The following is a 70,789-nucleotide window of genomic DNA, read 5'->3' on the forward strand; positions in this document are numbered from 1 at the left end:
ATAACCCTCGACCACCAAAGGTAAAAGGCGATGTCTACTGAGTAGTTTAATCATCAACCAATGAACAATGGTTTGAGGAGGATAGAGTGGGAAGGGCATACTACTTACTATTTAATGGGTTGGTGTTTATGCTTAACAGTGCCAGCAATCTCCAAAGGGGTATGTCAGAAAGAACGATTAATGTGATTCTATTCGTATATTTATAGCGACTTCTTTCATATGCTTCATTAAGCAATTATTGAAAGGAAGTCTTGAATACTGAATGTGATCTCCATTTCTTTTCTTATCTTATGTTAGAAAGAACAATTAATGTGATTCTATTCGTATCTTTATAGCGACCTCTTTCATATGCTTCATTAAGCAGTCGTGGAAAGGAAGTCTAAAATATCGAATGTGATCCCCATTACTTTCTTCTCTCAGCATATGTAAGAATGACTAAATGTGATTCTATTCGTATCTTTATAACGACCTCTTTTATATGCTTCATTAAGCAGTCGTGGAAAGGAAGTCTTGAATACGAAATGTGATCTCCATTAGTTTATGTTCTTCTCAGTACCTCTTTGATACGCTTAGCTTTGTTAAGCAGTCAGTTCTTGTAACTGACTTTAGCTACCGTCTATCTTGTAGAGGTAGTTTATATGGTTTCTTATAAAAACGGTAAATCTAATCTATACGTTTTTATATGATAGCAGTAAATCTGATTTACCTATATATGTGACCGAGTCACGTATATTTCTTTCGGTTTGTAATGTTGACCTTGGTTAGCATTACGGACACGTGAAAGTTGCTTGTCAGAAAAATACCGATTGTGATCCACTTCCTATCTTCCTCAAAGACCTCTTTCATATGCTTCAGTAAGCAGTCGTGGAAAGGAAGTCAGACAGAAAGAATAGTGAATATGATCTCATTTACATTTTCCTAAAAGACCTCTTTCATATGCTTCAGCAAGCAGTCGTGGAAAGGAAGTCAGAAAGAAACAATGTCAAATGTGATCCAACATTCATATTTTTCTTCAAAGAAAGTTTTCTTTCACGGTTCCTTAGAAAGACAGTAAATCTAATTTTACCCATTTTTCATTTTAAAGCAGTAAATCTAATTTACTATAAGCTGTAAATCTAATTTACTTATATACAGGACCAAGTCGGGTATATAATCTATCAGTTACCAATTCTTTATTTTGCAGCTATGCTCAGTTCTTATTTATACCATTTAAAGCACATAAACAATTTATATGTTTTAAAATCAGATATTCTTTTCGGTCCATAAAGCAATTTAGTAACGTGACAAAGTTCCTTTTGGGCCAGTCATTAGGACACGTGAAAGGGGCTCCCAGGAAAGATTGGGGTCACGAGGACCGCTTAGACTCAATCTTTCCTAGACAGAACCATCTCTTTCTTGTGTGGAAATGACAGCTCTTACTCAGGTACTTTATTGCTTCATCACATTTTTCGATGAACTTTACTTATTCGAAGGTTTTCGAAAAGGCAAAAACTTACACTAAATTTTGCCATTTCAAAAGCGTTAAAGCAATTTGGTAACGTGACAAAGTCCCCTTTGGGCCAGCTATCAGGACACGTAAAAGAGGGTTAAACGAAAAGCCGAGACTTTTCTTGTCATTAACCTTGTCTTCTACGGGTGGAGATTAACAGCTCTTACTCAGGTACTTTATTGCTTCATCACATTCTTAGATGAACTTTATGTTAGTTTGTAATAATCTAGAAGTCAATAATACGATAAATTATCATAAAGCTTTGTTCATGAATTGAATTTTATTTATATATCATTTTGTTGTCTTGAGTATTATTGAATTTATGGATCATTTCGAGTTCATGACTGAAATTGTGAAACTCCATAATATAGATGATATATACTCTTAAAAGGTCACTGACCAAGGTAATTAGCAGGAACACTAATTACCGCGATAAGGTTAGTATATGGATTAAAAGATGGTTAAGTTTTACAAACCACCTGACACGAGATGTCATTTTAATCACATAGATACATGTTTTAGAAACATGGTATTTGACAGACCCCGAATGAAACATTAAATAGAATTGTGTTCGTGTCATTTATGTTTTCATTCAGTGTCACGTTCTACAGTATGAGGTATTTATCGTTCCCACTAAGAAATATGTATGTGTGATTCTTATCCACCGCTGTCCGTAAAAAGCAGTCATAACGGTAGCTTTTCCATATGTATAGCTTAGCTGAGGAAGTGATAGTTTACCAAGAATACTATTTGTCCCTCGTATCTCTATACGAGCTATAGCATCACTCGGCCCCTTGATAGAGTAAGATTATCTGCTAGCGGTATAATTACAAGAGTAATTATATTTGATAATCTGCTCAAGATCAAGAAAAGATTAAGTTAGCAAGGATGACACACATCTACCTTGAAACTAATCTGATAGCTATGAGACAGAAGAACAGACACAAGTAAATTGTTTACTGGATCGTGATATTGTACAGTACAGCATCATCTGTGTAATTGGATGGTCATGATGTGTTGCTAGATGCCACCCATGACTAACAGAAGTTAAAACAGTTTTAACTCTGTTTACCAACATAACACAGATCCTATTGGGTCACACCATATAGGAGCTACTCGGAGAATCTTACTGATTAATTATAAATTGATTATAATTAATATTAAGATGGTTATAATTAATTATACGTGTTATAATTAAATTATAAATGTTATGTAAAAATAACAAGCAAAAACATTGGTTAATTTATAAACGTGTATGACACGTTGTATAAAAGTTAACCGGTTAATTTATAAATGTGCACGACACATTGTATAAATTATCGAAACAACAAATAACCGCAAAAAAAAAATATATAATTATTCAGAATAATTATACGAATATTATTTGTGTTCGGGCCGAGGGCATTCGAGTTTTTTCAGATTCGTCCTTATCCGCATGACACGTCATCGATCCTATCCAGATGACACGTCATCGATACCGAAACAAATAACCGAAAGAAAAATATATATATAATTGTTCATAATAATTATACGAATATTATTTGTGTTCGGGCCGAGGGCATTCGGGTCTTTTCAGATTCGTGCTTATCCGCATGACACGTCATTGATCCTATCCAGATGACATGTCATCAATCCTATCCACAAGGGCAAAATGGTCATTTCACACCTATGCCACCTTGCATGTGTAGAAGCATGGAGAAGAATGTGGAAGGGTGTGGAAGGGGTATTTTGGTCATTTCACATATAAAAGGATGAGGTGTCAATGGCATATCTTGTAAATAGGCCGAACTTGGAGGGCATTTTGGTCTTTTGCAACCGAATCTAAACACTATAAATAGGGGTGGAGGGGTAGAGAGAGAAAGATATATTCACATATATACATATGCACATTCACATGTATCTTTTCGTGCAGAAATGAATCGGTATTTTCTCTCTTTCTCGGTTTCTCTCCCAAATAGTGTTTCGGTTGAGAAAAGAAAGTTATACGTAGTTGACGTATAATCTTGCGGGTTGTTGTGGAGAATATTTACGGGATTGATGAATAGTGTTTTACCAAATTTAGCGGTATGTCAGTTTTGCATATTGATGAAACTGAGCAACCGAAAATTCGTGTTTACGGGTTTTCATCTTTTCCCCGTGAATAGTGTTTTTGCATAATTCCGCGGTTTACGGTATTTCTGGCAGAAGAAATAAACCGCTCTCCGGTTAGTCCTGGTGGATAACCGATAGAGGTATCACACGTGTGATACTCCGAGTCGATTCCTTCCCTGGTGAGGCTCTACTCGCTCGGTCTGCATTCCAACTGTGATTTGGAAACAAGGTATAAATATGCTATATTAATCTATTTAATTGGTAACTAGATTAAAGTTTTAGAAATCAATCATGGAGTAGATCTGTAAAAGGATTAAATTGGGTTTTGATGCCGAAGGAATACTGAAGGTGGACCGCCTTGGAAAGTTTCCTGACATACCCCGTTTAATCCTGAGCTTAAGTTGGCTGTAGAAATTTTTGTTCTACGGTCATTCCGCACCTTAAGCCTAAACGGGTTTTGGTTACCGCGAAATCCCAAAAGTGGTATCTAGAAAACCCAACAGTGGTATCAGAGCACAAGGCTCTCCCGCTGATTGATTTTCTAAAAGTTATAACTTATGCAAATTAGGTGCATATACCGTATATCAGTTTAATTCTTACATTTGCAGCTTAAGTCCAAAACCGATTAGAAATGAGATTTTCTTGGATCGGTTCTACCGACTAAGAAAGTTAAAATTAGATTTAAGCTTTCTTTTTGCTTTCTTATGAAATGTAAATTTTTACATTTCTTGGATCGGTTTTCCGACCGAGAAAGATAAAATAGGATTTTATGCTTTCTTTATGTTTTCGTTTTCAAAACTTTCAACTGCGTTTGAGTATATCTAAGAATGTGATGAAGCAATAAAGTACCCAAGTAAGAACTGCTAATCTCCACCCGTAAACGACAAGGTTAATGACAAGAAAAGTCTCGGCTTTTCGTCTAACCCTCATTTACGTGTCCTGATAGCTGGCCCAAAGGGGACTTTGTCACGTTACCAAATTACTCTATGCTTTTGAAATGGCAAAATTTAGTGTAAGTTTTTGCCTTTTCGAAAACCTTCGGATAAGTAAAGTTCATCGAAGAATGTGATGAAGCAATAAAGTACCTGAGTAAGAGCTGTCATTTCCACACAAGAAAGAGATGGTTCTGTCTAGGAAAGATTGAGTCTAAGCGGTCCTCGTGACCCCGATCTTTCCTGGGAGACCCTTTCACGTGTCCTAATGGCTGGCCCAAAAGGAACTTTGTCACATTACCAAATTGCTTTATGGACCGAAAAGAATATATGATTTTAAAACATATAAATTGTTTATGTGCTTTAAATGGTATAAATAAGAACTGAGCATAGCTGCAAAATAAAGAATTAGGAACTGATAAATAATATACCTGACTTGCTCCCGTATATAAGTAAATTAGATTTACTGCTTTGATATGAATTGAATAAATTAGATTTATTGCTTTCAAAGGAACCGTGAAAGAACGTGATGTCAAAGCAAGATTTGTGAAGGAACTCACCGTTGTCTTTCTGGCAGACGACTTTCACGTGTCCAAAGTCAGTTACAAGAACTGACTGCTTAACAAAGCTAAGCGTATCAAAGAGGTACTGATGAGAACATAAACTAATGGAGATCACATTTCATATTCAAGACTTCCTTTCCACGACTGCTTAATGAAGCATATGAAAGAGGTCGTTATAAAGATACGAATAGAATCACATTTAGTCATTCTTACATATGTTGAGAAAAGAAAGTAATGGGGATCACATTCGATATTTTAGACTTCCTTTCCATGACTGCTTAATGAAGCATATGAAAGAGGTCGCTATAAAGATACGAATAGAATCACATTAATCGTTCTTTCTAACATACGATAAGAAAAGAAATGGAGATCACATTCAGTATTCAAGACTTTCTTTCCATAATTGCTTAATGAAGCATATGAAAGAAGTCGCTATAAAGATACGAATAGAATCACATTAGTCGTTCTTTCTGACATACTCCTTTGGATATTGCTATCACTGTTAAGCATAAACACCAACCCATTAAATATTAAGTAGTATGCCCTTCCCACTCTATCCTCCTCAAACCATTGTTCATTGGTTGATGATTAAACTACTCAGTAGACATCGCCTTTTACCTTTGGTGGTCGAGGGTTATGTCCGACATATCAAACCAAATAGAGTGAGGTTACTTACCGATGATTTTCAAAACAGTTTTGGGCTGGGGGCAAAGTCTTCGTTAAATACACGTGATGTTTTAACGAAACCAAGAATCGCAAAGAGATGTGATTAGCATGTTTGCTTACCTAAGATAACTGATAACCATGATATGCATACACTGCCTTGGTTATTGGTGAAAATATGGATCTTGGTCCTACTGCAAACGGGAATATAACAAATTTGCAGTGGGAGTTTTATTATTGAATAAAACATTACATGAACAAAGCTAAAATCTTTACTTTAAACGTTGTAGAAATATGGCTAAATAAACGTCTTTCTCTTTATGCTCCCTACTTGAAAAGGTAGACATACGTGAGAAAAAAGAATATATCCTAAATACACCGGTCCCTACTGAAATAGTAGAGAGCAGCTCTGTCAGTACTCACCCGCTTCGTATGACAAGCGATGATGAGAAACTGAAGAAGCTTAACTGTCCGTGGAGCCACGAGTTGGCCACGGAAGTTATCCTGAACTCATTTCCTCTCAGCTATTCGGAGTTCATTGTGAACTCCCATAAGCAAGAGTTGGATAAGAGCTTGCAGGAGCTCCAAGGGATGCTGAGGATCACTGATAAAGACATTGAGAATAGCTCTCATGTCCTCATGATCCAAGAAGGTGGGAGGAAGATCAAGAAAGCAAAAGGGAAAAATGGTCATTAAGTACAAAGGCAAAGGGAAGTTGGTTCCGGGAACGAACTCTCCCAAGATAAAGGTTTCTGCTAACTCTGACTGCTATTTTAGCAATAGCAAAGGTCACTGGAAGAGAAACTGCCCGGAGTATCTTGGAGATATGAAGTTTGAGAATGTCTCAAAAGTCTCAGTCTCAAGTATTTATGTTATTGAAATTAATGTTGCGACCTCTCTTAATGATTGGGTACTGGATACCGGATCATGTGCTCATATTTGCACGAATATGCACGCACTAAGAGGTAGTTACGCAATAAGGAAGTACAACTCCGAGTTGGAAACGGAGCACAAGTTGCAGCCGTTACAGTCGGTAGGATAAAATTGTACTTGCCTAGCGGGTTTATTCTGGAACTAGAAAATGTTTATTTTGTTCCTACCATTTCTAGAAATATCATATCAATCTCGTGTTTAGAGATGAATGGTTTCTCGTTTGTTATAAAGGACAATATATGTTCTATTTATAAAAATGAGACATATTATGGATCATCTTACTTGTTAAATGATCTTTATATGCTAGAAATGGAAAACCACGTGTTTAACATCAATAACAACAGACTCAAAACGTTTCATGAAAGTATTGACTTACATGAGACATAAGTCTAAATCCTTTGACAAGTTCAAGGAATTTAAGACTAAAGTAGAAAATCAACTGAACAAAAGTATTAAGGCATTACGGTAGGACCGTGGAGGCAAATACTTGAGTTATGGTTTTCAAAACGTACTTAAAGGAATGTGAGATAGTCTCACAACTCACACCTCTAGGAACACCGCAATGTTACAGTGTTGCCAAGAAAATGAAACAAACCATGCTGGACATGATTCGTTCCATGATGAGTAACGCCACCCTTCCCAAAATCATTTTGGGGACACGCACTAGATACTGCCGCACTAACGATAAATATGGTTCCATCCAAGTCAGTTGAAAAGACTCCATACGAGTTATGGTTTGGGAAATCTCAAATATGTCTTATCTTAAAAATGGGGTTGCGAAGTATTTGTCAAACGTCTGACGTCTGACAAACTTGGTCCCAAATCTGACAAGTGCTTTTTCGTAGAGTATCCTAAGGAAACGAAAGGATATTACTTCTATTACCAGTCCGAGAACAAATTAGTTGTTGCTCGTCATGGTATACTTTTGGAGAACGAGTTTCTTGCAAAAGGAAGTAGTGGGAGTAATGTAATACTTGAAGAAATTCAAGATACATCACACAATACAATATCTGAACTAGATCAGATTAACCCACCTCTTGATTTTTTGGCTGATGATCTTCTGGAAGTACCAAGTCCACAAATAGTTGTGGATGAGGTTCTAGTCTCGAGCTCAAGTGCTTCAACGCAAGTTGAAGTAGAACTGGATCCGCAGACAGTTGTGGATCAAGTTCGACAGCCTGAAGAACAAGTGCTACGTAGGTCAATGAGAACAGTCCATGCACCCGAGAGGTACTTGGGACTGCACGAGGTCTCAGTTTTGACACTGAAGATCCTCTGACCTATGCGGAAGCAATGGATAGGCCTAACTCTGATAAATGGCTGGAGGCCATAAGATCCGAAATACAGTCCATGTATGACAACACGGTTTGGAACCTAGTTGTACCACTTGATGGGGTGAAGCCCATAGCTAACAAGTGGGTTTTCAAAGAAAAACAGACATGGATGACAATATGACTATTTACAAAGCACGGCTAGTAGCGAAAAGGTTTCAAACAAATTCTGGGAATTGATGAAACTTTTTCACCCGTGGCTATGTTTAAGTCAATTCGGATACTCCTAGCAATTGCCGCATTTCATTATGATGAAATATGGCAAATGGATGTCAAAACCGCATTCTTAAATGAAAATTTAAGAAGAGGATGTGTACATGACACAACCTACGGGTTTTGAAGATCCAGAGAAAGCTGGGAAGGTATGCAAGCTTCTTGAATCCATTTATGGATTGAAGCATGCATCACGGAGTTGGAATCTTCGATTTGGCGAAGAAGTCAAAAAGCTTGACTTCGTCAGATGCGAAGAAGAATCTTATGTGTACAGAAAAACTAGTGGGAGTGCCATCGCCTTTCTTAAATCTTATATGTAGATAACATACTCTTAATAGGAAACGATATTCCTCTATTGCAATTAGCCAAGTCTTCATTAAAGAAAAGTTTTCTCGATGAAGGACTTAGGCGAGGATGTCTATATACTAGGCATAAAGATCTACTGAGGTAGATCAAAGAGACTTATAGGATTAAGTCAAAGCACGTACATTGACAAAGTGCTGAATAGGTTCAGCATGCAGGATTCTAAGAGAGAATTCCTGCCAATGAATCATGGTGCACTGCTTAGCAAGACTCAGTGTCCTTCGACAACTGATGAGCAAAGCACTATGAGAAGAGTACCATACGCTTCGGCTATTGGCTCTATCATAAACACCATGTTGTGCACTCGCCCTGATGTCTCGTATGCTTTGAGTATGACGAGTAGACATCAGGCTAATCCAGGCATAAAGCACTGGAATGTTGTAAAGAATATCATTAAGTTCTTGAGGAGAACTAAGGATATGTTTCTCGTCTACAACGTTATCACCTAATACGAAAGATCATAAACATCATAAGATGTTTATAATTGATTATAAAAGATATAATTAATATAAAGGTGATGTAAAGATAAGTAGAGTTGACACAGTCAGCAACACAGCTGATCCACTCACAAAATCTCTTCCTCAAGCCAAGCACTAGATGCTTAATGCTTCTATGAGTTTGGAACGCATAGAAGATTGGCTGTGAGATTTTCTCAGGATCTACGAGATCTTAGAGAATATAGAGTTTTGTATATAAGTAGGGTCTACGATGATTGACTCCTAGCTTAAGTGGGAGATTGTTAGTTTGTAATAATCTAGAAGTCAATAATACGATAAATTATCATAAAGCTTTGTTCATGAATTGAATGTTTATTTATATATCATTTTGTTGCCTTGAGTATTATTGAATTTATGGATCATTTCGAGTTCATGACTGAAATTGTGAAACTCCATAATATAGATGATATATACTCTTAAAAGGTCACTGACCAAGGTAATTAGCAGGAACACTAATTACCGCGATAAGGTTAGTATGTGGATTAAAAGATGGTTAAGTTTTACAAACCACCTGACACGAGATGTCATTTTAATCACATAGATACATGTTTTAGAAACATGGTATTTGACAGACCCCGAATGAAACATTAAATAGAATTGTGTTCGTGTCATTTATGTTTTCATTCAGTGTCACGTTCTACAGTATGAGGTATTTATCGTTCCCACTGAGAAATATGTATGTGTGATTGTTATCCACCGCTGTCCGTAAAAAGCAGTCATAACGGTAGATTTTCCATATGTATAGCTTAGCTGAGGAAGTGATAGTTTACCAAGAATACTATTTGTCCCTCATATCTCTATACGAGCTATAGCATCACTGGGCCCCTTGATAGAGTAAGATTATCTGCTAGCGGTATAATTACAAGAGTAATTATATTTGATAATCTGCTCAAGATCAAGAAAAGATTAAGTTATCAAGGATGACACACATCTACCTTGAAACTAATCTGATAGCTATGAGACAGAAGAACAGACACAAGTAAATTGTTTACTGGATCGTGATATTGTACAGTACAGCATCATCTGTGTAATTGGATGGTCATGATGTGTTGCCAGATGCCACCCATGACTAACAGAAGTTAAAACAGTTTTAACTCTGTTTACCAACATAACACAGATCCTATTGGGTCACACCATATAGGAGCTACTCGGAGAATCTTACTGATTAATTATAAATTGATTATAATTAATATTAAGATGGTTATAATTAATTATACGTGTTATAATTAAATTATAAATGTTATGTAAAAATAACAAGCAAAAACATTGGTTAATTTATAAACGTGTATGACACGTTGTATAAAAGTTAACCGGTTAATTTATAAATGTGCAGGACACATTGTATAAATTATCGAAACAACAAATAACCGCAAGAAAAATATATATAATTATTCAGAATAATTATACGAATATTATTTGTGTTCGGGCCGAGGGCATTCGAGTCTTTTCAGATTCGTCCTTATCCGCATGACACGTCATCGATCCTATCCAGATGACACGTCATCGATACCGAAACAAATAACCGAAAGAAAAATATATATATAATTGTTCATAATAATTATACGAATATTATTTGTGTTCGGGCCGAGGGCATTCGGGTCTTTTCAGATTCGTGCTTATCCGCATGACACGTCATTGATCCTATCCAGATGACATGTCATCAATCCTATCCACAAGGGCAAAATGGTCATTTCACACCTATGCCACCTTGCATGTGTAGAAGCATGGAGAAGAATGTGGAAGGGTGTGGAAGGGGTATTTTGGTCATTTCACATATAAAAGGATGAGGTGTCAATGGCATATCTTGTAAATAGGCCGAACTTGGAGGGCATTTTGGTCTTTTGCAACCGAATCTAAACACTATAAATAGGGGTGGAGGGGTAGAGAGAGAAAGATATATTCACATATATACATATGCACATTCACATGTATCTTTTCGTGCAGAAACGAATCGGTATTTTCTCTCTTTCTCGGTTTCTCTCCCAAATAGTGTTTCGGTTGAGAAAAGAAAGTTATACGTAGTTGACGTATAATCTTGCGGGTTGTTGTGGAGAATATTTACGGGATTGATGAATAGTGTTTTACCGAATTTAGCGGTATGTCAGTTTTGCATATTGATGAAACTGAGCAACCGAAAATTCGTGTTTACGGGTTTTCATCTTTTCCCCGTGAATAGTGTTTTTGCATAATTCCGCGGTTTACGGTATTTCTGGCAGAAGAAATAAACCGCTCTCCGGTTAGTCCTGGTGGATAACCGATAGAGGTATCACACGTGTGATACTCCGAGTCGATTCCTTCCCTGGTGAGGCTCTACTCGCTCGGTCTGCATTCCAACTGTGATTTGGAAACAAGGTATAAATATGCTATATTAATCTATTTAATTGGTAAGTAGATTAAAGTTTTAGAAATCAATCATGGAGTAGATCTGTAAAAGGATTAAATTGGGTTTTGATGCCGAAGGAATACTGAAGGTGGACCGCCTTGGAAAGTTTCCTGACATACCCCGTTTAATCCTGAGCTTAAGTTGGCTGTAGAAATTTTTGTTCTATGGTCATTCCGCACCTTAAGCCTAAACGGGTTTTGGTTACCGCGAAATCCCAAAAGTGGTATCTAGAAAACCCTACACTTTAACGCAATCAAAAGTTTTGAAAACGAAAACATAAAGAAAGCATAAAATCCTATTTTATCTTTCTCGGTCGGAAAACCGATCCAAGAAATGTAAAAGTTTACATTTCATAAGAAAGTATAAAGAAAGCTTAAATCTAATTTAACTTTCTTAGTCGGTAGAACCGATCCAAGAAAATCTCATTTCTAATCGGTTTTGGACTTAAGCTGCAAATGTAAGAATTAAACTGATATGCGGTATATGCATCTAATTTGCATAAGTTATAACTTTTAGAAAATCAATCAGCAGGAGAGCCTTGTGCTCTGATACCACTGTTGGGGTTTCGGCGGTGCTGTAACCAAAACCCCTTTTAGACTTAAGGTGCGGAATGACCGTAGAACAAAAATTTCTACGGCCAACTTAAGCTCGGGATTAAACGGGGTATGTCAGGAAACTTTCCAAGGCGGTCCACCTTCAGTATTCCTTTGGCATCAAAACCCAATTTAATCCTTTTACAGATCTACTCCATGATTGATTTCTAAAACTTTAATCTACTTACCAATTAAATAGATTAATATAACATATTTATACCTTGTTTCCAAATCATAGTTGGAATGCAGACCGAGCGAGTAGAGCCTCACCAGGGAAGGAATCGACTCGGAGTATCACACGTGTGATACCTCTATCGGTTATCCACCAGGACTAACCGGAGAGCGGTTTATTTTCTTCTGCCAGAAATACCATAAACCGCGGAATTCTGCAAAAACACTATTCACGGGAATAAGATGAAAACCCGTAAACACGAATTTTCGGTTGCTCAGTTTCATCAATATGCAAAACTGACATACCGCTAAATTCGGTAAAACACTATTCATCGATCCCGTAAATATACTCCACAACAACCCGCAAGATTATACGTCAACTACGTATAACTTTCTTTTCTCAACCGAAACACTATTTGGGAGAGAAACCGAGAAAGAGAGAAAATACCGATTCGTTTCTGCACGAAAAGATACATGTGAATGTGCATATATATATATGTGAATATATCTTTCTCTCTCTACCCCTCCACCCCTATTTATAGTGTTTAGATTCGGTTGCAAAAGACCAAAATGCCCTCCAAGTTCGGCCTATTTACAAGATATGCCATTGACACCTCATCCTTTTATATGTGAAATGACCAAAATACCCCTTCCACACCCTTCCACATTCTTCTCCATGCTTCTACACATGCAAGGTGGCATAGGTGTGAAATGACCATTTTGCCCTTGTGGATAGGATTGATGACATGTCATATGGATAGGATCAATGACGTGTCATGCGGATAAGCACGAATCTGAAAAGACCCGAATGCCCTCGGTCCGAATACAAATAATATTCGTATAATTATTCTGAACAATTATATATATATTTTTCTTTCGGTTATTTGTTTCGGTATCGATGACGTGTCATCTGGATAGGATCGATGACGTGTCATGCGGATAATGACGAATCTGAAAAGACTCGAATGCCCTCGGCCCGAACACAAATAATATTCGTATAATTATTCTGAATAATTATATATATTTTTCTTGCGGTTATTTGTTGTTTCGATAATTTATACAATGTGTCGTGCACATTTATAAATTAACCGGTTAACTTTTATACAACGTGTCATACACGTTTATAAATTAACCAATGTTTTTGCTTGTTATTTTTACATAACATTTATAATTTAATTATAACACGTATAATTAATTATAACCATCTTAATATTAATTATAATCAATTTATAATTAATCAGTAAGATTCTCCGAGTAGCTCCTATATGGTGTGACCTAATAGGATCTGTGTTATGTTGGTAAACAGAGTTAAAACTGTTTTAACTTCTGTTAGTCATGGGTGGCATCTGGCAACACATCATGACCATCCAATTACACAGATGATGCTGTACTGTACAATATCACGATCCAGTAAACAATTTACTTGTGTCTGTTCTTCTGTCTCATAGCTATCAGATTAGTTTCAAGATAGATGTGTGTCATCCTTGCTAACTGAATCTTTTCTTGATCTTGAGCAGATTATCAAATATAATTACTCTTGTAATTATACCGCTAGCAGATAATCTAACTCTATCAAGGGGCCCAGTGATGCTATAGCTCGTATAGAGATACGAGGGACAAATAGTATTCTTGGTAAACTATCACTTCCTCAGCTAAGCTATACATATGGAAAAACTACCGTTATGACTGCTTTTTACGGACAGCGGTAGATAGCAATCACACATACATATTTCTTAGTGGGAACGATAAATACCTCATACTGTAGAACGTGACACTGAATGAAAACATAAATGACACGAACACAATTCTATTTAATGTTTCATTCGGGGTCTGTCAAATACCATGTTTCTAGAACATGTATCTATGTGATTAAAATGACATCTCGTGTCAGGTGGTTTGTAAAACTTAACCATCTTTTAATCCACATACTAACCTTATCGCGGTAATTAGTGTTCCTGCTAATTACCTTGGTCAGTGACCTTTTAAGAGTATATATTATCTATATTATGGAGTTTCACAATTTCAGTCATGAACTCGAAATGATCCATAAATTCAATAATACTCAAGGCAACAAAATGATATTAATCATCCAATTCATGAACAAAGTTTTATGATAAATTATCGTATTATTGACTTCTAGATTATTACACTAACAAGTACAACACTCTAATTGAAGGTCTCTGTAGTACACTAGTAGTGTCTCCAGATGGCAAGAGAAGAGGATGGTCGTAACCATAATACAACACTTCAATTGATGTTCTTTGCAGCACTCAAGTTGTGCCTCTAGATGGCATGAGAATAGGGTCGATGCAACCCTAATACAACACGCTAATTGGAGTTCTTTACAACACTCTAATTGTGTCTCAAGATGGTAAGGAAATAAGGTAGTGGCAACCCAAATACAACACTCCAATTGATAGTCTTTGCAGCACTCTAGTAGTGTCTCCAGATGGCAACACAAGAGTGTAGTTGCAACCCTAATACAATACTTCAATTGAAGTTCTTTGCAGCACTCTAGTAGTGTCTCCTCCAGATGGCAAGGGAATTGGGTAGTTGCAACCTTAATACAACATTCCAATTGAAGTTCTTTACAACACTCTAATTGTTTCACAAGATGGCAAGGGTACAGAGTAGTTGCAACCCTAATACAACACTCTAATTGAAGGTCTTTGCAACCCTAATACAACACTTTAATTGAAGTTCTTTGCAGCACTCTAGTAGTGTCTCCAGATTGCAAGGGAAGAGAGTTGTTGCAACCCTAATACAACACTCCAATTGAAATTCTTTACAACACTCTAATAGTGTCACAAGATAGAGAGGGTATTGTGTAGTTACAGCTCTAATACAATTGAATGTCATTGTAGCACTCTAGTAGTGTCTCAAGATGACAACATAAGAGTGTAGTTGCAACCCTAATACAACACTTCAATTGAAGTTCTTTGCAGCACTCTAGTAGTGTGTCTCTAGATGGCAAGGAAATTGGATAGTTGCAATTATAATACAACATTCCAATTGAAGTTCTTTACAACACTCTAATAGTGTCACAAGATGGCAAGGGTATAGAGTAGTTGCAACCCTAATACAACTCTCCAATTTAAGGTCTCCTCAGAACACTAGTAGTGTCTCCAAATGCAAGAGAAGAGGTTGGTCATAACCCTAGTATAACACTCCAGATAAAGGTCTTTGCAGCACTCTATTAATGTCTTTTGATGATAAGAGATGAGGGTAGTTGCAACCCTAATACAACACTCTAATTGAATGTATTTGCAACTCTCTAGTAGTGTCTCCAAATGACAATAGAAGAGGATAATTGCAACTCTAACATGAAAACAATGAAGCATTGGAGCCCTCCTTATTAGAGTATATGGTATATTTCTACTATTTGTATACATATTAAAACTTAAAATCATATCCATATCCGTCTCCATATGGAGTGAATTAAATGACAAAGGAAATAAATTAGAAAAATACCCAATAAGGCCAAGCATTATAAAAATATGTCACTATTTGCGAGAGTAAAAGTGTTTTTTAAAGTCGGTATTTTCACAGATATTCCTGTCAGTAATATCAATACCTTCAGACATGACAATTTATGTCGGTATATTCTCGAAAATAGTCATTTCTTAAATTTGCATATAGTGACTTATTTTTGAAGTGAAAACAAACTTATTTAAAATCCAGCTAGCTGCAAGAGGCAATTTATGAATCAAACAAATATTGACTAGCGTCTTAAATGGTGAGGATAAATTTACATCTATGAACATATGACTTGAGATCTAGGCAACTTGTCTTAACTACAATAGTTAGGTGACTTAGGTCCATATTTAGATGTAAGAGAGGATTAAGATTAATTAATTTAATATCACCTTTTTATTTAATCTTGTAGTTGATGTTTTAAATACAATTCTTAAAAATGCTATGAATGCAGGTTATCTATGAGTAGGGGTGCAAATGGATCGGATACGGATCGGATAGTGGATAGTGGTAAAATCATATCCGTATTCGCTTTTAATTTTCGGATACGGATCGGATATTAGACATATACATATGGATACGAATCGGATATCGGATATCCGTAGATATATACTTAAATATTTTCATAATTTATGATAAACTATATGGTATATATCTATTATTCGGACACGAATAATTAAAATTCAAAACCATATCTGTATCCGTATCTGCACGAATAGTTGGATATCGGATATCCGTATCTAATTTTCGAATAAAGATACAGATATGGTCCGATAATATCCGACCCGTTTGCACCCCTATCTATGAGGCTTTAGAAATTTTAGTGACGACATATAAATGCGTACTTAAACTTTATTTTAGAGATGATAGGCTCGTTTTTCTTAAAATAGATAGGAAAATGGTTGAAGCTTTAAAATTATTATTATTAGGAGGTTTGGATTCTTTTTAACATCTTTAATGACTGAAAAACAATTGCACTGAGTGTGAATGAAATATCATTAAAAGTGAAGAAGGAATATTCTTAGCTAACATTAATCTATCATGCAAATTAACAAAATTACTTGGAGAAAAATGAAAATGGAAGAATGAAAAAATTTAATAGAAAAACAAAGAGAAAATTGAAAAGTTTGAAAGATGAGTTATTATTTTTATGTGGAATGATAGTATTGTTAAATGCTATTTTTTCTATTTCTTTGTATTTTTACCAATTTTTAGGATGCCAGTAAAGATAAAAAAGAATTGACCAATTAAGAATAAAATTTCAATAGTTTGTGGTAATTTTATTAAAAATATATATTTTTGTATCTAAAAAAATAGCATGTAATAGTAAAAATAAATATGTTTAATAATGCACTTATATTTAATGAATAAGACTTTGTTAGATAAATGTTTGCGGAGATTTTATGATAATAAGACATAAGGGCTTTAGAAAGATAGTATTAACTATTAAATATAGATATCCAAATATAAGGAATCTTGCAACATTTTTACCTTTTCGGCAAGGTTTTATTAAAGAAAAATAATTGGCAGCTAGATATTAATAAACAATTCTAGGGTATGTTTGGTTGGATTGAGAATAAGTTATTTTTAGGATTAAGCTATTTGAAATAGTCTGTCTATTTGGTGTTTGTTGGATTAGAATAGTTAGAACATTGAATTCAAATCTTTTGTTTTATTATAATATGTTATTCTTAAAAGTTTTGAAATTTAGCTATTCTTGATTTGACTATTCTAACTATTCTTGTTTTGCAATTAAATATATCCTGAGTAATGGAAAAGACGTTTTATTTTGGCATGATAGATGGGGTGAAACAGGTTCATTAAAAACATTTTTTTCTTTTTTTCTTTTTGAGGTGAAACATGCAGGGGTTCATTAAAAACTTGATTCCCATACTTGTTTGATATTTGTTCAGTACCAAATTTTAGTTTGGCAAATGCTTTTGGTGTGGTATTATGCAATCACTCTTTTAGAAGACAGTTGGAAATCAGCCAGATATATATTCTATTTATTACTAGATCATTTGGCTCTTATAATTCTACAAATAAACTAGAAGTTTAATTTGGGGAAGGGGTGGGAAGGGAATTTGCTTTGGCACGAATATTAAAGGAGTTATGTACATTTTCTCTCAAAATCGGATTGGTCTGATCAGACGGTCTGGATCTAAACTTAAATACGAGATACCTCGTATGATATGGGATCTGGGTTGTCTGTCAATTCATATCCTCCGCATTAACTCGAACTTTTAGTTTAGATCTGAACCGTCTGATTTAAATCTGCAAGAATATTAAAGAGTATTCGTACATTGCAGGTGTGGGTCGAATTTGTCCAAAATTCTAATCGGACGATCTAGAGATAAACTCGAACAGTGCGTTAATGCAGAGATGTAGACTCATCTTCAATTGTATTGTAAAAGACATCCGTTTAGATCGATTTATTGACTGATTAGTCGTTGACAGTAATCAAATTATTACTTATTTCTTATTTTAACCGATTATTTTCAACTAATTATTTAACTGTACCCTATCCTTCAATAACCGCATACCGTTTATTTACAACACTGATTGCAATATGAATCTCAAAGCGACCCCTATATTTCATGACTTTGACTCGACGGAAGTATTGTACGCGGTCCCATCATTCACCATTGGCGGGTTGAAGAGATCATGTGGCTTGGTTGATGTCTTGATGGGACAGAACCAGTAGCATCATAGTCTTGTCAAGTCAGGTGTCGACCACCTTCATCCCTAGAGCTAGAGGTTTATATTGTTTTCATTGGCCCATCCTGATTTCAGAATAGACCAATAAATGGCACTCTATTCTGTGCAGACCACAAATTTGACTCTACATGGATCGATATAATTAAAGGGAGAAACTGAAAATGTCTTTTCCTTTCAGGCTTTACTATATAATTTTACTCAATTAGAATTCAAACGGTAAAATATTGAGTATGTTTAGATATTTCTATTCCATATTTTCTATCTCAATCAGCGTCCATGTGTCACATCAGACTGACGAGTAAAGTGGTGACAACTGGCTATTTTACTTGATTATCGGACCAGATGTTTACTTAAAGAAAACGGGTAGAATATTATTCAACATGTTTGCTATTTTACATATTTAGATATGCTAACAGAAAATATCTACCAAACATTTCTTGCTCTCGTACTTAAAATGCAGTGCTACCTAAACAATTGTTTTCTACAACTAAATGTTAAGCAAACCTCAGTGGTTGAGTCAAAATTCCCAAGAACAAGGCGTTAATCATTAATGTATTCTAAAAAATAGGTACTTCGTTCAAAAAAGAGAAAAGTTTCATGTATCTGGGTACCTTTTAATTCCTCAAACTTGCTTTTTTTTTCCTTTTTCTTTCTAATCATAAATTAAAAGTTTTTGCTGAGAATTTAGCAGTTGACATCAGCAGACAACTTTGCATAATTACCTAACTTGAAGGACTGTCTCCCAAATCAGGAATACAGTTCTTAAATTAGTCTTCTAAAAGAAAAACTGTCTCCAATTAATGGCTCTATCAAGTTAATTAATCAAATCTTTGCTCCCAATTCCGTTCAATCAGGACAAATTAATTATGATGTGTACCAAAAGAAAAGGGCTCTTTATTAAGTTTTAAGAGAGAAAAACGCCGATCATCAGCATTAACATTAGAAATCTGCATTTTTTTAACGAGAAAGAAAAAAAGAAAGTAGAAATTAAGCATATATTATTTTCTAAAAAGTTCCCAAACAGAATTTCACATGATGGAAAAAGACAAAAAGCTAAGCTAAAGCAATAATCTATGATACACTGTTGAGAATATAGTACGAACATGCAATGATTAAATGGAACATTTGAAAAGAAATATTCAAAGATGATACTCTAAGCATAGGAATTAATGAAATCGACCATAGCATGGTGATTTGTTGAAATAACGGTTTATTATTGAGTTAGTGGGCATTCTAGGCCTAACATTTAAAGCAAATACCTTTCCTTAAAAAGAAAGAAAAAAGAAATACATACAACAGCACTCTTTGAGAATTACTGAAAACACACAGGAACATTTTAATCCTCAAAAAGTTCCATCAGCGATGGTTTGTTACTTTGTGCTCTGGAAATCTATTAAATTCACTATACTGAAATCATAGCACCTTAGGTATTAACATACTCAACAATACCCCCATGCCTCCATTCTTCACAGAAAAATCCAATTTTGCATCAGAAAGAAAATCTAAGCTCGAGCTGAAAGAAATGTAAACTAAAAGGATTTCGACCGTAACACAGCAAGAAAAAAGGACACGGGAAAACCCTCCCTTAATTCTAATTAAACTAAGTGAATGTGGACATCCATATATTATACAATAACTAAGCAAAATGCGAAACAACTACAGCTCCAATGTACACAGAGAATGCAATGAGACATTCAAATCTTCTTGAAAAAGGAGAGGATATTCCCTTGTTTTGCATCCTTTGTCCCGGCTTTGGCCGGTTTCTTGTTGCCCCCTGGTTTGTTTGTCAGGCTAGAACCAGAACTGGCACCAGCCCCACCCGATGTTTTGGCATTCACCACTTTGTTATGGTCATTATTGCTACCAAGTGCTGGTGCTTTGTTAGCCATAGGCCTGATTACAAGTTTTAAAAATAAATAGCATATTAATATTTAGCAGCATCACAGAACTGAAGTATCAGATTTTGGACTCATAGTACTCAAAGTCCAGTACCCAGTTCAGTATTAGTATGTACCATACCAGGCTTTTTATTTAAAGCTCTAATGAAATTTTGTGTCAATATATGTTCTAGCTTCTGAAAACAATCCAATCAGTCTGGCAAATGTATGGACTGGTCAATAAGTTAATTTGTTTCATTTGTTAGTTCGAAAAATTCGAAGTCCTGGTACAACAACCTTAACCTAAGATCGAAGAACCCATTTTATTGCAAACCAGGTAAAAGTAACAAAATACAACAAAATATGTGCTCCAAAAGACCAATACAAGCAAAGTGCTACCTATTATTAGTATCTTTAGCTGCATTTTCTTGGTTTGGCTTATCGCTCGGAGCTGGTTCACCTTCCCAAACAAACTCCGAAACTGCAACACAACTGGATATTGTAAGCAATGCTGACACTTTACTCGAATGGTAGTATAAAATAAAAAAGGTTTGGTAACGTCAAAATCATATGCCTTTTTTTGGAACCTCGTTAGCTAGTTACCAATCAGAATAGCCTCGTACCAGTTCAGCCTTGTTTTTTTGCTTAATTGGACTTGAATTGTAAAATTGAGGATAAAATTGGTGCTAACTGCTAAAAAAGATAGAAATTGATTATTGACTCTTAACTGAGGTATCCATTATGGTGGGTTAATCAAAGCACAATCAGGTCCTCTTCTTTAGTGCATAAAATAGGGATATATTGAGGTTGAATTATAAAACATACAGATTTTGAGTCAAATGGGTTAAATCGATTATGTATCGACCATTACTAAGTCCTATCTGTTGTTGATTATCCCTCGATAAATGCTGTTAAATAATGGAACACCTAGTAAAGACGCTTTTGCAAGTTTCAGCTGTAATTAACTAAAAATGACAACTATTCCTAGCTTTTACACATTTGTAATAGAAAACTCTTTAATAGTTGAGTTCATATCTCAAGCAATCTGGTGTATCAGACATTTTTTTTTATGATCAGCACCAAGTGCCACCAACAATTTCATTGTATGAGATGTTGATATGAATAAATATCAATTGCTTGATGCAAATACAACAAAAAGTGGGCTATTATTATTTGCGAAGCTGTGCAAAATAAAAAAAAACACAGAGTAACATAGTCATTTGTACCTTCTCTCCCACGTTCATCAATGCGTGTCTTTAAAACCTTCCTTCTCTTGGGTGAACCTGGCACACCAGCACCATTATTATCAATCCCCTCACCTTTACCACCAACAGCAGCATCACTTTTCGCTCTCAAAGTAATCCCTGCATTGCTATTTTTACTATTTCCCACCTCTACTTTTTTATCTTCAAGATTTTCTTCTTCTTTAACTACCAAAGTTTTTTCAGTCTTTCCCTGGGGCTCAGGAGGAGACGAGAGGCTCATCACTTTCTCCTCATCTTCATCTTCATTTTCATCATCTGAAAAGTCAAAAACAACCCTCCTCTTTCTATTGGAGTTGCGCTTGTAGTTTATGTCTGCGAAGTCATCATCACTGCCTATAGCATCGGCCAATTCATTTGCACAAATTTGCTCGTCGGCTGTGGCTGAAAGAAATCAAGGGGCAATGTTTCAGTCTAGTGAGAAAATTTGCGAAGGACCTCCATAAAGGAAATTGCAAAAACGCTCCTGTCTAGTTCGTTGTTATTAGTTGCAACGAAGTTTTCTCTATATTGAGTACAGAAAATTAAGTCCAACTTCTTGTTATACTTTTCGAATGAAATGCCGTCATTGTATAAATAACTCTTGTTATTACTTTCTAATTAATAGGTAGAGCCAAAGAATATGAACTATACAAGTTCACAAAATCTTTTGAAAAAAGTAGTTCCGGTGTATAGAGAGGACCTCACCGTTTGAGAGGTAACCATAGAAACGATGGAACCCACTCTTTTTTTGGAATGAATATTGAATTCTTTATTTAAGAATGGGAAGAAAAGAAAGAATCGTGGTTGGAAAGGTTCTAGTAGCAAAAGCCATTGGAATCGATATTTGATATATTGGAATAATGCGTTTTGTTCAAGTGTCGATTTTTCAATCTAACAATGTGCATTACTAAGAAAAAATGACAAGGACAACCCTTAGGGAAATAGTATGTTAAATATTGCATTTATGTCTAAATAAATTATTTGATAATATGAAAGATCATCAACGTTCAGGTTGCTTCAGCTACAACCCTATGCTAAGTTCATTGTCAGTGTTGAGTCTTTATTCTGCTAATACAAATAGGAACATCCTAGGGGTTTAGTCATCATTATGAATTTTCTCAACAAACCATCTAGGGGTTGAATAAAAAACAAAACTGATAAGAAACGGGTACTGATATCATATATTGAACTAAATCTCTAATGTGTAAAAATGAGATACTGAGAGGTGAATTTAACATAAAAGACCAAAGTAATATGATGTTACTAGATCGTTACCAGCAATACTAGGAACATCCTCTGCAGTCTCCACAACAGGTTTAGGTTTTGTGGAAGCCCGGCCCCACATGTTAGCAAGTGACCCACTATTTCCTGATGAGGATTTTCCATTTTGGCCCTTCACTTTTGAAGGTTCTCTGATGATAGGGGATGGCTTGGCAGCTTTCTCCTTGTCAGATTTGTTCTCACTCGCTTCCAAAATTGAGCTTGATGTGGGGCCCACAGGCTCTTGCTTCAGAGGTTTGAGTGAATGTAGATCCTTTTGAAATGCACCAGTTCCATTAATGGTTTTAGGTGGTACCAGGCTCACGTTCTTTCCATCCTTTGTACGCTTCACATGTATATTAGAAACACCGCAAAACCTGATAGCTTTTAAATTTGTCAGAAAACTCTCCTATAGCCCCAAAAGAATTGCAAACTTTACAAACACATAAAAGTTAGTATAAGACAGGTTCTGTTGAGAATTTCTTTATAATCTACATATTTAGCACTAAAATAGCCTCAAATATGACAGAAGTAAACTTAAAATATAGAAACGCATGAATCAAGCAAGAAATTCAACCATCAGAATCTGGAACAATTAAAAAGAAAAGGCGAGGGCACGTTCATGTGCATCCCTGGAAAAGTATGCATTACATAAGAGAATGAGACATCTCTCATCCGCCCAAAACGTTATGGCAACCATCACGCATGCCTGACAAAATAAGGAGAACTAACTGTGCCACATTAATTCCAAACCCACTCTCCCCTCACCACATTAATTCCTCAACTTGCCATTTCTTGGTTCTAGGTCCAGTAATGGTTGACTTGATTCAGGTTTAGTTTGGAGAATTTTTTATTGATAGAAATTATTAAGAACTAACAAAGGGAAAGAGAAAGAGTAGTTGAATTGTTAGATTGATAAAAAGATCAGAGTCATCGTTACCGATTCAAAATTTGGATCGGAAACAACGATACCGTTCCAAAATATAATGAATTTTCTTCTCCAGTTTCTGTTCTTCTCCACGTACATTTTTTGGAAGGCTTGTTGATTATAAAATTTTATTATAATATATTAACATTTGTACTGGGACCCACATGCAATGCAAAGTAAAAAAGAAAAGTAATTTTATTAGCCCATAGGATTGGGACTCGGGCCCACATGTATGGAGTCATGGGATCCACAATAAAAGGTTATAAATAAGATGCAGAGAAGGGAGACAACAAAAACTGGAGAAAGGAAATATATTTTGGATCATTACCGTTGTTTCCGATCCATAAGTTTGGATCGGTACCGCTGTATCTGATCTTTCTACATGTCTAACAATTGAAGTACTCTTTTCATTTCTTTTTGTTATTTTTTATTAATTTCTACAAATAAAAAATTCTCTTTAGTTTGTCTCAGTAAAATCTACATTAGTATCTGAATCAAGCAGTTGGGGTATCAAAGAAAACATAATTCTTCACCTGACTAGTCATACGGTTTGACATAACAATGTTCCAAGCATGATAATGAACAAAATGAGTTCAAATAACCTGCATTTTTCATTCCTCCATCGCACCTTCAATTTTTAAAATACCAATGCTAAGAGCATAAAAACTCAGCTTAAATATAAATCATTCTATATGATCTATGACTATAATACTTTCTTTATCTGCATAGTAAAGACTTTGGCCTTTCGGTTGACTTTCATGGGCATCAAGAGCATGAAAAAATAATCTATGAAAGTGTCCAGATCAGTGAATTTGCACAAACCTCTGGATGGCCACAAAGAAGTCAAATTGCCACAATCATTTCTTTTAATAGCAAAATGATATAGATCATATCAACAGTATTGAAGTTTGGATATTTAAATGTTGATTGCATAAGAAGTATAGGCATGATGGAGGTATTTGAACCCCTGACTAGATTGGAACCTGTGGACTCACTGACACCCAGTGGAGGCATGCATAAATTATTGTGATAATAGTTACGAGTAATACCTGTTGTCTCTCAAGCAATTTTCTAGAATTTGTGGCTGATTGAAGAGCTCCTCAGCTTGAACAAACTCTGAATTCCAAATCACAGCAGTCTCCTTGGGAATGCAAGCTTGAACACTATACACTTGGACTGAACAGGTTCCTTCAAATTCCTCTCTCGTCTCTGCTTCAATCAAACAAATCAAACTATAGTTATGTTGCAAAGAAAAAGGACAGGAAGAAAGGCTGAAGGTTTTGCAAATTACACCCAGGGATGTGATTTACCGGCCCCACCCAGAACACACAAGTGGGATAAGGTTGGATCACACCTAGGCTGAGCTATGTGGTCTCAATGAATATCAATGATAAGCCCCGACCAAGAACATCAATGAATTCATATTATAAATGCAAATGTCTTTAAAACTTTTTCTAATTTTTTGAAATCTTTTCAGCTTGATTTGAGAAAATTATTGTCGAAATTATCAACATATACCACTATATAGTTAGTTACCTATACCTATAGTTACATATTATCACCAATTCTGTGAACAACCATAATAAAAGAATTTTGTCCGATAACGACTCCTGCCTTTTTCCTCTGATACCACCCCTACTAATTCACAAATCAGCAGAACTGTGAGATATTCATAAAAAAATGGTAAAGTAATATGTAAATGAACATTTCCATTCCGACCCAACATAATACTTCATGCTTAATTCATGCAAACTTGGAGGTCAACATATTTACCTTAAATTCTATCTAGCTCAATTTAGTCTAAGAAAAAAAATAACTCCTCAAATTTAGGGACAGAACTGCCAAAACTTATTAGAATGTATGTATGTTCCCCCAAACTAACAGTTAAACATCAGTTACAAACATGTAGAAGAATGCTGTCTGTTAGTTCTAAATATAAGATATGCTGGTTATTACATGCAAATAAAAAACACTTAATACTACCATTGAAGGCTCACACCCATCTTTGCATAAAAACCGTTTCCTGCTTCATTTATTGTTTCAAAATATATTTGAGTTAAACTTTATATTACTTTAGCAACATTAATTATTACTTTGTATTACTCTATCCCGGAGAAGTTATCCGAATGAAGAATTTCCTTTCTCATTTATCTTTGTGAAACTTTTATTTTGTTTCAGTCACATTAATTATTAAATGTAACTTAAACCAACTCAACTTTTACCTTTAAATTTGAGCAATTTTTATTTACTTAAAGGTTACAGAAATGCAGCAGAAATTTTCTGAATTTAAATAAATGGCACCATATTCAATAAATCGTTGCAACAATATAATTTAAAAATTAATCTTTGATAGCCATTGCATCCAGTAAAACAATGTTTGGATTCATTCAAAATCCCAGATGGAGAAAGTAAACTAAATATTAAAAAAAAAAAATATATATATATATATATAGAGGACATGGTACCATCAATTTTAGAAGAAGAAGCCAGTTTTACACAATAGGCTTGTGGATCACTCTTTAACCATCCAGAGACTGTATATATAACCTGAAGATCATTTCCATGCTTCTCGACAAATTCCTTCAACAACCTAAAATATCGGAAAAATAGAAGCAATTACATATCCAGTGATCCCAAGTTCCTTTAAGAACAATACAGAAATATAAAAAAGAAAGCAGCTCACTACCTTTTGGCATTGTTTGATGAGACGGAAAATTTTCGACTAAGCCACTTGTATGAAATCTGTAATATACAAGGATAGATTGAAATAGATACAAAAAAGGGACAATAAACGTCCCCTTGATAACAATCATTTTTCATAGTTCATCGTGCAAATAGTATTGACCTATTGTGCCTAAACTAGGCTCCAGATTCTGTTGTCAATCTTTGATTAAGCTCTACTAAACCCAATTTATGCTCAATTACGATTATCTAGCAAATAATCACCAGTTCGTGCAACTATACACCAACACCTTCAACAGAAGTTATTACAAAATGGAGTAGACAATATCAGTCTATTAACTGGAGCCTAAAGGGACGTGAATAATGTCATAAAAGTCAGTAAAAACAAAAAAAAGAGGGGCTTAAAAAATGAACAGCAGTATAATTGCATTATACTGGAGAATAATTTTGAGTTTTGCATCCGTAAATGTGCAGTAGTTCGACATATAAAGTACCTATCAGGTTTCTCTGACAAACAACTAAAGAAATAAAAAAAATCAATATCATTCTTTTATCTTACAAATTAAAGCTGATTATTAATGTCAAAATTGATAGGAAATTAGTTAATTCTCTGACGATTTCCCCTATCAAAAGAATAATTTGGTGCTATAATAATTTCTGCGATTAGAACTTCCAAACTCGGTCACAGATAAAATTGATCTCAAAATAGTTTTCCAATTAATAGAGACCAGAATCAGGAACTTGGGTTCCTTAAACAATAACCGAGCAGGATTCACCAAAAAGTGCAACATATCGCACCAAAATAGTTATTAGTAAAAGAAACTGTCTACTAAGAGATCCAAATTACCACTTGGAGTTGGTCAGAGACGAGAGATTGGATTTGTAGGAAGATATCGACCGCTTCCTCTCCTCCCATGTCTAGTTAAAGCTGAGTACTTGTTCGATTTCAAGCCAAACACCGATAGTAAGAAAAGTATTTCGCGCGAAGGAAGGGGAGAGGGTTGGAGGGATTAGGTTTTCCCGCCTGTTTTTCTGCCCCGCTTCAATGTTCCGCCTGGACCAAAATGCCATGTCGGATTATTATACGGAAGAAGAATCGGTTGAATCGCAATTCGCACACGCCAGTAATCGGACTCGGGCGCCATTGTCGGATTCCTGTCATTCGGATTATTCGAATCCAATTGATAAAGATAAATGGAGATGTCCATTTCGGAAATAAAGGACAACGCCTTGGCTGTTCAACAACTTCTGGAGATGTCCATTTCGGAAAACTTCTTTCAATATTTTTATTTTTCGAAGAACAGATGTCTCATTTAAAGGACGCTATAAATATCCCCGTTGTTTAATGAAGTATACATTGCAAAATTATGTACGACCCCATAAAAATAGACACATATATTTACTTAATCAAAACCTGTACAGAACAAATTTTAGACTATGGGTTCGATCAACTCTGAACCAAACTTGTTTTAGAAAAATGACCAACCTGAAACTAAAGTTTGCAGTTATAACGCCAAAATTAAAATGTCTATTGGGCCTCAACGTTGAACAGGCCCAAAAAAAACCATCTTCATGACCCAAGAATGAAAACTTGAAAAAGGCCCAAAACCAAAATATACGATCAAAGACTATTTAATGAAATTTGACGGACCGTTCATTCTTTAGACACAGTACTCAGCAGCTTAGTTTTCTTTTTTCTTGCAACATAAAATATTTGCTTGTAGTTAGCATTTGTACATGCCTACATGGTGATACAAAATTCAAGAGAGCTTCTCACTAAAAATAAGAACAACAAACCATAGTTGATTATATTTAAAGTCGAGTTAAATGCCACCACGCAAAATTAATCACGCCCTATGCGTGTCCTTAAAAAAAATACAGTTTGCTTATTAGAGGACGTAAATACTAAATACTAAATACTGATTGCATCCTCTAATCTGGCGTCTATTTCGAATTAGAGGGTTAAAATGCACCCTCCCTTTTGTGCTCCTAACGTGCACTCTCTCCTCATATCTTTATTTTCAAAGTTCAAATAGTCGATTCGAACCTTCCAACGTATTATTCATATTAAAATGGGTTTGGAGAGAAAATTTTACATTTTTTGGAAAAAATTTATTATTTTTTTAGAATTTTTGAAAATCATCACTTTGCTTAATTTTTTATTATTGTTTAGTTTAATCAAAAATTCTGAAAAAATAGTAAAAAATTTTCAAAAACTGTAAAATTTGGTCTCCAAATACATTTTAATATGAAGAACACGTTGGAAGGTTCGAATCGACTATTTAAACTTTGAAAATGAAAATATGAAGAAAGGTTGCACGTTAGGAGTACAAAAGATGGTGCATTTTAATCGTCTTCTTCGAATTAAAAAAAAAAAAGTACAAATTTTTAAAAAGATATACTTTTAAAGGGGAGGGCGGCCCAAACACTAATTACACCCTGAACACTATTTGTAAAAATAAATTATGTCTTGGACCATTATTTTTTTAAGTAAAGATTGAAAATTTTCAAAACTCTTATACCATTATTATAGAATATAGAATATAGATAATAAATAAGGTTCTAAATAGCGATTATAGCAGTATAGCTTTTAACGTTCGAAAAGGCTATAGCACAGTTATAGTGCAACTATAACTAGCTATTTAGAATCATTATAATAAAAAAGCGGTTAATAGCGTTATAACTTGTGAGGTCCGACAAAGCTATAACGCAGCTATTGTATAGCTATAGCAAGCTATTTAGAACTCTGATAATAAAGCTGATAAGTTTGGTCATTTCTAAAGTTTGTGCAACTTTCTCAACGTAGGATGACTCTCTGTGTCTATCCAGCTTACACATTTTCTTAACTTTCTAAACTCTTACTTAGGGGTGGTAACAAGTTGGGTCCAGTTTGAACTCGTCATGAACTGGCTCGTCTGAGTCACGAACGAGCTAACTTTAATTATCCGAACTGAAATCTCAACTTAAAATCGTGATGTGTTGGACCGAGTTGGTTGGCTGGACCTTATTTTAAGAATAAAATAAATTTTTACAAACTTTTTGAACCGAGCTTAACAGTATAAAATATACACAAATTCATACAAATTCACAAATTGATGCCTAAACGAGTGAGCTAAGCCCTAACTTTAACTCGTTAATTCTAGACCGGGCTAGTTAACAGCTCGATCCAATAACAAACAAGTTGTTAGCTAGAGAGCGAGTCACGATCGAATCATGAGCTACGAGCTTTTTTACCCCCGTACTCTCAACAATTCATTATTTAATCATAATTCTAGTTGAATCATAGTTAGCTCTTATTTAAGGTTTCTCCATATCTATTTTATTTATATTTAATTTTGAAAGTAATAGTTACTGTTCAATCCCGGCCGATCAAGTATCTGTCCGTCCGATCAAGTGTCTGTCCCGGCCGCCTTTCTTCGCCTAAATTTCTCAAAATTCTTTCTCCACTTCGTTTCCTTTTATATTGTTTCTCTTTTTTCGTCGTTCGATTCCAATTCCTATTCATCACGTTCTTCATCGTTACCTTCTACAATAATTTCTCTCTTTTTCCTCGTCCGATTCAGATTTCTCCCGTCGTCAATTTCTCGAGGTCTCTCCCTCTTTTTGAAAAAACATGAAGGTGGTAGTTAAGGTGCTCTCGCTCTCTCTCTCCCTAACATTGTAATTTTTTTTTCTGATCAGATAGATGTTTATCGATTCACTAAATGGCGTTCAAGAGTAGCCTGCCATTGTTTGGGATACTGATACAGCTTGCAAAGGAAATCTCATGGTAAGTCTGTCCAAGTCCAAAACTATAGTAAAAAAGATCACTATTCCTATGTACCTGTTGGAACATATGGAAAAGAAGGAATGAATTTTTTTTTTCTGGAAAAATAGCTTACGAGGGTAGACTATGGTTAAAATTTTGTAATGCGGGAACCAGAAGAGCTATGGGATTTAATCTGTTGCCTAACCCGGATTAAAAAAAAAACAAATAAAAAACAGTACGAATGTTATCAGTCAGAAACTATGTTGCATGGATATGGGTACGGATATCGTATCGGATACGATACAGATACGGTAATACGATAATTTTCAAAAATCAAGGATACGATATGCCTGTTATATTATATGATTAGTTTAATAATACTTGTATTATATAAATTAAATATCAAAAGTTCTGGATATACATTAAATATAAACACTACTAGATTATAACATCAAAGGTCAAGTATTGCAGTGGTTAATGCCTTTGGCACCGTCAGCCGAAACCCCAGTTCGATTCCTCCTCGTCGCGATGAAAAACTAATTTTTGACGCGGTTCATAGCAGGCTGGGTGCACTAGAAGCAGCAACCTAGCGGGGTGGACCACAACAAGCGCGGTGAACAGGGAGCAGCTATGGACCAGAAGAACTGCACGGTATCCATAGCGTATCCGGACGTGTCAGATCGGTGTCCACGCTGTATCCAGACGAGTCAAAGCGTGTCGGAGACTGTATCAAAGGACTAAGAATATGCCAAGTAAGGCGACGTGCCAGCTGGCGAGTCTGATACGTATCGTGGCCGTGTCAGAGGCGTGTCGGACACGGATACGATGAGTTTCTAGGAGTATCTGGATAACATAGGTCAGAAATCATGAGCTTCAACAATTGATGTACCAAAAGGTGGACGAAAGTATTTATGAAAAAACATGTATTAATTCATGTCCGGTGCTATTTCTGAATTCACATCCTCTCCAATACCTGATAAGGGGATCTTTTATAATTACTAGATATGGATCAATCTTTTTAACTTGGCACGAATCTTAAAGCCCAAAAATACAGCCTCCTATTGTGACTCGAATTCCAAATTGGTTGAAATTTAATCTCAAACCATAAAGTGAGGGTGATCCTTTGCAATACATGAGAGGATACGGATTCGTGCTTTCTACAGGCTTTCAAAGCAGTAAATGTAAAGACAAGCGACTGTAATTTTTTTTTCTTCAGTCGCTCAACATTTTCACCAAATTTTGCTCCCCATAAATTCTAAACATTTTAAATTTATTTTAGTTGGGTCAGTTAATTTGGAAAATCTAAGTTTGTAATGACCGATACTTTTTGCTATAAAAATTGATTTCAAATGACGTTGGCATTTTTTTATTAATGTAAACAATGATATTAGTACTTCATTAGATATTAGAAATAATATAACCAAATGACTTGATTAGACATTTAGAATATAATAAAAGCTTAGTCAGTGGGAGAAGCTTGACCAGTATTTTTAAGAAGCTACACAATACATTACTAACAATATTTAATGAATAATCCATTTATATGCAAATTCGAAGAATTTAAAGAGGTTAATTTTAAGTTTTACATATCTTGTTGTTTTAAGTTTAGACTTCGTTTACAAATAATACCACAGCATTTCGGTCTCTATTAGAAAAGTTGGATAATCACACTATTCCAACTTTTTATGCTTATCCAACCCCTGATATTTCTTATTCAACCTCTAGTTTTTTTGTTAATAAAAGACATAGACATTAATGTCTTTATTTTGTGTCTTAATTATGTCCTCATTTTTTAAACGTTAATAATTTATAACTCAAATGTCCAAATAAAACTATTAGTTTGATCTAATTATTTTCTCTTAAGTATGTATAAATGATTACGATATTTCGACTTTGTTTTAATCAGCATCAAGAGATTGCAAAAATACATTAATTAATATGGATTCATATAAAAATGGAAATAAACATTAATTTTTCAACTTATTGATTCATATAAAAATAAAATTAAAAAAATGATACAAATATTATGTACATGTAGATGATATAATATAAATTACATCAAACAGTTTTATTTTAACAAATATATTTTAAAATTTTGTTATTAGAAAATTAAAAAATTAACATAATAAAGACACAAAAAAATAAAAATAGCAAAACCATCCTCAAACAACAATTCTCTTTCATAGACAAAGTTTATGATTTTAATAATCAAAACCAACACCCTCTTCACCATCAAATTATCGGAGAAATGAAGCCATGAAGGGCATCTTTCTAATTCACGAGATATTTAGACCAAATAATTGTTGACTTACGGAATTTTGAAAGGTTTCATTTTTGTTTATTTTTTTAACTAAAAATTGAAGAATAAATCACTTCATTATTTAATATCTAAAAAAAATTCTATTAAGGTTTTATGTACAAAGAATGGTATCTTTACTACTAGATCAAAAGCTTGTTCTCACAAGATCTTATGTTCTGATAATTAACTACAAATAATTGTAATAAACATGCCTCAATTATAAATAAGCATGCGGATTTTCTTTAAAATAAAATACAAACCAAATAACCATGCATAAAATTTAGTCAATCTGTCTGTGATGAATAATCTTGAATGGACATTTAATTTTGGACAAAATTCGGAGGCATTAGGTATATATATATATATTCTTTTGCACATCTCCGGTGAAAAATATTTTCATATACTTCAATATAACTTAGTATGAAAAATAATCTCTCTTCAATCACAATAGTTGTATTATAATAATTACTATCCGGAAATACTAATTATGTATCTGAATTCAATTGTCATGTCTCTAAAAAATAAAATACCAGATTTATGAATTAGTATTTCAGAACAGGAGACGGTTTATTGGAGTATCCTTTTTCAATTATTATTATTTTTTAAATAAATATTGAAAGTCAAGTCAATTAATTATTTAATCTTTACAAGATATATTGTCTTTGCGACAATGTTGTTTGTACCGTTATTTAATTTTTCTGACAAGGATACGTTCATATTCTAATTCAAAACTTAAAAACCGTAGATCTTGTTTTAAGTTTTCTATAGAAGTTTAGATCACATTAATCGGAAGTTGGTATTACAAAGTTAAGTTCAAAATACTAATGATTGTCGGTGATTTCTAATTATTACCGTTGTAACGATCTGTTTGCATATAACTTCACCGTTATAACAGCTCCTTAAGGAATTTGTTCTCCTGGCCAAGTTCATACAATCAACTCTTTTATAATTGATTTTCGCATCATCATCATCATCATTTTATTGTATTTTTAGAATAAAACAGTTACAACCTCGGTTTCCAAACAAATTAATTAAGTTGTTCTATACAGAAGAAATAGTTTTTTTTCTTCTTAATAAACGAACGACTAACTAAAATAGTAATTTTTTTGGTTGGTAGTTTGGAATCTAAGTACACACAACATATTTTAGTTCCATACAAGTATGTCTCAAGCAGTTAGATACTACAACTGTAAATATATTTATTTTTCCTCTACAATTACAACAATTCCAAAATTAATTGGTAACAAAAATTCCAAAATCAAGATGAACATTGTACTGTGCATTCTGGTCTTATTTTTTCTCATCACTTGTCTCATTTCTATGACCGAAGGTAATAATTTTTATTATTATAATTGAACTCCTTTGAATTTATATCATTGAGTCCAAATGAAATTACCTTTAATTAGCACATCTTGAATTACTGAAGAATGTCCTTGGTCAAGGAAATGGTATTAAGAGATAAAAAAGAACTAAGTCTTGTTATAAATTAAAATTTTGCAATTTTATCTAGTAATTTTTTTTCAGTCCCTCTTATAAAATAATATTACACTTCATTTTTTTTATTTCTTCAATCTCAAATTTATATTCTCACTACAGAAACATCGTTCAGACAAATCACTCAAATAATTTATAGTCCCCTACTATTTACTTTCACCGTGTCTCTTTTTATGACCTCAACCTCTAATTAGCATGTATGATATATAAGCTCGCATGTATTCTTCTTTTAATTCATGTCTAATTGATAGGTCGGGAGGTGCATGTACAAGGAGGAAAAATGAGCGCAAGCAAGCTCAATATTCAAAATTGGTGCAATAATCAACAGGAGACTCATGTAGGAGGAGAGAAAAATGCAAGCAAAGTTTCTATTCCATCTCTTTGTATCAGTTGTTACTGCGGTGGTCGACCGTGTTATTGTTGTGGCACACATCAACCACAAAATTGTTGGACATCACAATCCGACTGCACAAAAAAATGTCATTAATTATTGACCGTCTGATAATGGACATTAAACTTAATATTTTATGTATTTAATTTATTAACTTCAGTTGTATTTTAATAATAAAAGAGTGCTGAATAAATTTTTTCATGTCATAGTAAATATATATATATTTTTTTTTGTGGGGCTTGAATATGATGATCATGCCATGTGTTTTACTTTTATTGTTAAATATACGTAACGGGAAAATATCGTGTTGTTTACAAGTCAGATTTATTAAAAAAAAAAAATGTAATTAGCAAGCGTGGAATATTTCTAATTAAAGAATAAAGAGGCGGGCAAACAACCCGCACCAAATTCGACAAATTCGAACGAGCCATCTGATGATCCGACCTCAAAATAATTAATTTTAAAGTTTATATGATTAGATATGATTTGAGTTTAATTAAATAAATAAATATACAAGAATTTTAAAAATATAACATTTTGAACTTTCAAATACAATAACAAAAATTGCTACTTCTGATTATTTATTTTATCAATCTTAACAATATGTAATAAAAAATGTTAAATAAATTAAATCCAACGTTATGAGTATGATACTATGATATATATGATTTATATATAGTATTTATAATTAAAATATATTTAGTATGATATATATGTTAAATAAATCTATAAATTTACTTTTTAATGTCAATCTCATTTGAATATATTTGAAAGTCAGACGTCAAAATTGTCGGAATAATCATTATCAAGTTTTTATTTTTTTTTAATAAAAAGCCTCGGTATACTCTAACATTTTTTGGATAGATATTAGATGCTATTTTTGATAATTGAATCTACATCTTCTAAAAAAAAAACGAGAGCTCGAGCCACTGCATAAATATATTAAAGACAATCATTATCAAGTGATTCATTCTTTCTAAATATTTTCGGTATTTTGCATAGCAACACAACATTGATACTTCATGTTTAAGTTTTCATTTTTTTAAATTCACATAACTGATTCAAAAAGTTTATTTAAGATAAGAAGAAAACAATCGCTACCAAACAATTTAACTTTTCTTTATTTAAAATAGATAAATCATCTCTCTGTATAGAAAATCAGTAAATGAATTTAATAAATATATTATTTTATTTCCTCAATATTTTAATATGTGGATTCTACCGAACAACAAAAATCATTTATTTGAATTTCGAAATCAAATTAAATTGAAACGTCGTAATTATTTTACTTGAAAGCAATGTGTATATATTGTGTTTATTGAATCCATATATTAAGAATTTCGTTCTATCGCTTCCCGTAGCAATTAAAAATCTCATCAGCTTTAGTTAAGAGACTATGTTAGCATTTTCGTATAAAATATTAACAAACTATAAAGTAATATGGGAAGGGATGACCATAATTTTAGATGAAAATGATAACGGATTAACATGATTAGAACGAATAATTTTTTTAATAATTATAAAACAACAAAGTAAACTTAAGTGATTACAAGTTGGAAGTACGTCGAAACTTACTCTTAATTACGCTTAATTAATACGCCGATACCATATCTGTAATGATAAAGGTAATAATAAATATTCGATTAACATGGTTACTGCATTAATTAAGATAAACAAATTAAGGCGAGAATCAGATTAGCACATATGTAGTGATAACTTTCTTTCATATGTTTAAATCCGTAAGAATTATTTGATAAAAGGTCTGTTCAAATTAATGGAAGTTCTTATCACTAAAGAATACAAACGAGGCGGAGCATGCTTTTCTTACTATTTTAATATTCAAACATTTTCGCATTAAATTGGTTTATATTATTACTAGTCACTGTTATGATTCACAGAAGTCAATTTGCACCGGTTACATTCAAAATGAACCCTGCAATCATCGCATGGATAAATAGGATAATATACGAATTCAAACTGTTGAAATTCATCCTTGTATATATAAAAAAATTTAGAAATTTCAAATTTCAAATTCATTTAGTATAATATTAAGCAGTCAAAAAGATGAACCTTTTATAAGTTGTTTTATATATTTATTTTTTATTATTTTTTTGACGCTTAATTTTATACCAAATAAATTTTAAACTTTTAAAATTTTATATGTACATTTATCACTCATAAAGTAGATGAGTTTCAATAATTTGAATTCATTGTATGAAACCAATCCAATAAACTTTTAAAATTGTGCTGATGAGCACATCACACCTTAACTTTGCTCCTTCAAAATTATCTTTTTTTAGAGAATGAGCCAGTTCATTAATCCGCCTACCTTACCAGTGATGCATTTACATGTGAAAATTTTAAACATTTAAATTAATTTAGTATAAAGTCAAGAGGTCAAAATTAGAGTGTTAATAAATTAATTTTAATGCATTCATTTTTTGAACCTTTTTTGACCACTTGACTCTATACAAAATTAATTAAAAAAAAAAAAATGTACATGTAGACGCATCACTCGTAAGGTAGATGAGTTTCAACAGTTTAAATTTGTCGTTTGAGACCGATTCGATGAGTTTTAGACTTGAATTCACCAAGAGACTTGGTGAACTTAAGAACACCCTAAGTTCTACTCTAAATACATAGTGCCTTTTTTATAAATACAGTAGCTATTTTGATAACTAATGGAACCTGCTAAGTGCCAGGAGATACCTTATCGTTGATGAATAAAATTAGCCAAGGGCTTTGGTGGGTCTGATTCAGAGTTAATAATATTTATAACTCTAATTGTCTACTCTACTGACAGGGTGTTGCTAGCAATTGCTGTAAGGACATGATACTATCCCAAAACTGTGAAGGAGGATTTGAAGGAGTAGCATTGGATAAAAGTAGAGCATTTTTCCAAAGTCCTTGGCAATCTGGATTTTTAAGTTTCCATAACACAAGCACCTACCATAACAACACTACTTCAAGAAATCAATTTTTATCGCAAAAACAAAAAGTATTGAGAGCATCTATATCCCAGCATCTCAAATAAGTTTCTAAATAACTTAGAATAGGTGTAGATGCTCCCGTAATTAAACTAACTAATCTCTCTCAAACTGATCTGGACCAAGTATAATGAGAGGGGTTGGATCCGCCTCTTCCCCGTTTGGTTGTACATAATTAATCTCTTAGGTTAAATTTCTCACGTTTTGTTGAAGGATTTTGTATAGAAACAGCACACTTGGAGGATATCATGGTAGTTTTTCAAAAGATTAATATGTGGGTTTCTTTACTACTATTCCAGTACAAATGGCTAAATCTTTTGTTATAAATCTCACTAATTTGTTGGCTTTTCTCAGCAGAGAATCCTCTATTATTGGAACAATTATCAAGCATTTTTTTATTCCAACTCGAAAAGTACAGGAGCCTTTCACAGTCATAATACAATATTTGTTTGTTATAAACAGGGAAACCCGATGATATGCCAAATCATCGCAATCCTCATAGCCCCTCTTCTGGGAGTGCATATCCCCTGAGATATCTCATATTTTGCGTGACCGACGTGTCGGTTCCTATTTGAGGATAGCGCAGGGGTCCAATATTGTTTGAGCTTTGAGATTGAAGCATAGAGTATTTGAATGGTTGAGATTTTCCAAAAAGTCACGCAAAATATGAGATATCTCAGAGGATGCGAATTCCTCTTCTGGATACTTTATTGTATAGTCAATACAATGAGCTAATCTGACACCATTTCTTCCCAACAGCGCAAGTCTTCTCAACCCCCTCACAGTTATAAACTAGCACATAAAATTCGCAGGTTCACCAGATAGATTATCTTTGAAGTTTGCTGCGGGTATATCATTGAACAAGTCTCATGCATCATTTCCATTCCATATCTTAGAAAACAAAGTAATTATATTTGTTGCAAGTTGTAACTTGCCTAATTGCGCTTGGACCTCCACTTAGCACCAACAAAGCCACATTAAATCTACCGACTGCCTGAATAAATCAAACTCGCAAACGACTGACCACCTTCTCCCAAGAATTTACGTCCAGACGATTCAATTTCATGAACTGGCACATAAAAGACTCAACAAATAAGCCATCATATCTCCCCATAATACCCTCCAAAAATTTCTTTGTACCATCCAAACTAGGCGTATACCCCTTCGAAACCATTTCATCCAACAAAACAACAACCTCCTTGAACTCCTTACAATCACATATCGCATCAAACAGAATTCTATAAGTCACTATATCTGGTTTGCATCCTCTCCTTGGCATATCCTCAAAAAGGTCTTGAGCATCCCTCCACCTCGCTACCTTACAAAACCCATTAATTATAGTGTTGTAGCTAATCAAGTCGGGCTTGCAACCACTTCTCTGCATCTCGTTAAGCACCTCAAAGGCCGCGTTGAAATTCTTCTCATCCTCACAAAACCCAGCTATCATGGAATTAAATGTTGCATTATCGGGTGTTATTCTGTTTGCCTTCATCTCTTCAAGTAACACAGTAACCTCCCCTTTTCGGCCTGAAGAAAATAAAGCTCTTATAAGAGTAGTATAAATAAAGGAGTTCAATTCCAAATCCTTATGCAGTAGAACCTCCTCCTTGAGCTCAAATGCTTTGCTCAATTCACCGCTCTTACAGAGGGCCTTTATAAGAGTAATATATATAACAACATTAGGCTTCACATTATACAATGTAAGCATCCTCTCTTTAAGACTAAGCGCTTCTCTGAGCATCAAATTGTCACAGAGTATGGCAATTAGAGTACCAAAAGTAACCACAGTAGGTGAAATCCCTCTGGTAGGCATTTCATCAAACAGCTCCCATGCACGAGATACCGAACCCGACAGACACACAGCTCTCATGTATATATTATAACTGCACGCATCAGGATACACCCCGTATGAGCCAGCGTTGTGCCAAAGTGACTCGAATGCCTCGAGATTCCCGAACCGGAGATAGGCGTCAAGCAAAGAATTAAATGATTTCACAGTGCGGCTGCACCTGAAGGAAGGGATGAGAAGGAAGAGATCGTGAGCCCGGGAAGGGAGGCGGCCACGGGCGTAGGAAGATATGATGTGGCAGAAGAGGGGTTCTTTGGGGGTTACACGCTCGTCGGCGCGGAGGCTGTCGAGAATTTGCTCCAAAGGGGGAAACAAGCGGGAGTAGGCGAGCTTGGTTAGGAGGAGGTCGTAGCATTGGTAAGAGTAGGGGAAGGGCTGTGGAGGAGAGAGAAAGAGGGAGAGAGCGGCATTGGGGTCTTTTTCCTGGCGGAGGAGAGCGGCGAGGCGAAATGGTGAGAGCCTCGTTGCTTTATTCACTTTAGTCGCCATTTAAGATTAAAGACAGACTATTGCTGTTTCAACCTGCTCCCTCTCTATCGGATACTGTGATTTTGAGTCCGCATCGTCTGCATTAGCTCAAAAGAACATTTTTTTTGGGTTAATGCATCTCAACTTTTTAATTGTAAATAGAGTTTAGAGTAATGATTTCATTCCTCTATTTTAGTCTTCTAACAGTCCCTCTGACCATTAACTACTTATGGTAATTATCTCTTCCATTCTAGTTAGTCTTTTTAACTGTTTTGACCCCTCTGTCTCTCCTGATCAAAAAAAAAAAAAATCGCGCTCTTCACGGCCTTCATAGCCTCCGCCTCTTCTTTTTCTCGGCGTGGTGCACCGTTGAGATCCGGCGAGGAGAGCGTGGTGCATCGTCGAAATCTGGTGAGAAGAGCGTGGTGCACCATTGGAGGGGGTCCATGCTCAGTGAAGGTTGTCAGAGTGCAAGATATGAATAATTCATTAGTTAGATATGAATACTTCATTAGTTGGATATGCATACTTCATGTTGTTAGATATAAATACTTTATATCTACATTAATTAGTTATAAATACTTCATTATTTGTTAGATATGAATACTTTATACTTTCAATATGAATAGTGTTAATGTCAGGTGTGAATACTTATTATAAAAAAAGATTTTAAGTGAATTGAAGAGGTATTGGAAGAGATGTCCCAGAAGAGGTGTCTAATTTTAAACTGTATAAATTATTTCTTATATGTATGAATACTTCATTAATTATATATGAATACTTCATGTTGTCAACATATGAATACTTTATGTTGTCAATATATGAGTACTTCATTTGTCAGATATGAATACTTCATTATTTAATATGAATATTTCATTAGTTTGATATGAATACTTCATTGTATAGATTCGCTGTAGTGGTCCCCAATCTTGGCAAATATCACTTTCAGATGGTTGCGGTTCCCAATCCAGGCTGTCAGACGTCGTCAGTGGTCCCCCTAGTCGTTACTGGTCTCCAAAATTAATGGTCCCCCAACAGTTTGTGTTTATATTTGACCAAATATTATGGATAATAAGTAAGACTACTTAAGTCCATAGGTATGAATACTATGCTTGTCAACGATGAAAAATCGCGTTAGCCCTGCAGGTTGCCGGCAGTTATCTGATGTCCAAGTCAGTTAGTGGTCCTCTGTCGCATGTTTTTTGTCTTTTAGCGCGGGGGACGTTTAGGGGACTGATATGGGGGGTACTGTTAGTCGATCCCTAGAGTTTATTCAGTCTTTATAATATAAGAAGTTTTTGTTGAATTTATTGCCAACCTCATTGAATTTAATGTCAACATTGAGCATATATGTAATCTAATTATGGATTGTTTACTGTCATATATGATTGTCAATTAAAGTGATCAAATAAGGTAATAGACAATTAATATATTCATTAGGATATGATCCATAAATATATAGAACAATTTAGGCAAAGATCAAATCATTAATGGACTGATTTAGAAATTTGCAATTCAGAAAAGTACATTTTCAGAGGTCAAAAATATGTCTTTATGGAGGGTTGTGATGTCCGCACAGATATCGATGCAGTCGCATAGCTTTTGATGCGCCAGCATGATTTTTGATGCACATCACATTATACCTTTTCAATTTGGCAGATAACCACAAAGGTTATTATATATAAGGATTGGTCCCCAAGGCACAAGGTAACCAAGAAAAATACAAAAACTGAACATACATTTTTTCTCTTAAGAAAAATACAGTTCTGTGTGCCTTCTCTTCTTCTTCCAGCCATTAAAAAATAGAGAAGATAAATTCATTAAGAAATATGGAGATGATTTCTCAAGGGCCACACCTTGCTATTTTGGAAGACTTATTCCTCGATCCGACGACAAAAGGCGAGAATGACTTCTTGCCATTGAAGACTTGTCTCGTGCTCACGGAGACGGCTTGCTCTACTATGGCTTTGGTTATTCCATGACAAACGACATGGAATCAGGTATTATGTTCTGCACTTATGATTTATGTTTTGGGTCTCTATGGCATAGGACGGTCCTTAGGTTAAGGTGGAGAACTGTTTCTCCTTCCCCGGGGTGTAAGTGTTTGATCTCTAGATGAGATGTAATTGTTTGATCTCTAGATAATGTGTAATTGTTTGACCTTTATGATTCCCCAACAGTCTTTAATATTAATATGGATCTAATATGTACAAATTTTAAAATTGATTAGACGGTCCATATACATTAACTCAAAAATTCTTTTTTAAGTTAATGCAAGTGATACAAATTCTAAAATTTGAGTCCACATCGTTTGCATTAACTCAAAAGAGTTAATGCATCTCGGCTGCCTAATTGTAAATAGAGTCCAAGATCTTTGAGTATGTTACTGATACTACAAGATTTAATAATGATAGATTTACTACGGATTATTATGAAAAAAATTTAGAGTTGCACTACTGGCTACTGGAGTATTTTACACGAGTAGTATAATACAAGTGCATTATGTATATGTTTTCTAAAATTTACACGCTTTCATGAATGTTTTGCTTACAACTTCCACAATTATATCAGAATTTATAGAATCATTCAACAACTTACCACAACTTTACCGCTGCCTAGTGCAAGCGGCAATTAAAGGCCAAAGACACTCGTTCTCCGATAGGAGGATAGAGATTTGATCACGCAGAGTAGAGTTGTGATATTTTGTGTGTGCGCGCACTTATGAGCATGATCAATTTTAAAGATGTTGAGGTCCGAAATTGAACAAAAATTTGAGCCCTTTATATATATAAAATTAGAGTTCTAATAATTTATTATTAATATATACACAAACTAAATTTTTTTGGCCATCCTTAGATTTTGGAGTCCGAAGCCATCGTCGTGGTTGTCCTGCACCAGGACCGGACCTACCTACATGTTATTCTAAGAAAAAAAAATCATTTTTTAATTTTAAACAAAAACTACATTTTTTCCATTAGACATTTAAAACTATAAGTGTATTGAGTAGGGGTGTCAATGACACCCGTTTACCCGTTTATCCTATCCGTATCACATTTGATAAAACGGGTATGGGTAATTTTTTTTCTCGTTAGTTTATTGGTATAGGTATGGGTAAGGAATTTTTTTTGTTAGATAAACGACTATGGGTATGGATAAATATTATTTCGTACCCATTGGGTAACGGGTAATTATATAAAATAAATTATATCATGAGAAAATGTATGCATTTTATTGTAGGAAGAATATTATGCTAAATATTTTACTTTTTTTTATTTGAATGTTTTGTTATTTAGTTAACAAATTGAATTTGTTAGAAGAGATATTTGTGATTTTGATTTTTTTTGCTTTATAAAAAACTAATAATTAGAATCAATTGTATATTATATTTTAATTTATATGACATGATATGTTTTGATAGTTTATTTGTAAAAAATAATAAAACTATTATATTTGTATTATTCTTTATTCACCTGCTACCGTTTCGTTATCCGCTAATTTTAACGGATATAGGTAGGGTAGGGTAAAATAAATTCTTAACGGATATGAATAAGATATGAATAAAATCAAGTCTTAGTGGATATGAATATAAAAATAGTTTCACCCTACCCGTATCGTATCATTGGCACCCCTAGTATTGAGGCTTTGTAAAATATTGTCCGAATATAACTTCCAAATAAAATATCCAATAAACTATGATGTAAACATCATGTTAAAAAAATTAAATATTATATACAGACTTCGCATGTGAGAATATCTAATTAATAAGCTCCGAATGTAACTTAGAACAATTATAAATATTAATCATCAAATTAGTTATGGGTGCTGATCAAACTATTACGAATTTTTTTAATTAATTAGTTAATTATTATTTATTATAATCAGTGTTCTAAATAGCGCGCTATAGTGACGCAATAGAGGCGCTATAGCGTTTTTGAACCTTGAACGCTGCGCTATGGGATAGAAGTGCATTATTTTAGTTACGACCGCTATAGCTGTAATAGCGATCCGTTATCTGCGCTACACGCTACGCGCTATAGCACACACTATGCTACATATGCTTTTATATGAAGACTCAAATTGAAAATTAATTTTAAAAATCAATTTTTTCAAGGTCCAGATTGATTTTTCTTTTAAATAGAAAAAAAAAGTTTATTCTATGATACCTATGTTTTTTTAATAGAAAAAAAAATATAATTTATGCCATGATGTTTAAGTTATTTTGAATGAAAAAATATAAATAGTTTATGATATTATTAGAGATATTTTGAATAACAATTTAGACTTTGTGCTGGTTCAATATAGATATTATAATTTCTTAATCAATTTTGTGTTAGTTATTGCTCTATGAGACTTTAGATAATATTGATAATGAGCAGAAATATAAAATATTTTTTTAATTAAAAATGCTATGTATAATAGTTTTTGTTATAACTATACTATTCGCATTAGTTTTTTTTTTTAGTCTTTCCGCTATGACACGATTAACGCTATTTAAAATCTTAATTATAACTGATTATTTTTAATTAATTAATTATTTGCCTGTACTATGTCGGTCCGAGGACACCGTTATTTGCAACACTGTAATATAAACATCTCTAGATAAAATGAACTGCAGAATTTCGAGTAGATTGGTCAATATTTGTGTTAACCGGGGAGTCTTTTTCTTGATCCGTATCCGCCTGTCGTTGAATCGCTACACGCCCTAGGGAATCAACTATTCCTCTCAGGCTCTCACTCATGAAACCAGCGTGAGGGTTTTATTCCTCTTTCACTCTTTTCAGTTCTCCCTTTTGGTGGTTCCTTCCCCTCCGACCCTCTCAGTCCCAGAAGAAGAAAAAGGCAGTCGGAATCATGGCGGGGGAAGCAAAAAACTTGAAGCCACGAAGGCTGAGAGGGCACAAGGCGGAGGCTACTTGTTGCATCTCCTCTTCTTCCCGCCCTGGCTTCGTCGCCTCTTCTGGAGAGGTATAATAACCGTTTTCCTGTGTGCGCGTGCGTATATATATTTGTGTGAATTTTACGTAATTGGAGAAATTAAAGTATTGATGAGATTGAGGAAAGGATACTTGTAAGTCGAGGAAGGATTTTAGCTGAGCATTAGAGAAATGACTGAATGTTAGATGGTATATAAAAGAGATGGTTGAAGGTTACTTTTGTTCCGATTTCTCTTAAGAATCAATGAATTCACATTATCTCAGCTGGATTGCACCACAGTGCAATGAATTTGTTAATAACATAGACATATGAACGTAAATACAAGCCTGGCCTGAATGATTGCAGATGGTTTTTTCAAGTTCTTCTCCTTACATAGGTTAAGTAGTGCAAATCCTAGGGAGTAGCATATTTGACCTTGTAAATTTAACAGTTTATGGTTTCAATTTTGCACTCTATGATGTTTGATATGTTTCTACAAATGCAAAATTCTACCAAAATTTAGCCGAGTACAATGATTGGTTTTTACCTCAACGGATTCGGTTATTATGTGCACATTGTGCAATAAAAGGGTCTACTGCTGGATACCGGTACTTGATTAGCAGGATCTGATAACACTAGCATTTGATTACAGAGATGTTTTTTTTTCCCACTCGTTTTGTTTAGTTCATCTTTGATGCTAATAGAGGATTTTCAGCTGCACCATTGTTATGCGGAGTTTATTACTAATTTACACAATTGAGGTCTAATAGATGAAAATTCAATTGCAGTGAGTTGTGATTTGCACAATTGAGGTCTAATATAGTTTTAAGTCAAGTGAAACCTAGCTTCTGATTACTTGGAAATAGGGAATATCAAGTGAAACCTAGCTTCTAATTTAATTTTGTTTTCCTATTTTACTCTATTTGTTTTCATAGGATGGCTTGATTTGCTTGTTTGATCTGCGCTGTCAGGATGTGGCGTCAACCATTGATGTTGCAAAGGGGCCTATTTCTTCTCTTTGTTTCAAATCAGGTTGGTACATACTTTGTATCTTAGTTTCCACATTTTATGTGGTTACTTGTTGCTAATGATAGGTATTGTTGAGAGCTTGTCATCCTACCAGAAAAATAAATATTATTGTACTGGAAGATCGTACCAGTGCAGCTACAGATACTATAATCAGTATGGTATGATCTTTCATTAATGATTTGCTAATTGAACATGATGATGTACTCTTTTTCTGGTCTTGTATCCAGATTTATTGTTTTGCTATTAGAACCTTAATTATAAATCATTACATGTTATTCCCTTACTGGTCTTAATGTGAACTTGCTAATCCTGCAATGGTTTCTAGGAAATGATGACCTTGTCTATGCTTCTTCTGGTACGGAAATAACTTGTCTTGATGTCCGTTTGGTAAGTTCATATATATATTCACGTGCCATCCTTGTCTGTATCCTTCTTTTTATCTATAATGTACCGGTGGCTGTCATGATCAGTTTTGATTCTAAGTTGCTGCCAGTAAATAATACCATCAGTTCACTGACAGTATATCTTAACTGGTATACACTGGTCTTGTTATGAATGCTGATATTAAAATGTTTAATGTAGACAGTACATGACTAACGTAACATCAATGCCACAAAACTATGCTATACAAGCTTTAACTTTTTGCACGGTTATATTTTGGGTTACTTTTTGAGCTCTTGTTTATACACGATGCTTTCAATTGCAAATATGTGAACTCTAAACTTATGCAAGTCAGAATCCATACTACAGAATTTTAGCAATAAAGCATCATCCATATTGTGTTGTTAACTTGTTATGCATCCTGAATTTCTCTTGTAGGGATCCCAATCAGAGCCAGTGGAGACCTATAATTATAACAAAGATGAAATTAATCAGGTGCAAGCATACAAAATTTTCTCTACATTTTTTAAAATCTCTTGGGTGATTTATTGTGGCCCCCCCCCCCCCCCCCCCAAACCCAAAAAATAAATAGAAATAATTAAAAACTAAACAAAGCACACAAGAAGCAGCTTGGCTGTACATTTCCCCTTTTAAAACCACGATTTGTCCTTCCTTATGGTAGCACTGTAACTCTGTAAGAGTGCATTCATTATGGCAATGCATGCTGTAAGTTAATTTAGTGAACAGATGCATCTTTTTTTAATCATTATTTTTCTTTTATTACTTTATGCAGATATCATTTAACACAAAGTCAAATTTTCTAGCTGCTGTTGATGACTGTGGAGATGTCAAGGTTCCTATTTTTTCTTTGTATGACATTTTTTTTTTTTTGACAATTACTCCAAAATTCATTGTATTTGAAGGTGATGCATAGTACAAATTAATAACCCGAGCAATCTACCCATATTTTGGTTTCAAACTAATCTCTCTATTTTAAGTTGGAACTTTTTTGCCATCTTTAATGATACTTTCCTCCATCTGAAGAAAAAAGTAACCTTACTTCAAGTTGAAAGAATTTTTTTACCTGTATTTGTTAGAGTCCTCAGACTCTGTAGGATTGTGTGACTCACTTAAGCCATTGGCTCTAGCAGAGAATTCCGGGGGATGGGGTTGGCATTGTAGCTTGTAAATGAAGCTAAAATCAGTATAAAAATTGGTAAACAAAAATTTTGCTAGTTGGGTAATTGTGGTTTGTTACCTAGGTTTCTGCATGTTTACCATTAACAACCCAAATTTTATATTTTATTCATCTTTTTATGCTCTCACGGTACAACCATTTGTTAGTTAATTTAACAACGTAGTAAAGGCATGTTTGATTGTAAAGATTTGGGAGTGGCTTCTGTAGATTCATAAGACTCTGACTTTAGTTAACTCTTTGCTGCAAACTTTGCAAAACCATGGTTGGAGTCACAAATCAGATAAATACCAAACAATAGCAGGAAAAGGTGCAGTTTCGTGAAAACCCACTTTGATTGGACTGTTCTCTACTCAAGTAAATTTGGTTTTTATTTGTATACAAGTAATTCTCTTTTGTAAGCATCTCTTGTATAACTTATATATGGTGAGAATGTCACTGTTATATAAGTACATTTCATTCCTTTTGGTGTGATGATACCTGATTGCAGCTCTTAATGAAATCTGTTTTGATTTTTTTCCAATTACAGATCATTGACACCAACCAGAAACGTCTGTGCAAATCACTAAGAGGGGCACATTCAAGCGTATCCTCTCAATTAACTTTGTTAATTATTTTGGAAGAAAAAAAGTAGTTTCCAAACATTGGTCAGGAACTTCAATGCCCGCCTCCGCTAAACCTTAAAACGTCACTAAACCTTTAACAGTTGGTGTATTCATTATTCCACTTGAATTTAGTTTTCAACTTAACTGTTGTTTCTGTAGATTTGTAGCAGTGCACAATTTGTTCCATGGAAACCTTGGGCATGTAAGTTTCATAAATTCCTGTTTTTGCCTTGTTCCTTTTAGCAAGAGCAAATGTGGTAAAGTGTTTACTTAGTAACATAGCATTTATTTTGTTTTTGAGGAAAGAGATAGGGGTCACGCCCCTATTTATCTATTGATCAAATTCATCAATTAGAAAACTAACAAGCCAAGAGAAAAGTTGTTGAAGCTAAAAGCAAGTTTCTTTCAACAAGGAACTAATTTAGCCACCAATTACCAATTTCAACAACTAAATAACGATACTACCTGCACACTTAGATACAAATTTTAATATTATAAATGCTCACGCGTGTTGTACTTGGGAGAATTTATCAAATTTAAGTTTGGTGGACTAAATGCCAAAATCTTGTAGTTATGTGAAATATCTTAATTATCATTTTTTTTATATTTTTGTTAATTAATTGATAGTTTGGTCTGACAGTAATTACTGGTGGTCTTGACTCGAAGCTTGCCATATGGGACTTCTCAAAAGCACGAAAACTACTTGTCATAGATTATGGTTTGTATGTACCATACGATAATCTCCTTAATGTTATGAATGCTGTTGTTAAATTCACCCACTGTTTTGTTGAATTTGCAAATACCACCAAAATATTTTTCATAATTTGCAAGTATAGTTGTTTGCAAAGAGTAATATGTGTGGTGTTAAATGCAAAAGTTAGTTCCAATTGTCTCTATGGGAATTATCTATAACCCCTTCAGAGCAATTTATGTTATTATTTTCATACATACCTCAACAGAATATGTGAAAAATAGTCACTATGCCCGCTTGGTTCCATATGTCCTTGAAATTATCTTCAAAGAACCACCTCCTTGAAAAGAAAGCCTAAACTCTGATCTCTCTCTCTCCCTCTCTGAAATGTCAGGGGTACCAGAGAACATGAATCTAGGACAATGTTTAAACCCAGCATTTGTGCACTCGATAGCAGTACCACAAACTGATAAGATTCTAGGTGCATCGTACAAAATATGTGCTGTAGCAAGAGGAGACGGCATTGTAGATGTAATTGATTTGGAGTCTGAATTGCGACCCCTCACCAAGCCAAGATCGAAAAATGGTGTAGGCCAAAGTGCTAATTGTAATGAAAGTGGTGAGAAGAGAATCCACCTTGACTACTCTTTAGGAGGTCATACAGCTGCTGTTTCTTGTGTGTATGTTTCTGTCAAGGATTGCAATTTCATTTACAATCTCCACTTTTAATCTCTATCCTAAGATTTCTGACCAGACTAATTATTTCTAAACCAAGCTATTTCTTTCTTTACTTTTTGAAAATAATAGTTCATTTTCGACATTTGGAGAGGAAGGAAAGTTTCTAATTTCGGGTGGAAATGATTCCTCTGTGAAGGTGTGGAATTGGTTGAACCGGTTTTCCTCGTTACAATCCAGCTCAGTGGATGATTTGGCTCTGAGTATTGATATCAAGAGAAAGGTCAGTGTGCTTTCAAAAAATTGGAATTTTTGTTTTCCTCTGGTACTTCCTAGTACCTGGTCCAAACTGGTTCAGTATTTGGTCATCACCCAGATATTTCAATTATGCTTCAATTTGGTCTAATAAAGCATTAGTTAACTGGACCTCATTTAATTAGTTTGCTCCAATTAATCTTTGTATTTGTAGTGAGCCTACTTTTCTTAGGAATAATTTTTTGGTGATTCTTTTATCTGAAACTTTTTTCAGAAAGCTTATTGAACCGCAACTCAATATAGACCCAAATAAATGGAATGTTAGTGTGGAGACACGTATGAGCAGTTAACACTCAAATGTATCAGAACTTGATACTGAACTACTATTAAAATTTTAGTGTTTGACATAAGATGGCTTGACAGGTGAATTGGCTGTGCACTACCCCTACTGATTCAGAAAATCTGATTGTCTGCGATACATCAAAGGTACTCAAAGTATATACTGTGTAAAGGAGAGATGAATGTTTATTATTTGTCAGAAGTAAACACTATAAAAAACCAGATGCAAAACAAACATTTTTTTTTAGAAACCCTTGGCAGCGTTCGGCCGAAGGAATCTGAGCTCTTTTCCTCTTAGTTTAGAAAAATTAAATAATATTTACTTTTTCCTTGTAAGCTTTACATTTCTGGAGCAATTTAGCTATTCATCTCCTAATATCTTCCAATGTCTAGGCAGTTCATTAATATTTTTTCTTTGTATTATTATGGCCTCCGAATTTATTTATATGAAATTAATTAATAAATAAATTAAATGCATGGCCGTAGCGGTCACTCTCAAGTCACAATAATTCATCCAAGTGATAAAACATAAACGGACATTCTAGGGCCATTAGGCAACAATTTCCATGAGGAAAAACAGGGTAGCCATATATATAGTTTGACGTGCTAGCATCTATATTATATTTGAAATTGATTTTTTTTTTTAAGTCATACATGTTATCATGTGTTAGTTTTTTAATGCCATAGAAAAAAATACCCATCTTTCGGTGAGGCTGCTTGGTTGTTTGCCTTTTCCTCTTTTCGTAGAATGGAAGAGATCTTCGTTTAAAGGTCAAGGAAATTTTTTATGAATCAAATAAATTAAAAAAAAATCAATACCAAAAGTGTCCGTCAGTTTTTGACAAGGATCAAAATTTGAGGATGTAATAAGCAAATAAGTCCTTAACAAAATATCCATTCTGCAGATTTGCAACCACTAATTAAAAAATTTTGTAGGAAAATTAAATAATTTATTTTCAGGCTAGTATTTACACCGTTTTTAAGGCCATTAATTTTGAACGAATTCCGTATCTTCGTCTCAAGAAAACAACGAATAATAGAATAGAAAAATATTGTAATATTATTGGAGCCATAAGTCCATTACCATATGTAGACGTGTAATAGGTTGCAAGGGGAAAAATCTATTTTGAGTTGGTAGCCACCTGACGCGGGTTTGATTTGGAAAATCAGGGTCCCTGCAATTCCAAAGAATCACAGCAGATTTATTTCCCTTGACGCGGCTGCATCCACTAAAGCCCTCTTGGAACTCATAGCAACCTAAAAAACATCATATTTTGTATCGGGTCACTGTCATTGCATTCATCAAGGACATTTCCTGAAGTCTGTGCAACTCATCACACTAAAATGTTCCAATCTCTCAACAGTGAGTCGGAATAATAAAGCTTGTCACCAAGCAATTGCTTTGATTTCATATTGACTTAGAGCGACCTGCATGCCCACTTGGTTTTCAAGTGGACTAGTACATCTAGTGTTATTTATCATGGCAAAATTGCTTCTCTACTTCTCCAACTACACTGAAAAACCACCCCTATACCAAATGGTTTCTTCAATTGCATTCCTTCCCCTACTCCTATCCTTCTCTTTCTCTGTTAATGCACAACCTTATGACTACCCGACTGCGGCAGCCCCGACAAACTGGATCAACTCACCTTCTCTCCCACACACCGTACCCACCTCAGATGGGTCAACAGTTCGATCCCTCGTCCTTCGGCTAAATCCTGGTTATTTTGGGCCATCCTTTGCTGCTGGCTTTTACTGTTTCTCTCCCTGTAAGAGCTTTTTCCTCTCTGTATTCATAGTTTATGCAGATAGTGGTGGAGGCATAGTATACGCCTCTCATCCACAAGTCATCTGGTCAGCAAATCGGGCTAACCCTGTTAGCGAAAAAGCCACACTTCAACTGACATCTCACAGTGGTCTAACTCTCCATGACTTTGATGGTTCCCTAGTTTGGTCCACTAGTGGGGTGAATCGCTCTGTGGCTGGAATTAATGTCACAGAATCTGGTAATCTGGTGCTCTTTGATGTAAATAATTCTTCAATTTGGCAATCTTTTGACCACCCTACTGATTCACTAGTGTTGGGGCAAAAATTGGCACAAGGCATGAGGCTTACTGCCAATATTGCCGTCACTAATTGGACTGAAAGCCGGCTGTACCTGACTCTCCTTGCAAATGGGTTGTATGCATTTGTTCATTCAAACCCCCCTCAAATGTATTTTCAATCTCAAATATCTATAAATAATAAGGGAAACAAGTCTGCTTACATGGAATTCATGAATGGCAGTTTTGTGGTGTTTTCAAACTCTCAGGAAAATTTAATTACAATGCCTAAAGCTTCATCTGTGCAGTTCATGAGATTGGAGTGGGATGGTCACCTCCGGCTCTATGATTTCAATGATAGTTCTTGGAACATAGTAGCTGATTTGCTGGATGTTTATCCAGACAACTGTGCTTACCCAACTGTCTGTGGAGATTATGGAATTTGTTCTGATAAACAATCTTGCACTTGCCCCTCTGAAAATTTCAAGCTGGTAGATATTCGGCAAGGCAACAAGGGTTGCATGCTGGTGACACCTATCTCTTGTGGAAATATGAAAAACCATGAACTAATAGCCTTTGATGACATGTCCTACTTCAATTATATTGATAGCAGTTCAATATCATTTGATAGGATCGACAAGGAGAGCTGCAAGCAGTTATGTTTAAGTAATTGCACTTGCAAAGCTGCCTTTTTTCAGTATTATGATTCAAATTCATCAGACGGCTTTTGTTATTTGCCAGGGGAGGTATTTTCTCTTGAGAATAATCAGCCTGAGATGACGCATTATAACTCCTCTGCATACCTTAAGGTGCAACTTACTCCATCACCCCCTAAGGTGCAACTTACTCCATCACAACCTAATAATAGTTCCTCTTTAAAAGGAAAAAAGTCAAAAAACAGGTTTGTAGTATTGCTAGGTTCTACATTGGGAGGTGCAGTTCTTGTGCTCCTGATTATTGGTTTGTTCATAATGTGGTTGAGAAGAAGTGGAGAGGAGCAAGAGGAGGACAGCATCGATCAATTACCAGGAATGCCAACACGCTTCACTTTCAATGAGCTACAAGTAGCCACTGAAAACTTTGCCATAAAGTTGGGAGAAGGTGGATTTGGTACTGTTTTTAAAGGATATTCTCGTGATGAGAGAATAGCAGTGAAACGTTTGGATAATGTTGGACATAAAAAGAAGGATTTCTTGACGGAAGTCGAGAGTATTGGCAGTACCCATCACATCAATCTTGTACGGCTGATCGGTTTCTGTGCTGACAAGTCGAATAGGATGTTAGTTTACGAGTATATGTGTAACGGATCTTTGGACAAGTGGATCTATGGCAGCAATGAGAGTGCTCCTTTAGATTGGCCTACCAGATACAAAATTATAACTGACATAGCAAAGGGTTTATGTTATCTTCATGAGGATTGCAGGCAAAGAATTTTGCATTTAGATATCAAACCAGCAAATATCCTTTTAGATGAAAACTTCAATGCAAAAATTTCTGATTTTGGGCTATCGAAGCTAATCGATAGGGCCAAGAGTAGAGTAATGACTGGAATGAGGGGAACTCCTGGATATTTAGCACCCGAATGGCTGACAGCAATGGTCAATGAGAAGGTTGATGTTTATAGTTTCGGTGTGGTGGTATTGGAGATTCTATGTGGGAGAAGAAACCTTGATTATTCCCAAAATGAAGAGTGTTCCCATCTAATTGCACTGTTAGAGGAAAAATGCAAGAGCAATCAAGTATTCGATTTGATTGACAAAATTCTCAGTGATGTCAAATTATATGAAGAAGAAATTATGAAAGTAATGGAACTTGCAATGTGGTGCTTGCAATGGGATAGTAGTAGAAGGCCTACAATGTCACTGGTGATTAAGGTTTTAGAGGGAGCAATGGAGGTGGAAACATCATTAAATTATAACTTTGTTTCTTTAATGCCAATGATCCCGAATGCAGTTAACCAAGTGGACGAGTCTGCTCCCATTCTAGCTTCGGTGTTGTCAGGCCCTCGATGATATTTTAGCAATACTTTATGGCATTAGGAGCTGAAGATGCATTGTGGGTAGTTTAATTTAAAGTTCATTACCAAGCTCAACCAAGTACTTTTAGAGTTTCTTCTCTGTGTGGGGGTATGTACAAGGCAGATTTAGTTTTATTAGTTATGGCATAACAATGTGTAAAATTGGAGCTAATTCTGTTCTATTATTGTGAAACTATTTATATCATGTTACTATCCAGTTGTGTTCAATGCTTAGAAAATAACAGTTGATTTATTTCTTCCAAAAGAAAAGGGAAATATTGGGAACTTTTTCGTAAGAGAAAATAATATTTTGTCTTTAGTTGCCTACTTGCCTATGTGCATTCTCCTTCCATCCAGTAATCCCTGTTATCTGTCTATTTGTCCTTAATTAGTAACAGTCAGGTTGTACTGAAAATATGAGAAGAAAAATAATAATGAAAAAAATTATAGCCCATCAGTACAATTTTTTTTTTTTGCATAGGAAGACTTGAACAAATTATTGTCAGCAATGAAATTCTTTGCAAAATAACAAAACCTGCTGGGTTTATTAACGATACGAGAACCATATGTGAACGACTGAAACATCATGGTATCTATAAGACTATAACCACCTAACTAGTAACTAAAACTTTACAAGTGAATTGCCCCCTTCAAATTGTTAAGTTCTCAATGCGTAAATTACAGAGATTTTAGTTTTAAATGGGTTAATGTGATAATTTCAGTTTTCAAAGGTTAAATATGTAAATTTCAGCTCTGAAGGAGCATACATGAAAATTTTATTTCTTTAATAATAAGAACACAGTAGCTTTTATAAACAATCCTTTGAGATACTAGATGGAGGCCTCGCGATGCTTCGGCAAGTTTTTTTCCGAGGTAGAGAAAAAAGTTGCATAGAGTAATTTTTATGTATAGTGAAAGATAATAAGTTGTTGGAGAGACATAATAAAAATTGTACAAAAGAAGTTAGTAAATTACATAGACGGTTGTGCTTAAATGTTACAAAAAATGTACAATTTGTAGTGTTACTATCTAGTAAATGTTGGCTTAAATAAAATCATTTTTACATGATAATTATCTTACACCATGTAAAAGTTACACCATCATCAAATTCCAAAGTCAAAACTCTAACAGAGTCTCCGATGATGGATTGGCACCAAAATTTATACTTGAAGTCACCTTCTCTCCAAATTTTTCATCCCTGTCCTTCACAGTGACAAGCTATTATATTGGGTGGTGGCTTATTATTCAATTTCAATAAAACGATCATGTCTGAATTATCAAACAAATAAAAAGACAAAAAAAAGGAAAGAAACTTATACACATAATATATGAAAGTAATCCCCAACTATAACAGAATCAGTGAGCATTGGAGATCATAATAGTTCAAAAAAGAAAAAAGGAAAAAAAAATGTAATATATAATTTCATAAGAAAATGAAGTGCATTGTGCATCCATAATCCTAGGGAAGAAAAGAGTGTGTGAAACAAAGGACATTTTGGTCTATTTCAAAGCCAATAGAGAAAGAGTACATTTTCATAAATAAATCGTATCTCTCTCGGGGAAGTTGGCCTCATAAGTTTCTCCTAACAATGGATTGAAGGGGTTGCACGGCCTTCTCTCTGATGATGCATATGATCTATGTTACTCCGATACTTCTATTTAGGCACCGTACCCGTATCGGATACCGATACGCGTCCGATACGGCCACGATACGTATCCGATACGCCAGCTGGCGTATCTCTACTTAGTCAATACGGTTGCCGATACTCCGTTGAAACGTGCGGATACGTGCGGATCCAACCCATCAGAACCGTGAGCCGTGCCCGCACCGAGAGCCGCGCCCGCCCGCATCCGTGAACCATTTCCGCACCTGTGAACCGCGATGCACCAACAATAATTTTCTGCTCCGTCCGTGATTCGAACTGGGGAAGTGCATCTTTTAGTCAAAAGTATTAACCACTCCGCCAATGTTTGGCTTATGTTGCATCTTGGTAACTATAATATTTATTATATTCTTACGTTGAACCTTTAACTTTCTAAAACATTATTCAGTAAATTAGATTTTGTGATATATTTTACCTTTTTAATTAGACTTATTATATTTTTTAAATGCAATATATAAAATAATAAAAATAATATATATATAATAGGCGTATCGTATCCTAGATTTTTTAAAATTGCCGTATCGCCGTATCCGTATCATATCTGATACGATACCCGTATCCGTATCCATGCAACATAGCATATGATACAACGGCAAGTGTCGCTGCTTTGAATATTCTCATTAAACTATCACCCTACATTAAATTAAAGCAGAATTCAATAACCCCTGAATACATAAATTATAGAAGGCAAAAGAAGTTTAAAAAATTGCAGAAATATTCTCCATCAATCTATCAATTTTAGGCATGTTTGGTATATTCAAAACCATTACATATTTGAAGATTGACCCAGACTTGTGCAGTGTAAATTAATTCAAATGCACAACAGACAAAAAATTGATGTTAAATTGGGTCAAATTGAGGCATCGTGTAATAATGAGGGAAAAGTGAAGGAGCTTATAATTATAGCAAATATGGGTCAACTTGAGTCTTAATTGCAATATTAAGGATTCTTTGAAGCAAAATTGAGTTCAATTTACCCTCCAGTGCATAATTAATGGCCAAGTAAGATTTGATTGAGTTAACTGAGCTTCCTTAATTAGCCTTACCATCTTTCCAAATTGATATGAGATATATGGAGCCGGAAATTTTATGCATATCCTCAGGAAAAAAATAAATTACAAATATGCCCTCAAATTCTTTTTTTTTAAACTATCCAACCGCTGATTTTTCGAGAGTTTGTCTTCAAAGACGGACAACTTTTGAAAAAGCTAGCTGTTGTCTTGTTTTTTTTTTATTATTATTATTATTTAAGATGAAATTTTCATATCTTATTACATAAACATCAATGTTTTTGTATTGAAACATCGATTATGATATATAACCCTGGAGGATTAATTGAGGAGAACATCAATGTTTGTGTTTTTTACTTGAACCAATTTCTCTATTTTTAACGTTTATACGGTGACATCAAAGTGTATGCTTATATAAGAGTCATTTCAATTATGATAGTAAAAAAGTTACTTTTATTCTGAGATTTTTAGAAACCTTCTTTCGGATACAAATCCAAGTTGTTGCCGCTAAGTCAGGTAAAATTTTAATCCCAATTCATGCAGGCAATCTGGTGGATAGATACCATGAATTTTATTGTTTTTGCAGAAGCCAAAAGGCAACAAAGCAGAGTTTGTGGAGGTTGCAAGCATTACACAGTTCACGATTTTATGCAAAATAATTCAGAATTCCTATTTAACACGCAAAACTAAACTGGGCACAATTAAGCACCTTGCACCCATTTGTAATAGAAACCGAAACAAAAATCTAAATCAATGTCTTAGTTAGATGGTGAATGTTTCTCCCTTCTTCTCAATCTATGTAGCAGAATTAGGTTCTTTGTGGTGTTAAATTTGGGTAATAGAGTTGATGATGCTGGTATTGGTACAATGATACTGTTGTAGAGGTTGTTTCATGAATAAAATATACGAGTAATGTATCCGATATTTGTTTCTTAAATGAAACGGGCTTAAAAGCCTTTTATCAAAAAAAAAAAAAGATACGAGTAATATATTCTATTTAAAATATATATATATATCTAAAGCTTATCCTAATTTTAAATAGAGAACCTCTTTTTTTCCTTCCTCGAATTATATTAAAAAGCAGCACTTAAAAACAGTAGATATTATGTCGGGAAATCCTGACCAAACCCAGCATGTTGCAAAAAGGGTAATTAAAAGGAAAAATTATTTTTATGCCACTCCAAACGTGAAATTTAGGAATTTGTCACTCCAAAACCTTAAATTAGTTAATTGTCACTTCAAAATCATTATATTTAGCAAATTGTCACAATTATACATATAATTCAGATATTTTATTAAATTTTTTTGAAAAATAGTGAATAATAAAACTTATTTTGGTATTTTCAAAATTGCCCCTCTCTTCCCACCGCCCCATGTCCTTGCCCCATTTCCAAAATTAAGAAAAAACGCAGCTTGAGCTCAGAAGGCAAAATTGAAGGCTTTGCTCTGTCTCCGTCGTTGTCACCGAGATGAGACAAAATTTGAATGTTTTTTTCTTCACTCACACCACTGAATATATGAATTTACAAACAAGACTTTCTAAGCTAATTGTCAGAAAGATTTTGAATCTCGTGATTCGTTATTGAGCTTTTGATTATCTTTTGCAAAACCAAAGTTTCTGATTGGATGTTTCGTGATTCTTTGGTTTCCTTCATCAGACAATAAAATAACTGAAGCTATTTCAACAAAACCAAATGGGATTTGGATTGTTCCGTGGATATATAATCGTACAAGGCAGCACTCGTCTGGGACTTGTCTCTTCTCCTTGCCCCATTCCTTGGATTTGAATTGTTCCGTGGATAATCATCAGAGGGAAGAAGAAGAGAGAAGGGCAATTTTGAAAATACCAAAATACGTTTTATTATACACTACTTTTCAGAAAATTTTAATAAAATATATGAATTATATGTATAATTGTGACAATTTGCTAAATATAATGATTTGGAGTGGCAATTAGCTAATTTAAGATTTTGGGGTGACAAATTTCTAAATTTCATGTTTTGGAGTGACATAAAAAAAAATTTCCTAATTAAAAACAGAACTAATTCTACATTGCTATAGATTAGAAAGTTCATGGAAGAAAAAAAAAAGTGAGAAATTATGTTACTTTGAGGGCAATATGGACCTATGTTATACACTTATACTTGAGACCAATTGTGTAATTTAACCAACTTAAAAAGATTATAATAATTAAAAAAAATAAGCTTACTAGCTATGGCCACCAAACCACAACATCTTTTTCCTTCAATGCTACCAATAACCTCTACATGAGCATCTCCCCTCCTCAAATTTATGAAACCGGTTCGAGTCTCTCAGCACAATCTCCCTCCCAATTGTTGAAACTTTATTTGAAAACTCAAAATTCCAACTCAATATTTTATATTTGATAAAAATATTCATTTGTGATATTTGAAAATTAGAGGGTTAAATTGAATATATATTTCTTTAATGGTGAGTTATATTGCTAATTATCACCATTATTGTGTTAATGACTTTTACTGTTACACCTCTTCATAGCATCTTCATGATGCGTTTCTTTTCGTTTTATAATAATCATTAATCAACATTAAGTTTCTAGACTGGATCTATATATTTACATATGTTCCCTCTGTTTGATATGGGAGCAGAGAAATAAAAAATAAATACTCTTAATCCTTTCTCCTTCTGATACAATCCTTAGTATATCTCTGTCACACCCCGCGGCCACGGGTCGTAACAGTCCCCCGCCGTAAGCATACAACGCCGTGTATGCTTACAAGGCTACTCACATTTCAAACCAAAAAAACAAGCAATTCAAACAAGTTTCTAATATATATATCAGAGTACACAGTCTGGTCAGCATATAATACAACAAAAGTATCTCATCCGGATACCAACCACGAGGCCTACCCTAAATCTATACAACAAAAGATATCTAGGGTCATATACTGGTAAGCTACTAAGGCCTACTACTCTCGTGCCTCTCCGGAATCAGTCGCACCAATACCTGTAAAATAACGGGGAAGGTGGGGGTGAGAATAAATTCTCAGTGCGAATTTGCCACATTTGAATTATTGGACTTGCAATCAAACTCTATATTCAATAATGAAACCCAAACAACAACAATGCAAACAGTTATATAAGAAAACATAAATAACAGAATGCCACTACTCGACAACAGTTAATCAACCTGAAACACAGTTTACGGAATTTCCAAGATGAATCTCAAACACAACATATATTTTGGCTTAACTCGATTCCTAACTCAGTTCAGTAGGGCTTGTAGCAATTACAGATGTTCTTTCGAGCTGAACCTTTATCAAACCCACATCTGTAGGGTTACTGACACCTACAGATGGCCAACCGCTGGACCCTTTATCTGACACCCATCTGCAACCGCTTGGCTTAACAGTTTATTAAGGTCTGGTTTGAATCATGTAAAGAAAATCCACTTTAGAATCGTTTCCAATATTCGTCATATTCAATCGACCGTTCAAATGCATTAACACGTAGGAAAATGCTACCGAGCCATAGACGTTACACAAGTCAACCACGATTTCCAATCACACATCTCATAACATAATCACCCTCCCTCGTCCCAACCGGTACTGGGAATATCGAGGGCCGTTCACCTAAGGCCATTTAGGATCCTGGGAATCCAAGTCAGCATACAGCCCGACTTGGCAAATTCATTGGATCCAAGTGCTTAACTTCGTAAATCCATTCACATACATATCAAATCAAATCAAATCAAATCAATCGTGGTGACTTTCAATCAAATCAGATCATAATAGATCGACACAACCTACAACCATACCAGCATGCAAAATCACTCAAGTCATATCAATTCGAGTTTAATTTGATTGGGCTATGCAAATGCTTTACACAATTCAGATGCAATCAATGATATTCAACATGACAAAACGAATACACAGTTTAATTCCTGAAAATAAAGTATCAAACAAGTCCAAGAATCCCGCACCTGTTTGACGAGCGTACCGCTTAAGCTAAGGATTGGACGTCTCGTATGGTCTCGCAAGTTCTTGCTCGACCGAGCCTACACCTATATTATACGTATACTAGGTTTAACATTGGTTCAGGATCGAGGAGTTTAATCGAGTGGTGCTAGGGTTTATACCTTCCCTATTCAATTTCTATGTTTTTGGTATCAATTCGTTCGGTTCATTATTTCTTACCAACATCATCTAAAACCACACAAAATTCATCTAGGTCCTCGGGACCATACAACTCTCCATTTGGTGACCATCAATCACCGGTTCACTACTTTGGTTCTCGGTTCATTTCAATTTACCGTTTGGTTAACCCTAATTTGGTCAAAACCTCAAATCGGCCGTTAAATGTTCTAAAAATTCACGATCAGGAGGCAACCCTACCGATTACAAGTCTAATTGGTCGGGTTAAGCAAATCAAATCACGATTATGCCAACTTTCAATTTTGGCACGAAACCCTAGAAATCAGATTTCATAAATCGGAAGAAATCGGGAAAAAGATTGACAAACAAACTAGTAAGAAGTGTAGAGGAACTAGTCCTCGAGCAATTCGAACACAAATCTCGGGTTTAAAATGAGAATCCGAGAAATCGAGAAAATTCGAGGTTTCGAAAGTAAAAAGGAGAGAAAGAAATACCAAATAGAAGGGTTCGAAGAGATCCTCGGCTGCTTTCTCGGTTCCAGACTCGATTTCTCGCAACAATCGGGAGTCTGAGCGAAACGGAAACTCACGGGATCTTTTCCTTCTCTCTTAACCGAAATTCACTTGAAAATGGGGAAAATGGTGAAGTGAGAGAGAGAGAAGGTTTAATTTGGGTTTTAGGGTTAAAATTACCCTGAATGCGGATTAGCCAATCCGCACTGCGGGTGACTTAATCCGCACTCGAGACTTAGTCGGTTGTCAGCCGAATCCAGGAAAAGTCCGAGCCTACTGCGGATGAACCTGATCCGCACTGCGGTTCAACCTCATCCGCACTCACTACTTAGCCGATTTCAGAAAAATTCAGTGCAATACAGAAATTCATGAGTGCGGCTAAACCCATCCGCACTGCGGATCCCTCACCCGCACTCACTACTTAGTCATTTTTTTGTCAAAATTCCAGAAAAAGCCTGAGCCACTGCGGATGACTTCTACCCGCACTGCGGTCAATCTAATCCGCACTGAGCCTATAAAGTTCCGAAATCTCGAAATTTCGACGCGGTTTCAATTCACAATTAACTTACTTATTTAGGGAAACCTTAATTAAGGTTTAAACTTTCATTTTATTAACACAATTAACTTGATTCTTTCTTTTGATTCATTTCAATTTAATTGTAAAAATTTCGTAACGTAACATTTCTCCCCCCCTTAGAATAAAGTTCAGTCCTCTGAACTAAATTGCGTACCTGATTCGTTGAATAGTTCCGGGTACTTCTCACGAATGGTTTCCTCATGTTCCCATGTTGCTTCCTTAGTCGAATGGCGTCCCCATTTGACCAGGACAAGCTTAATCGTCTTGCTCCGAAGTTGCTGTTCTTTTCGGTCCAATATCTGCATTGGCTCTTCTTGATAGGACAGGTCACCTTGGACATGCAGGTCCGAGTGATTAATGCAATGAGATGGATCTCGTACGTATCGGCGCAATTGTGACACATGAAACACCGGATGAACCCGGTCCAATGCTGGTGGCAATGCAAGCTCATATGCCACCGGTCCCATTCGCCTCAAAATCTGAAACGGTCCAATGTATCTAGGACTCAACTTGCCTGATACGCCAAATCGGTGTACACCCCTGACGGGTGAAACTCGAAGCCACACGTGATCCCCTTCTTGAAACTCCAACGGTCTTCTATGCACATCTGCATATTTCTTTTGTCGCTCTTGGGCCGACTTAAGCCGACTCAAAACGACTTTCGTCTTTTCGGCAATCTCTTCCAGCATCTGAGGCCCGGTAGGTGAATACGTACCTGCGGGTCCCCACCACAGCGGTGTGCGACACTGCTGTCCCGTAAGTGCCTCTTGTGGTGACATTCCAATGCTCGAATGGTAGCTATTGTTGTACGCAAACTCTACCAAGTACAAATGGTTGATCCAAGATTCTCGGAAACTCAAAGCACAGGATCGAAGCATGTCCTCCAATATTTGTATGGTTCGTTCGGATTGACCGTCGGTTTGCGGATGATGGGCTGTACTGAATCTCAGTTTCGTGCCCATGGCTTCTTGAAAGCTTCCCCAAAAGTGAGATGTAAATCGAGTGTCTCGGTCGGAGACAATGTGTCGCGAACATCCGTGGTATTTAAACTGGTATTGCAGGAACAAATCGGCTAGCTCTCTTCCGGATGTCTCGATCCGGAGTGGAATGAAGTGTGCAATCTTCGTCAACCGATCCACTATCACCCATATGGCATCATATCGTCCAACGGTTCTCGGAAATCCAGTCACGAAGTCCATAGTGATAGACTCGAATTTCCGCATGGGTATCTCCAAAGGTCTTAGTAAGCCCGCCCTCTTCCGTCTATCTGCCTTAACTTGCTGACAGACCTGACATTTCTCCACATAGTTTTGCACGTTCCTTTTCATCTTTGGCCACCAGAAATATCGCTTTAGATCTTGATACATCTTGACTTCACCAGGGTGAATGGTATACCCCGAGTCATGTGCTTCTGACAGAATCAGATTCTTCAGTTCTGAGACATTCGGAACGCATATGCGGTCATGGAACCGCAGAATACCATCTTCGTGGAGTTGAAATGGCGAGTCTGCCTTTGACTCGAAATGTTGTCGGAATTTCTGGCACTTTGGGTCCTCTTGTTGTGCTGCTCGAATCTGCTCGTGTAACTCTGGTCGAACCTCGACCGCGGCCAAGATAATCGAGGCAACTGTAGCTGTACCTGCACTATTGCTCGCTCCAATCAATCGAGATGAGGTTTCCAATGCAAACTCACGGGATGCACCCACGTGCAGATTCATTCTTCTCATTTCTTCGAGGAGGTGTGTCTCGCTGGTGATAATCGATGCCAGATTGATCTGACTCTTCCTGCTTAGCGCATCTGCTACCACGTTTGCCTTTCCGGCATGATACTGGATATCCAGATCGTAGTCCTTCATCAGCTCCAACCATCTCCTCTGCCTCAAATTCAACTCCCTTTGAGTGAAGATATACTTCAAGCTTTGGTGATCCGTGAAGATACGGCACTTCACTCCATACAGGTAATGCCGCCAAATCTTTAAAGCGAAGATCACTGCAGCTAGCTCCAGATCATGGGTCGGATAATTCTGTTCGTGTGATCGTAACTGCCGAGAAGCATATGCTATAACATGGTCCTTCTGCATCAATACACATCCCAAACCAGATCCGGATGCGTCGGTGTAGACGGTATACTCCTCGTCGGTGATGGGCATGGCAAGAACCGGTGCAGTTACCAACCGACTCTTCAACTCCTCAAAACTTTGATCTTGAGTGGCACCCCACTCGAACTTCACACCTTTATGCAAAAGCTTCGTAAGGGGAGCAGCTAACTGTGAGAATCCAAGTACGAACCTTCTATAATATCCGGCTAGCCCCAGAAAACTGCGAATCTCCGTAACTGTTTCTGGCCTCTTCCAATCGGTCACCGCCCGAATCTTTTCTGAATCCACGGCCAACCCTTCACCTGATATCACGTGCCCAAGGAAGGCCACTTTCTCAAGCCAGAACTCACACTTCGAAAACTTTGCGAATAGTTGATGATCCCTCAATCTCTGTAACACTATCCGCAGATGTACCTCATGCTCCTCACGTGACCTTGAATATATCAGGATGTCATCGATGAACACCACCACAGTTGAATCCAATAGGTCGTGAAACACTCGCTGCATCATGTCCATAAATGCAGCCGGAGCGTTCGTTAGCCCGAACGGCATCACCATATATTCGTAATGCCCATAGCGCGTTCGGAAGGCTGTCTTTTCCACATCAGTCGGACGTATTCTCAGCTGGTGGTACCCCGTTCTCAAGTCTATCTTGGAGTAGATCGAAGATCCTTGCAGCTGATCAAACAAGTCATCGATTCGGGGTAACGGGTATCTATTCTTGACGGTCACCTTGTTCAATTCACGGTAGTCGATACATAACCGCAAGGTACCATCCTTCTTCTTCACAAACAGCACCGGAGCACCCCATGAAGATGTGCTCGGTCTAATAAACCCGCTTTCCAGCATCTCTTCTAATTGGGCCTTGAGTTCCTTCAATTCTGCAGGAGCCATACGATACGGACTCTTTGAAATTGGTGTCGTACCTGGTACCACTTCTATGCCAAACTCCACTTCTCGTTCCGGTGGTAATCCGACTATTTCTTCCGGAAACACATCCACGAACTCCGACACCACTGGAATCGTATTTATCTCTCTAACTTCCGTAGTAGTGTACACTACCGTCGCTAGATACGCATTGCACCCGGAATCGATCAGGTGCCTTACTTCCACCGCTGAAATGCACGGTATTAACCCTCCAACTTTTCTGCAATTAAGCGTGCACAACATACCTGCAGATCCAGCCTCACTCGTATAAACAATTGACTCGTTCTGTGGATCCTGAATAGGATCGCGATTCCTGATTCGAGGTCGTCCCCTACCTCGACGTCCTTCCATAACTCTTAAATAAGAAGAAATATTTATTGAATTTGCATATACTTATCTCATAGAACGAACAAGTCGTTAGCCTTAACGATCCCAAGTATAACGTACCCCACTCACGTATCATATCAGTCTGGTTAGGGCTTAAAACCTATGTTCTGATACCACCGAAGAGAGCTGTCACACCCCGCGGCCACGGGTCGTAACAGTCCCCCGCCGTAAGCATACAACGCCGTGTATGCTTACAAGGCTACTCACATTTCAAACCAAAAAAACAAGCAATTCAAACAAGTTTCTAATATATATATCAGAGTACACAGTCTGGTCAGCATATAATACAACAAAAGTATCTCATCCGGATACCAACCACGAGGCCTACCCTAAATCTATACAACAAAAGATATCTAGGGTCATATACTGGTAAGCTACTAAGGCCTACTACTCTCGTGCCTCTCCGGAATCAGTCGCACCAATACCTGTAAAATAACGGGGAAGGTGGGGGTGAGAATAAATTCTCAGTGCGAATTTGCCACATTTGAATTATTGGACTTGCAATCAAACTCTATATTCAATAATGAAACCCAAACAACAACAATGCAAACAGTTATATAAGAAAACATAAATAACAGAATGCCACTACTCGACAACAGTTAATCAACCTGAAACACAGTTTACGGAATTTCCAAGATGAATCTCAAACACAACATATATTTTGGCTTAACTCGATTCCTAACTCAGTTCAGTAGGGCTTGTAGCAATTACAGATGTTCTTTCGAGCTGAACCTTTATCAAACCCACATCTGTAGGGTTACTGACACCTACAGATGGCCAACCGCTGGACCCTTTATCTGACACCCATCTGCAACCGCTTGGCTTAACAGTTTATTAAGGTCTGGTTTGAATCATGTAAAGAAAATCCACTTTAGAATCGTTTCCAATATTCGTCATATTCAATCGACCGTTCAAATGCATTAACACGTAGGAAAATGCTACCGAGCCATAGACGTTACACAAGTCAACCACGATTTCCAATCACACATCTCATAACATAATCACCCTCCCTCGTCCCAACCGGTACTGGGAATATCGAGGGCCGTTCACCTAAGGCCATTTAGGATCCTGGGAATCCAAGTCAGCATACAGCCCGACTTGGCAAATTCATTGGATCCAAGTGCTTAACTTCGTAAATCCATTCACATACATATCAAATCAAATCAAATCAAATCAATCGTGGTGACTTTCAATCAAATCAGATCATAATAGATCGACACAACCTACAACCATACCAGCATGCAAAATCACTCAAGTCATATCAATTCGAGTTTAATTTGATTGGGCTATGCAAATGCTTTACACAATTCAGATGCAATCAATGATATTCAACATGACAAAACGAATACACAGTTTAATTCCTGAAAATAAAGTATCAAACAAGTCCAAGAATCCCGCACCTGTTTGACGAGCGTACCGCTTAAGCTAAGGATTGGACGTCTCGTATGGTCTCGCAAGTTCTTGCTCGACCGAGCCTACACCTATATTATACGTATACTAGGTTTAACATTGGTTCAGGATCGAGGAGTTTAATCGAGTGGTGCTAGGGTTTATACCTTCCCTATTCAATTTCTATGTTTTTGGTATCAATTCGTTCGGTTCATTATTTCTTACCAACATCATCTAAAACCACACAAAATTCATCTAGGTCCTCGGGACCATACAACTCTCCATTTGGTGACCATCAATCACCGGTTCACTACTTTGGTTCTCGGTTCATTTCAATTTACCGTTTGGTTAACCCTAATTTGGTCAAAACCTCAAATCGGCCGTTAAATGTTCTAAAAATTCACGATCAGGAGGCAACCCTACCGATTACAAGTCTAATTGGTCGGGTTAAGCAAATCAAATCACGATTATGCCAACTTTCAATTTTGGCACGAAACCCTAGAAATCAGATTTCATAAATCGGAAGAAATCGGGAAAAAGATTGACAAACAAACTAGTAAGAAGTGTAGAGGAACTAGTCCTCGAGCAATTCGAACACAAATCTCGGGTTTAAAACGAGAATCCGAGAAATCGAGAAAATTCGAGGTTTCGAAAGTAAAAAGGAGAGAAAGAAATACCAAATAGAAGGGTTCGAAGAGATCCTCGGCTGCTTTCTCGGTTCCAGACTCGATTTCTCGCAACAATCGGGAGTCTGAGCGAAACGGAAACTCACGGGATCTTTTCCTTCTCTCTTAACCGAAATTCACTTGAAAATGGGGAAAATGGTGAAGTGAGAGAGAGAGAAGGTTTAATTTGGGTTTTAGGGTTAAAATTACCCTGAATGCGGATTAGCCAATCCGCACTGCGGGTGACTTAATCCGCACTCGAGACTTAGTCGGTTGTCAGCCGAATCCAGGAAAAGTCCGAGCCTACTGCGGATGAACCTGATCCGCACTGCGGTTCAACCTTATCCGCACTCACTACTTAGCCGATTTCAGAAAAATTCAGTGCAATACAGAAATTCATGAGTGCGGCTAAACCCATCCGCACTGCGGATCCCTCACCCGCACTCACTACTTAGTCATTTTTTTGTCAAAATTCCAGAAAAAGCCTGAGCCACTGCGGATGACTTCTACCCGCACTGCGGTCAATCTAATCCGCACTGAGCCTATAAAGTTCCGAAATCTCGAAATTTCGACGCGGTTTCAATTCACAATTAACTTACTTATTTAGGGAAACCTTAATTAAGGTTTAAACTTCCATTTTATTAACACAATTAACTTGATTCTTTCTTTTGATTCATTTCAATTTAATTGTAAAAATTTCGTAACGTAACAATCTCTCTCCTCTGTTCGTTTGTATCTGAGAAATATATGAAAAGGAGTAAAAACCTTTTCTTTGATTTACTCCCACAGAAAGTCCTTTGATTAATCCTCCGTTTGTATCTTATCCCAATTAATCAAATTCTGATCTATGCTGAATATTGTGGAGTTATCGTCAGTTGCTTCCATGGCGTGTCTAAGGAGCAACAACCCCGGATTATCTTGGTTGTGGTTCCATCTTGCACGATGAGACGGAATACGCTTAAGGAAAGTGTTTCGCACGATCCGGATAACTCTATTTCAATTTGATTTATTTTAATTAATTTCTAACTATCCGAATATTCTGAAAATTTATACCAACACCAATCACTTTAGAAACAATTTTTGCGAACTCATGGCAGTCCCGACATACTCTCAAGTCTTTAGCAACATGAATTGGCCTCCCATTTTCTGAATTCAAAACACCAAATGCAATGGCAAGCTTCTCGCTGTGCCCACAAAGCACCTCCTCCTCCATCCAATCCTCAGCATTAACCATCAATGCATACCTCTTATTTGGAACAAACTGCTCCTCTTCTTTCATCCTTCTCATGATATCCTCTATAAATTTCTCTATTTTCTCTTTCTGGGGATGCGAGTTTTTGCCAGAAACAAACACTTGAACCTTTCCTCTGGTTTCTATCCAACTACAACCTGGGGATTTCTTTAGCCCACGACCACCTATTCTTTCCTTCAACTTCTTTACCTCTTCCCATTTCTCTGCTTCAGTGTATATATTTGCGAGTAGCACATAAAATCCTGTGTTGTCAGGTTCCAACTCGAAAATATACAGTATAATAGACAAATCTGAAGACAACGATTTTCAATAAATCTTAAATAATAGTAAAATTTGGTCTCCAAATACATATTAATATGGACAACAAGATGAACAATTTGAATCAGTTATTTAGACTTTGAATCATATGATTTATAGTTCAATGTAGAAAAATGACTATGCATTGCAATGTATCATAGCCTAGCTCTCTCTCTTTATATATACATAGTTTGACATGCTAGGATCTGTATTATATTTGAAATTGTTTTTTTTATTAAATCATACATGTTATTACGTTTTAGTTTTTTAATGCCATAGGAAAAAAAAAATACTATCGAGGCCGCTTGGTTGCTTGCCTTTTCCATGCCGAGATTTTTATTTTTACCAAAAAAAAATATTTTTTATTAAAAACAACCATGGTTCGGCGAGATTTTTAAAAATATCCAACCCGCGGAAAAAATCCGCAGCCCAAAATTTTTTATTCCACCTCGTGGAAAAATTCCGCAGCCTGGGAATTTTAATAATTTTTTTTTTGGAGATTATGCTGTTCAGTTTGTTTGGAATTTAGATTAGTTTGAATTGTTAAGTTGGAAGTTTGTATGAATTTTATTTGCCCGAATTGCTGAAGGAGTGTTTCTGAGCCCAACTTTGCACCTCTGGTTAACATAGCAAATCATCTTCAAAAATAATGAAAATTGATCGACATGCAGTCTTGACATCGTAAAACACGACTGTGAAGTTTCACACAAAATTTCAAAATAGATCACGAGATATTATCTCTCAAAATTGTCCGAACTGCTGAAGGAATGCTTCTGAGCCCAACTTTGCACCTCTGGTTAACATACCAAAGCATCTTCCAAAATTATGAAAATTGATCGAGATGCAATTTTGATATCGTAGAACATGACTGTGAAGTTTCACAAAAATTCTCAAAACAGATCGCGAGATATCATATCTCAAAAATTGCCCGAACTGCTGAAGGAGTGCTTCTGAGCCCAACTTTGCACCTCTGGTTAACATAGCAAAGCATCTTCAAAAATCATGAAAATTGACCGACATGCAGTCTTGTTCTACGATGTCAAGACTATATGTCGGTCAATTTTCATGATTTTTGAAGATGCTTTCGTATGTTAACCAGAGGTGCAAAGTTGGGCTCAGAAGCACTTCTTCAGCAGTTCGGGCAATTTTTGAGATATGATATCTCGCGATCTGTTTTGAGATTTTGCATAAAACTTCAGTCTTGTTCTACGATGTCAAGACTGCATGTCGGTCAATTTTCATGATTTTTTAAGATGCTTTTGTATGTTAACCAGAGGTGCAAAGTTGGGCTTAGAAGCACTTCTTCAGCAGTTCGGGCAATTTTTGAGAGATGATATCTTGCGATCTATTTTGAGATTTTGTGTGAAACTTCACAATCTTGTTCTACGATGTCAAGACTGCATTTTGATCAATTTTCATGATTTTTGAAGATGCTTTGCTATGTTAACCAGAGATGCAAAATTGGGCTCAGAAGCACTCCTTCAGCAGTTCGGGCAATTTTTGAGATGTGATATCTCACGATCTGTTTTGAGATTTTTTGTGAAACTTCACAGTCATATTCTACGATGTCAATACTGCATATCAGTCAATTTTCATGATTTTGGAAGATGCTTTGGTATGTTAACCAGAGATGCACATTTGGACTCAGAAGCACTCCTTTAGCAGTTCAGGCAATTTTTGAGAGATAATATCTCGCGATCTGTTTTGAGATTTTGTATGAAACTTCACAGTTTTGTTCTACGATGTCAAGACTGCATGTCGGTCAATTTTCATGATTTTTGAAGATGTTCTGTTATGTTAACCAGAGGTGCAAAATTGGATTCAGAAGCACTCTCACTTAACAATTCATACAAATAAAATTCATACAAACCTCCAACTTAACAATTCAAACTAATCTAAATTCCAAATAAACTTAACAGCATAATCTCCAAAAATATATATATATATATATATATATTAAAATTCCCGGGCCGCGAATTTTTTCCACGGGGCGGAATAAAAAATCCCAGGTCGCAGATTTTTTCCGCAGGTTGGATATTTTTAAAAATTTCGCCGAATCGTTGTTATTTTTAATAGTTTTTTTTTTGGGTAAA

The 70,789-nt window shown here is 35.5% G+C and overlaps 4 protein-coding genes across 7 annotated transcripts; 2 read left to right on the forward strand and 2 right to left on the reverse strand.

The window, feature by feature from the left end:
* Positions 1-19,748: 19,748 nt before the first annotated feature.
* On the reverse strand, positions 19,749-27,523 carry POLD3 (DNA-directed DNA polymerase). 3 transcript variants are annotated; one of them, XM_078308331.1, is made up of 8 exons: positions 27,253-27,523; positions 26,410-26,465; positions 26,189-26,313; positions 24,773-24,935; positions 22,811-23,172; positions 21,518-21,937; positions 20,691-20,772; positions 19,749-20,307 (listed from the first exon to the last, which is right to left on the reverse strand). In XM_078308331.1, exons 1-8 carry the CDS (start codon positions 27,319-27,321, stop codon positions 20,109-20,111), a joined length of 1,476 nt encoding a protein of 491 aa, XP_078164457.1. In that variant the 5' UTR covers positions 27,322-27,523; the 3' UTR covers positions 19,749-20,108. The 3 variants fall into 3 exon arrangements, with proteins under 3 accessions (XP_078164457.1, XP_078164458.1, XP_078164459.1); XM_078308332.1 differs by having other exon boundaries at positions 24,773-24,932; positions 27,253-27,479; XM_078308333.1 differs by lacking the exon at positions 20,691-20,772 and having other exon boundaries at positions 20,116-20,307.
* A 10,006-nt stretch (positions 27,524-37,529) lies between these two features.
* On the reverse strand, positions 37,530-39,697 carry LOC144559869 (small ribosomal subunit protein mL103 (rPPR7)-like). Of its 2 annotated transcripts, XM_078309021.1 has the most exons (2): positions 39,098-39,697; positions 37,530-38,851 (listed from the first exon to the last, which is right to left on the reverse strand). In XM_078309021.1, exons 1-2 carry the CDS (start codon positions 39,660-39,662, stop codon positions 38,328-38,330), a joined length of 1,089 nt encoding a protein of 362 aa, XP_078165147.1. In that variant the 5' UTR covers positions 39,663-39,697; the 3' UTR covers positions 37,530-38,327. The 2 variants fall into 2 exon arrangements, with proteins under 2 accessions (XP_078165147.1, XP_078165146.1); XM_078309020.1 differs by having other exon boundaries at positions 37,534-39,697.
* Positions 39,698-44,381: 4,684 nt separating this feature from the next.
* LOC144559203 (Transducin/WD40 repeat-like superfamily protein) lies at positions 44,382-50,045 on the forward strand. Its single transcript, XM_078308197.1, has 11 exons — positions 44,382-44,606; positions 45,491-45,587; positions 45,910-45,971; positions 46,404-46,460; positions 46,759-46,818; positions 47,690-47,746; positions 47,925-47,967; positions 48,406-48,483; positions 48,851-49,136; positions 49,264-49,414; positions 49,810-50,045. The coding sequence occupies exons 1-11, from the start codon at positions 44,493-44,495 to the stop codon at positions 49,894-49,896; spliced, it is 1,092 nt and encodes a 363-aa protein (XP_078164323.1). The 5' UTR covers positions 44,382-44,492; the 3' UTR covers positions 49,897-50,045.
* Positions 50,046-51,115: 1,070 nt separating this feature from the next.
* Positions 51,116-53,992, forward strand: LOC144559310 (G-type lectin S-receptor-like serine/threonine-protein kinase SD2-5). The gene has a single exon (XM_078308321.1). The coding sequence runs from the start codon at positions 51,158-51,160 to the stop codon at positions 53,777-53,779; it is 2,622 nt and encodes an 873-aa protein (XP_078164447.1). The 5' UTR covers positions 51,116-51,157; the 3' UTR covers positions 53,780-53,992.
* The last annotated feature ends 16,797 nt before the right edge of the window (positions 53,993-70,789 follow it).

This window comes from Carex rostrata, chromosome 9 (assembly GCF_964058835.1).
Source record: "Carex rostrata chromosome 9, lpCarRost1.2, whole genome shotgun sequence".
Taxonomy (NCBI): domain Eukaryota; kingdom Viridiplantae; phylum Streptophyta; class Magnoliopsida; order Poales; family Cyperaceae; genus Carex; species Carex rostrata.

Bases quoted from the DNA above. Each gene is read 5' to 3' on its own strand.
- POLD3 (XM_078308331.1), bottom strand. From the start codon at position 27,321: ATGGGAGGAGAGGAAGCGGTCGATATCTTCCTACAAATCCAATCTCTC. The intron at 26,466-27,252 runs GTAATTTGGATC...TGTATATTACAG, and splicing joins TCTCTGACCAACTCCAAGTG to ATTTCATACAAGTGGCTTAG. The intron at 20,773-21,517 runs GTACAAATGACT...GTTGTGTTGCAG, and splicing joins TGATGAACGTGGGAGAGAAG to TTTCGGAGTTTGTTTGGGAA.
- LOC144559869 (XM_078309020.1), bottom strand. From the start codon at position 39,662: ATGGCGACTAAAGTGAATAAAGCAACGAGGCTCTCACCATTTCGCCTC.
- LOC144559203 (XM_078308197.1), top strand. From the start codon at position 44,493: ATGGCGGGGGAAGCAAAAAACTTGAAGCCACGAAGGCTGAGAGGGCAC. The intron at 45,972-46,403 runs GTAAGTTCATAT...TTTCTCTTGTAG, and splicing joins CTTGTCTTGATGTCCGTTTG to GGATCCCAATCAGAGCCAGT. The intron at 47,968-48,405 runs GTAAGTTTCATA...TTGGTCTGACAG, and splicing joins TCCATGGAAACCTTGGGCAT to TAATTACTGGTGGTCTTGAC.
- LOC144559310 (XM_078308321.1), top strand. From the start codon at position 51,158: ATGCCCACTTGGTTTTCAAGTGGACTAGTACATCTAGTGTTATTTATC.